Source organism: Rhopilema esculentum, chromosome 2 (assembly GCF_057945365.1).
Source record: "Rhopilema esculentum isolate cy_ngs chromosome 2, ASM5794536v1, whole genome shotgun sequence".
Classification (NCBI taxonomy): Eukaryota; Metazoa; Cnidaria; class Scyphozoa; order Rhizostomeae; family Rhizostomatidae; genus Rhopilema; species Rhopilema esculentum.
Window position 1 is genome coordinate 775,510 of NC_142816.1, and position 65,789 is coordinate 841,298.

Genomic DNA, 65,789 nt, shown 5'->3' on the forward strand with positions numbered 1-65,789 from the left:
GGGAAAGCTGAGTTATAAGCAAAACGAAAGCATTTATTACAGGCTAGGGGGCTAGGGGGCTGAAGGCCACCACTTTGGTAAAGATAAGAATTTGTTAACCGTTTTTTCTATTATTTTTTGCTTCGTTTGCAAACCTTTGCTTCGAGGTCTGCAGGGCACCATTCAGTTTTGCAGGGCAGAAACCCTTTTCACCCCCCGAAACCTGATGGCCAAGTTACGCCCCTGGTAAACTTTTAAAACAAAGTAAATGATTTTCATATTTGAAACTTGATTCTTTGCAGAACTGCTCTTCCATCAAATATTTAACAAACCTTCAAGAAGTAAATATTGAAAACTGGAGAGCATTTTAAAAGAAATATAGCAACCCCCCCCCCCCCCCCATCACACACCAGTATTTTCTTTTTTTAGAGTAACGTGATTGCAGTATTAGCTGCGTAGCTTACCTGATCTTTTTTTAAAGCAAATGGAACATTTTTCGTAAAGATGGTAATATTTGTTGGTTCATTGCGTTTTCGAAGTTTCTTATGTTTGCCAGTAATTTCCATCAACCGATCTTCATATTTTTTGCCACACTTGTGCAAGGTCAAAGTCATTAAAAAAGGCAAGTTAAGTCTTTCCATGGACAGGAAAATACATTGCAAGATATAATTACAGATTTAATTTCCATTATATTTGTTGATCTTTCTTGCTATGCAAAAAGAAAATGAATCATAATTCCCGGATTTTATGAAAATAAGAATAGTCAGTGAAGTGCTAGTCCCTGTAGACTGCTCGTAGACTTGACTGTGCGGAGACTTTTGAGTACTTTACCCACAAGGAAATGAATTGAATTTTTTCTGTTTAAACCCCTCAACCCTGGTGATCTAGCCTCCATGCATGCAGACTCTAACCTCCTTCGTGAGGGTCAGAATCTGCATACAGGCTAATGGTGATCACACCAAACACCAAAGCACAAAAGTGTACTTTCAGTTTCTTGTCATACAGATTGGGAATTTTTATGAAGTTAACATGACCAGAGATGGGCAAACGTGTAATTTGGTGGCATATGTGGAAGTTGGAGAGGATAGTTGACTTTGCAGAAACAAAGCTACCCGACGCCCCTCTTGTTTGACGCTTGACGCTCTGGGACCCAGGGTAAAACAAAGCGGACATTTTTTTCGTAGCTAATATTTTCGCGTGTTAATTTATATTATGACTGATTGTTTCTACCACGTCATCTTTAAAAGGATATCCTCATTTAAAGATGTTGCTAATAAAATATATTGAAATAACTGCTTTTCAAATAAATATAAAAACAAATAATATAAAATTGCTGCTCGTCGTCCCTCTTCAAAAGACTCTCCTAAAGCAGAGGCTTTCTTTATAAATTAAACTTATATAAACAATAAATAGTACTGCAGGAAATTTGAAAACGTTTTTGCAAATGGCAATAGAAACCTTGCTGATTAAGTTTGAATTTGAAAACTATAATGAAAGATCCTATTTATTTTTAATCCAGTAGTCCTGAATGATTTGATCTGCTACTAGCTGTGATACTTCAAGCTCTCAAATATAAAGACAATTGATACTGGACTATCAGATTTTTTTGCAACGGTAACAATATTCTCAGAGGTTCTCATACAAAAACCACCAAGTGATCACATATGCGGACTATGAACAATTTGGTAATCAAATTCATAGAATTCAACTTGGCTAAATGACAACTTCCAAGCCTCGAATTCTTAATCAAACAAGCTCTTTTTGTAAAGAAATAATACAGGGTCAACGATAGATGTCTAAAGAACTAAGAAAGGCCATCATGAAGCATTCTAGGTTTATAAAAAAGTTTAACAAACATCAAGCAAGTGGAAACTGACTTTTTTATAAACCAAATAGGAATATTAGTGTTAAAATCATTCGTAAAAAAGCGAAGTCTTATTAGGTGAAACTTAACACATAAATTCATATACAACAGAACTTTTTTGTGTGGCAGGAACGCAGTCCTTTTGAATGGACGGAAGGAGTATTGGTAAAGCCCGATTGTCGTTCCACCTAGCAGTTCTAGAATCTATCTATATAAGCACTAAAAAACCGCTACTTTGTAGACAGAAGGAGTTCGTTTTCACCTTAGAGCTCCTTTTGTGAATAAATTTATAATTTCCAATCAAATCCAAGTATTCTTAAGATAAACTTTTTGTTTTGGAAAACTTTTTCCTTCAGATAAAGTAATTCAAAATAGATAAAAAAAAGGAAGACGTTGATAAGGATTCTCCACTGGAAGAAAATCTATCAAAAGATTGAAAATGCAATATACTCCTTCTCACTTTCACTTTCTATTTGCACTTTTAAAAAGAGAAGATAACAAAAACAAACAAAGTAACGGGCCTGTAAACCTCTTCGAGCAATAAAAAATGCTGAAGCAATTTCTGTATTACCAATATTGGAATCCAGCGTAAACTAACATTCAACTCCTTTGGAGGATATTGGCAGAAACCTTAACTTTTTGCAAAATTACAGGAATAGCATTAACCATAGTCATGCATTGAGAGAAATGGGCTTGTTGGGGGTGATTTATGAATAGCATCGATCGTGATATCTTAATTGGAAAATTGCATGCTCATGAACTTAGAACTGACACCTTATTGCTAATTCAAAATTATATTCAAAAAGGAAACAAGGGTTAAATTTAACAGTGCATTTTTCAGTAGATAGCAGCTAAAGCTTGTGTTCCTCAAGGATCAGTAATAGGTTTTTCTTTTTCAATAACATGCACGGGTTAAAAAAATCCAGTATTTAGTCGGTGGAAAGCAGCTAGAGCTGGTGTTCCGCAAGAATCAAAGTCGGGGTTTCAGTTGTTAAATAATATTCAAGGGTTAAAATTGATAGTGCATTTAGTCAGCGCAAAAAACTTACAGTTGTTCTTTGTCAGGGATCAGTATTGGGGTTTCTGTAGTTGCCGGAATTTTGGCTCTCATCTTTATTAAAATTGCGTATTTCCATTAATATACACCAAAGAATCCAAGAGCACTACACTCCTTCACATTCGTTCATTCCTAACGATAAATGAATCCGGAAATGGTATAAAGTTTAATTTTGCAAAGAAAATTAGACTACTGCTGACAAATATGGCTTTAGAATAATTCATCCGTGTCTAAATTATTTGAAAGAAATGCGAATTTTGTTACTCTGGACTCCATCATTCTTTCGTGTTTACTTGCATCCATTTGATAATTTTCTGGTTTTAATTTGAAATCATGATTATGGTTGTCATTCTCAAAAAGGGCAGATAATTCTTCTGCTGCATTGAAACTCGAATTAAGAGACTGTAACGCAAAAAATCTCAAAAATTTGTCATAACTCGCTAAACATTGTGTAATTCAATATTTCATTAGCCATTTAACCAATATAATTATGCTCATTGTTCATATTTAGGGCAATAATACCAATTCCATCCTGGATCTTCATCTTTCTTTTTTAAGCAATCATGTAAATTAAACTGGACCCCATTATCTGTGTTACCATCTTTCAGCACGACCGAAAATACGTTATCAGCGCCGTTGAAAAACTTATCGTGCCATTTTCTGCAGGAAATTGTAACGACATTTTTGCGATGATACTTGATAACGACAAAATGACCTAACTCGTTGTCATTTGGTGGTGTGCGTGTAACTTTCGTGTAGTAGGGACTTTCTGCACTATCAACGTAAATGTACCCCCCTCTTAACTTCAGCTCCCAATAACCGTCACTCCGTTTTATAAATTGGGTTTTGGTTTCATTTGTTGGTGTTCCTGTCTCGAAGGATATGTAGTTCTTGTAACGTTTCACCGTGTTGAACTTTGACTTCTTTATAGGCCTGCCAATGTGGTATGTAGGCCATTTCACTGATAGGAGAACATACTTTGAGGGGATCCAAACTGCAGGTTCTGGAATCCCAGATACTTTCATGAATGTATGAATAAGCCTGCTATCATTTGAATGCCCGGGTGGGTGATAGTAGACAACCGCTCCAGCTTGTTCTGGGGCAGGTTGATGGAGAAACTGAAGGGCACCTTGGTAAAAATCTTTGTTTCCGAGTTTCACGTTTTCAAACGAGGCAGCCTCGTCTTCATCACCTGCATGCAAAAGAAATCGATTATGTCAAGTGAAGTGAATTGTGAAAGACAACTTTTTTAATTGTATGTATGTATGTATGACCCAAGATTGAGAAATCTTTATGTTAATCACCACATCGCAAGCTGCTCAGTAGGAAAACCAAATCATTTTCACATAATACCATTCTTCCACGTTAACCGAAGTGATCGAATATATAGAGGAGAAATGGAGCAATACTTCATTAGAAAATATAAACCAGAGCTTACTAGGGTCAAGAAGAAAAACAATAATGACCATTTGAACTCAACTCAAGTTAGTTAACATCAATATTCGTATTATTCCTATTCGTTAGAATATTCGTATTACGTCGCATTTTTATGCAATCTAACGACAAACATAAAAATATCTTTATAAAGTGTTACTGGAAAATTTAATTCAAATTGGCTCAAGGTTCTGCACGATCTGATGAAACCGGTACCAAAAATGTGTTTTTTTCTGCGATTAATTCTAAATTGCAAGTACCAGCTTAATTAAGTTGTCACATAATTTAACATCGAAGATATAAGTGGAGGAGCGGTGGCGGAAAAGCCTCTACTTGAGAAGATGGATCGTTGTTTTCTCAGCTAGATGCTCCTCCGCTTGGTTTTCTATTGGCGAGCTCGAAATTTCGTGGCTTGTACCTAGGCTATGTTTTTCTAAGATATGATAAATCAAGTTGATTCTTTGAAAAGCTGACTTTAGAAAACAATTTTATCTGTTTAGCTTCTTTTGGAATTTTTTGCACAGTTTCACAGATATTACCTTGGTTCCAGAGACTAGAAGATGAGAAGAAAATTTCTATTGAAAAGGCCCTTCACATGAGGAATTTTCCCCTAGATCCAATTTTCCATAACGTGCACCCAATGTACACAATAATGTAGAAATTTCTTTCCAACAGAATTTCTAAAAAATAGGCCCTTTTTACAATGTAATGTATCCGTTTAAACAAGTGCGGATCCACTGTCCTTTTTTGCCGGACCTTGATGATCCGACCTCATCTGGTCAGCGATTCCTAAATTTGCTTTTGAAATGGACTCATTTCTACAGGCCTGATGCAGTTGCAGCTCAAATGCCTAGGAAAAATCATATCATTACAATAATGAATCAACATAGAGTGTGAATGGGGTGCTAACCTGCTCTTCTGAAAAGAGTGATGGCTTCCTGTAACACTGTGTCACGAAATGTTGCAATTTGAACGTACAAGAGGCAAAACTTATAAGCTTGCTTGGCTTCAGATGATTTGCTTGAAACTGCTCGTTCCTTGATGTAGCCTTCGAGATCTGATAGATCTCTCACTCCTGTGTGTGAAGGAACATGCCTAACAATGTTGGAGACGTCATCACTGTTAAGACTTTGTTGTTTTTTTGGCTCAAGGTATCGCATAATAGCGGTCAGCTTATTCCTATACCCATCAATTTGTATTTTCAAGTCTTTGTCTCTCGCTTCATTCAGAACTTCTCTCATTGCATCCTTTATTGCCTTGTCCGTCTGAAAAAGAAAGGTGGCATCAACATAACGTTATTGCATCCAATAAATTCAATGATACATGAGACTATTTTGATAAGTCATTTGAACCTCAGTTTATTTTAAAAATAAATGTAAATTAACTTTTAGTTGAATTAGTTCAGATTTTACCCGCCAATGCTTTGCCCTTTTCTAGGTGTTCTGCCCTTTCTACTTGCCCTGCAGCTCTTCAGGCATTTCTTGAAATATTGACTCAGCGATGTGAAATCAGAAAATATCTATACATTGTTCAACAATGAAACGATGTCGGCTTTACATACTATTATATGCATTTTATATTCATTCATTATAAAAAGAACGATGGCTTAGAGTTACCAAGTCATTAGAAACGAAAAGGGAAATTTGTAGAAATGAGCTGTAAAAAATGAAGAAGCATGTCAAATATTGTTAAAGGAATATTCCGCTGCCATATCATAAAGAAGTTTAGTTTTCAATTTTTTCCTGTCAAGGGCTGTATTTGATGACCTGAAAGCGTTTCGAATATAGCCTCACTCGCACCCTATATCCTGATACAGGCGCATGTAAATTTAAAGGAAGTACCCTAATAATAAGGTCGATTCTAAAAATTTGCAATAATTCTGAAATATGTGTACGAAATTAGAAAGGTGGGCTAAAAAGCGATCTATACTCTCATTTCATAACATGAAGAAGTAGAAAAAATTGTACGTTTTCCTAACGACAATGCCCGCCAAAAAAGTTGGAACAGTCCCTTCATCTTTTCTACTAAACATCGCCCCTCCCCCCATATACAATATTGGATTCCGACTGGAAAATGACAACAAATGTATGTTGGAGTGCAAATTGTGTAGCCCATGATTAGAGCCATGTTCATCTTCCTCCCAACATTGCCTAAGGGGGGGAGGGGGGAGGGGGATCCGTCTGCCTGAAATAGGGAAACGAACTGACAAATATGCATTTGTTACGAGTGCAATACCTTTGGCGGCCATTGTAGTTGAAAAGGGCTTATTCAGAATATTTTACTTCTCTATTAACAAACTGTTTTCTCAAAAGCTATTTCTCCATACTTTTGCCGGAGTCACAAATCCAAGAATGCTCGAGACGAGTGATGCAAGAGAGGATATTACGAGTCCTGCTGGCGGTGGAAAAAACTCCGTTATTCCAGCAATAACGGCCAAAGCACCTTCTGCAACAGTCAGGCCCTGGTCACTTTTAAGTTTTGGGACAGCGCCTGCAAGTGTCTTTGCCATGGAATATACGTTCTTGGCATGCTCAGGTTTTTTGGTTACTTCAGCTTTAATTTCCTGAAGAAGATTCTTAATATCTTGTTTGTCAGCAAGAAGTGTCTCAAGCTCAGCGAAAGCAGCGTCTGCTTCGTCATCAGTCACCATCCCGCATAGTGGCTTTATAGCAACGGTTAAGAATATGGCTAGCGCCATAATATACGCTTTTGGTGGCATGCCTAATTCTTACCTTTCGGCAAAGCGTCCAGATCTGAATGCTGTATGTATATAGACGACTTGATGATATAGCCTTGGTAACGTGGACAAAAATTTCTCAATCGCTCACCATAAATCGGATCAAAAATCAGATAGCGTTGTTTGTTTAGTGGCACGGGGGTTTCAACATTTTTCGATGACAAAAGCAATTTATTTAAGGACAGTGTTGAACAATGCACCTGCTAAAGATCAGAGTGCCCCCGGCAATAATTTGACATCCCTGTACTAAGATTAAATGTTTGTAGCCTTGTCTTTTCATGCTTCTAATTTCGCTATGCATTACCGAATTTACCTGGGCAGTACCATGTCTTTGTTACCAGTTGTATAAAGAGCATAGTTTCTACCACATATTTCGAAATCTTGAAAATAATCTTTTACTGGAGATCATAAAATCTATTTCTACATTTATATGAATATGTAAGTTGTAAATGGCAGTTCTTCACGACTGGGGCTCTTTACGCTACTTTCCGGTGGGGTCGGAGAGGGGTAGGACTTATGTTGGGCAATATTGGGCCAATTGCGGCTAAAATTGATGGGTTTTTGAAAGGAAAACCTGTGAATGGAAAACCTGTAGATAAAATTTTGTTTTGTTCCAACAAAGCAGATTATCTAAAAATTTGATAACCTGTGAATGGATAGTTTGCTCATTCTGTTATAGATAAAATTTTGTTTTGTTCCAACAAAGCAGATTATCTAAAAATTTGTTTCTTCCTTTTTATAGTCTCCTTTTTCAGTTCTTCCTTTGACGTTGATAAAAACAGATTTGATTTGTGTTCGTCCTGTATTTTTCAGAATTATCAGGCATGTCGTTGTTTCCATGTTAAAACGCTGTTGATATATATAAACTGGGGTTTTCTTTCGTTTGTACCTACCAAAGTTCCTGTAATATGCTGCCAACCTGAAACAAGCGCTCAACCTGAAAAAGCGCCTACCCAGATCCATTTTTAATAAGCGACCCTATACTACGTGCCAAGGCAATCCTTGGAGCAAATCTTCGGTGCAGAAACCAGTAATTAGTACCTAGGCACCAATATGAGTAAAAATTTTTTGGAACAAACTTTACACTTGTGGCATATATCGCTAACGATTATTCTGCTCTGTTCTACTGGAGGTTTTCCTGGATTGTATTGAAGTATACCTATGAATTCTCCGACAAAGGTTTCTTTACCGATGTACTATATATATGTTTGTATGTACGTTTTGTACATTTCAGTTTAATAAACAAACAGCTATCAACATGAATCTTTTTAGACCTACAAAAACGATAATTGCATGAATACCTGAATAAGTAAAATAAGTAGAGTTATATTAGCAATCCAATAAAAGCCTATATAATGACATGCAATCGAAAATTTACTTTTAAAATGTATTTACATTGTTTTCAAAAGTACCTACACTTTTTCTAATATCTTTGGCAACTTTTAATCTTAGAATTTTCCAAAGAATACTTCTGTTTCTTGTTCTTACATTGTGGTCGTCAATCATAAAACAATCTTGAAAGTTCGTACATGTCTTATTCAATCTACAGTTTTTCTTGAAAACAAAAACTTCTATATAAACCCATGTGTTATAAGCATCAACCCAGAAGTAGAGAAAATTTGCAATGTTCTTTGTATCTCTTCCATGCCCAATTTTTCAAAAGATTTTGAAAGACTTGCATGATATAAGAGCAAGCTATACTTCTTGAAGAACTCTGTGTGTTGGTTTCTGAACATCTTATTTATAAAATCGGATATTTAAAACAATTTTGGTCTAGCTATCTACAATCCTTCATAAAATATTGAGACTGCATTGAGTTTTTGCCCCCCTTCCCCATAAAAGCAGTCTTGTTTTTTGATCTGAGGAAATGTAGTTGGTAAATCTTAATTTTGAAAGAACATTGCTTTGTTGTGGGGGGGGGGGGGGGAGCATTAGAATTAACATTGTGAAATTTAAATATAAAACGTTTTCACAGAAAACATAGGAAAAAGTAAGTCAGTAAAGAAAGGTCACAATATTTTCGTGAAGGATTGGAGCTTGTTCCCTTTTCCACATCATAACTCCTTGATAATTTGACAAGAAACAAAAGACCATAGTTAGAAGGAGTAGAGTGGATGCTACCAAAAATGTGCAGAATTGTTTGGTGCCATTTAGCATGGCTTGTAGGTTCTATGTAGAAATTCATTTTCAGGCTGCGATTTAGCATTTCGATCCCAAAAGTACTGAAAGTCGGCGAATCTCTAGACTGATAAATTAAAGAGTTTAATCAAAGCAGGATCTCAAAAAGAAGTTTATTCGGTGAACACACGTGCCCTTCTCGAAACGCTGCTATGAACAAATCTCTTAAGCCAAGTTCCAAAGTTTTCTCAGATCTTGCCCTAGGTACAAGAATGGAACTGGATTCTCCGCGAGTCTATTTTAACATGGGTCTCATTACAAAGCAGGCATCATAAACAGTTGTAAAAAAGATTCTTAAAGACTACTACAAGTTAACCCTACAGGTTGTGGTGAAATGTGCATATCAATTCGTTTGTAAGCTGATAAATCTTGGTATTTTCTTCAAATATTCTATAATAAGATCTATCTATAACAATTACTCTAGAATAAGATAAAATAAGAACTAGCAAGTAAACACACAAGAATAAAAGTGCGTATATAAGCGTCATTCATGAGTTCTTAATGTTGATTGAGAATTTAAAAAACAGCAGTAGAGCAATAAAATAACCTACTAAAGCTTTTGAAGAGAAAACATACAAACTTCGTACAAAACAGCTACTAGAATACTTGAAAAATGGGGTCACAAAACCTGTTAGGTTCAAACGTTAATTAACAACCGGGGTTAAAAAACAGGGTAACAAAACAATTATCAACCTGCCAATGGATTACATAAAAGAAGCGAAGCAACAAACAGTTATTCGCAACTGGAATAGCTAGCATGTCTTCATAACCTGAAATGGCATGTCTAATAAATTTTTAATATCGTACAAGTATATGCAAGAAATGCAGCCATTCTAGATTAATTTCATCATAAGGCACGTATTTCGTTATAGGTAGCAAAGAGCCAAACAGAAAACACTCCATATTTTTAATGGAATTGAAAACATGTGTGTGGGGAGGATGCGGAGGGGGGAGGGGGTTGGTGAATAAGGGTCTAGAGCTGGCAGAGATAAGAACAAGGCATAAGTTGCTTCCGATTCTGTTATCTGTTATCAATAAAGAAAAAAGAATATAGTTTGGCAATTTGAAAATAGCAGGGAAAAGCGAAAACATGTCATACCATCCGTATCGGAAACATATTTTCGCTTTCCCTAGGCTGCGTCACAGACCATCATCACAAACGAGGAGACGTCATCCAGTACTTGTTAGTTATGATCACTTACGTCTCCCTCTCTTACCATCACTGTGACCGTTGATTTGTCAGTATTTCTTTTCTATTATCAATTTTCTAGTTTACTCTGTCAAATTTTAATTTGATTTTTCCGTTCTTTTTTTTGACTAATAAAACGCCAACCGCAAATGTTAGTTGCCAAGGTCGGTTTTCACTTCTTCTAATAACTGTCCATGATACAAACATAAAGGGGCTCAAGGCCGATCCTTGACGGACCCCAACTTCAATTCAAAATTCATCAGTGACGTCTTACTGTGTCACATCTTTAGAAGCAACATTTCTTTATGTTGATTCAACAAGCCTTATCGGCTTCTCTGGTGTTTTCTTCTTCAGTAAAACACCAATACATAGCTTTAATCGGTTTACGTTCAAAGGCTTTTTTCTAGATCTAAAAATGCCACCAATAGTATTTTCGTTTCTCAAGTGTTATTCCTTAGAGTTGTCTTTCTACAAAGTAGCATCGGTGGTTCCTTTTCCAGTAGAAAATGCAAACTGTGATCTAAGAACTTCGATATTTAGTCAAAGTTTTTTGCCAAGGATTTTTCTATGACTTTAAGATCATGCTCGAGAAGTTTTATACCAATTTATTGAAACAAAAATCGGAAGTGTTCAGTTACTAGAAAGATGTTCAAGAATAGCACAACAATAACGCAATTTTTATCATTCTTCATAAATACAATTTATCATTTCTTTTTTTTATCAAGCTACTAAATAAAACAGTTGTTCTACAGTTGGCTACTTACACTGTAACTACACATAAAGAAGTCCTTTATAGTCCACTAATGATTTCCTACGAAACACTAGATGTAACAAACCTGTTTGGAAAACAGGATTATGTTTTCATCAATTTACTTAGAACAGTTTCTCATTTTCAATGTTCTCATCACAATTATTAAGGTCTTACAGTCACAGCAGAAACTACCTTTTTAAAATTTGCAAACGCACATTGAATCATTCTCATCTGCATAATTTTTCCTTGGGTCCTCATTTGCTATTAACGAAATTACACAAAATCGACTACAGTGGGTTAGATTTTTCTAAACACACCAAAATCAAACATTTTCAAAAATCTTTCGTGAACGTTTCAGAATATCTTTTCCGGTACATGATTTCAAAAGTTTTCAAATAAAGTTTCTGAAAGCGGTACCAAAGGTTGTACCCTGGGTACCAGAGACCCTGGGTACCAGAGAGTAAAAGTGATGGTTGATACCATACTACCTACTCTTTCACTGAGGCTTTGGCACCCAGGGTACAAACGTTGTCAAGTAATGTTTGCAGAAAACTAGTTTAAACGTTTCCAGAATACGTTTCCGTAGTAAAACAGTTTTAAACGTTTTGAAACAATAAAAGGTTTCCTAAAGTTTTTGGAGAACGCTTTCTGACTTTTCATAAAAACGTTTTGAGGCGCTTTGAAACGTTCCATAAAAATGTTTTCGGAGAAGGCTAACTTATATTGATCAAAAATTATTCCGGAAAACGCGTCCAAAATCTACCCAAAAAAGTAGTCATTGTACTGGGCCAATTAAGAGGAAGAGTTCCCTTAAATTACAAAAATTGCATCTACTTTACCTTGAAATATAGCTCTCGGGAGAAAAGTCAGACCAAGGAAAACATGAGACAAAGCAAATGTGAATTTCAGGGCAAAGTATTAAGTAAAACAAACAAATCTTGGTGGCATACTTCTTTTTATTTATGTAAAATGATGTAAGAAAATGCCTACATGCCTCTATCATTCTTAAACTAATTAGCAAGACCATAGAAGTTAAAACACCTCGATAATAAAAACTTGCCTAAGTAAATGTTCTTCATTATTCAATATACATTTACTATGATTCTGAAATAATCAGCTTAGGCTCCCACTTGACTTGTCTTGCAGTTTTTGTTTCTTGGTGGATGGTTCATCATTTGAAACCTCTTCCTGCAAAACATTTTACGTTTATTTGTTCATTTGAAGTTGGAATAACTGAAATTCACTAAGTCAGGAAATTCAACAAGTATTTTGAAACTGGAGTCTTGATCCCTAATGAACTACAGCAAAATAGGTGATCTTAAATACAAAAATGTTAAACCTTCATAAAATGCCTTTAATTACGTTTACAAGGGCTCAATAAAGAACTTGCCCGAATATTATGGCTTCGATGAGATTGAGCCACCAGGAAATGGATCCTGAAAAAAGTAAATTTTGCCTAAGCATGGGGGCTGCAGCCCTCCCAGCCCCTATATTTTATACCCCTATTGGTGTTACATTCTTCCAATAATTTTTAAACTACCGAATTGCTCGTAAAAAGACGCGGACATAAGGTCAAAGACTGCAAGTGCGAGGCAAAAATCCCTCCCTACTGTCTGTGTACCGAGCGAGATTTTCAAAGTATCAGATAATTACCTGAATAAAGATGGACAATTTTCTGGACTCTCAGGTGCGTCTGGCTTACGATCCATGCATGGCAGGACAGCCTGTTATTCCTAGCCTACTGCTATGATACGGTTGGCTGATCAGACTCTCTATTTACGACTTCTATCCATTCAATTTGTTGACCAAGAGATGCAAATTATGACAGAAATCTTTTAATCACAATGCCTTAAAGATCTTTCCCACTGAAATTCTCCTTGATTCTCGAGAAACATCCAAAACAATTTAAAGAATCACAAAATACCATCGAAGAAACACAATGTTTGGCAAAACGGTAATTCTTCTAAGGCTGCAAAAGGCACTTGAAGCCTTTTAGCTGATAATTAGAAGACATGGTATTTTTCTACTACTTGTTTGGTGTTTTCAATCGGCAAGGACCTTGGTAGCACAGTCCCGTGAGCAGCAATTTGCCATACCACCAAAAAAAGAAAAGGAACATACCTCAGGCACAGTTGTAACCATTGCATGGGTGCGTTTTTCTTTAGGACTACAATTTTGTTTGTCTGCTTGCTGCCCCACAGCATTCGCTGCCTGAATGAGACTTTGACTAAAACCGGCTAGAGAGTCATCCAGTGATTGCGAGGTTTGCAGTGCAATGTCCAAACTGTCTTCATTCAAATTTGAATTTTCCGTCGAATTAAAACTAAGAGATATGTACGAGTATTGCTAAAGCTTTGAGACTTCTTTAAATTACCTTAATTCTAAAAGCTAGTTCTCTGCCAAAATCTGTTGAAGCATGTAGAAAATCGTTCACATTTCTAAACCTTTCCGAAAATGAACAGTTGTCTTTTGAAATACACAGACATAGAGGCACCTAAGCAAGGATAAATACTCATAAAAGTGAGAAATAAAAATAGCACGATAGGAGCATCGATATTTCACAAATTCACTAAGCTGCTTTTAGCCAAAACTGTTTAAACAGAGAGAGGGAGACGCCTCTTTTAAGAATATTTTAGAAAAGTGCATCGAGAATTTTGGCAGGTATTTCAAGTAGGTCAGGAGCCAAATTAGATTAAACTTATTATGTTCACATCCAAAATACAAGCTTCAGTTCGCTATGATCAACTCAAAAACAATTTCATATTAAAACAACCTGAAAATCAACAAGTAAATAGCTAGTAATACGAAACTATACCGTAATTCCTCTAATGAACGCATTTTTCATTTGACAAACTTTTCATTTTGTATTGAACGCCGCCTTCTTATAAATGCAGCCCTCTTTTGGACGCAGCATCCAAAATTTGGAATGTGTAATGAACGTTGCGGCGTTCTTTAGAGGAAATACGGTAGTTATTGAAGCATAGGCTTGATATTAAAGTTGGAATTTTTTTGCAGAAAATGCATTAATCATACCTTGGAAATGACATGCCAGTGTTGCTATCCTCGTTTACTGAAACTGTGAAAAATATTTTATTTTATTATCATATAAAGCTAAGATAAAATTATAGAAAGCTTGTATCAGGAAGAGCCCTGAGTTCTAGTAGTCAATTGTGACCTAAAATATTGGTTAGAGCAAATGTAAGAGTCATTATAGTACGATTCTTGGTACTCATTACATAAACATGAAAGATCCTTTGCTTTAATAAAGCACTGCATGTCAGGGTGAAATATTACTTATACTTGATTTTTTTGTCTTTTTCATCCTTAGTTTTCAATGTATTGTGGTGTTTCTTATTTTCAACAGTTTATGGACTTTTTGCTGCAAGTATTCCACTGTAAGTCTCTCAAGAAATTTACTGCCGAGGTCTTTTCATTATCTTTATAAATGCAGGTTCTTCCCTCTGAAATAATTCCAATTTTACCATAGATTATAATTTCAAAACTTTTTCACTTGTAGATTTGCATATTTAAAAAAAATTAATAGTCAACTAATTTGATAAAGAATGCTCATTGCAAGTGTCCTGATCTGGACAAAAATAATTCACGCTTCAAGTCTATGGGCTATCCACACTTAAATACTGTATTGAGCTTGCAGGTTATTCTTGCTAATAAGGAAACAAATAAGCATACTTGGAAACAGAGGCGGACACTTAGTTGGGAGGGGGGGCAAGCCTATTGTTTTAATAAGATGATGTCACATTTCTCATTGTTTTAGAACAAAAGACCATTGTGGTCTTAAGTATTGGGGGGCGATCGCCCCCCCTCGCCCCCCCCAAGTGTCCGCCACTGCTTGGAACAGTGATCATTCAAACTTTCTGGTACCTTTTTTCATAATGAATAACCTGAGGATAAATTACCTAATGGTTTAAGAAATGAGTCATCATTATTTTTCTTTGACTGTAATTCTGATACAGTGTCTTGTGAGTCTTCTGATGTTGGAGCAGGAGATGGAAAGCTCATATTTGAATTTGTCTCATCCATCAGGTTAGCTGTAAATCCATTTTCAACTAGAAGAGAAAACTCAATGTTGAAAAGCTAATCCAGAACTATATATGTTATAACTCCATTTATCTAGACAAATTAAGGCACTTTCTTCAATGATAACCAAGTGGCTAGAGGTGCTTAATACGGATCCAAGCGTGAGTGGTTTGAGTCTCTGGCATGACATTCACCCAGAGTGAGGAAAGTAGGAAGCATTCTGTAATTCACAATGAGTTTTAAAGAATACGCTAGAGGGATAAGAGGCAGTGAAGCCTGCTGATTTGCATGACAAGAACTTACACTCAATGTATGGCGTTCTGTTGCATCTTGCTATTAGGATGGTTATATCAACCATTGCCTTTGGAGGTAAAAATTGACAGAGTCATAAGAAAATGCAGTCTTTTAACAGATGCCTCCTGTATTTCTATGGATATAAGTGGTGATGGATTAAATTTATTTCACCACTTCGTTTACAATTAGGCCTTTCCTAGGTTCTTTAATATTGTCACTTTTCTGTAAAATTTATAAACTTCTCCTTCAATTCTAATTGTTTCAGTTCAATCACTTAAAACTGAATTTTTGCCTGAGTTCTTTGTTTAATATGGCACGTATCATACAAGTGTTTGTGCGGCACTTTCCATTCTCACTATCCTAAAAAACTTCATTCAGATGCTTGGTAAATAACATTCGGATCATTAATAACAAAAACAAAAAATGGAAAAACTTCATACCTTTCAAATCATCAGTTTTTGATCCATCAGGGTCATTTTTACCCTAGAACACAATTAATATGAAAATTACAAGTATTAATTACTAGAATAGTATAAAAATTTTACATAAGACTCAAGCCAAGATTGCTAAGCAGCTGTGGTTCGTTGTAGAATAAGCTGAGTAACATTGATTAAATATATATGTTTTTCAAAAACTCTACTGAAAATTGAAATATATGAAATATGCTTTAGTTTAAAAGCCCTAAGTAATAAAAGGAAATCCCCTCATGTTTTATGCATTAAATCTCAACTTAGTTGATGTTCATCTTAGATTGACTTGCAACTTGAAGTACACAATAAGGGTAGTTTTTGGCTTGTGAGTACTGACTGGATACATAGAATTCATCAAGGGCCTTATGCCTATAAGCTTCTACCATGTTACTGTAAAAACCCACACATAACCTGCCATTGCACATAGACAAGTCTGTAATAACAGGCTTGTGGAATTAGGAAAAACAATTTATGGGTAGATTCATTTAACCTTGAGGAAGTTTGTAACATCTAAAACACAAAACACAAAAAGTCATTGAATCAAAGCAAAAACTCTTCTTCGTTTGAAACCAATCATAAGCAAAAAACAAGAAGACATTAACGATCTTATGAAACAACAATTGCAAAATGATATGCAATGTGTCATATCAAAACTTTTCAAGTGCAAAGCAAAATGCAAAGTACAGCTTTAGGTTTTTTACAGTAAGCTAATTAATAAAAATTTTACTACAGTTTTCCTTACCTTAGTTTCTTCTTTCTGAACTAAAATGAAAATAACATAATAGTAATTATCTTATAAAAATTAAAGCATAATAGACACCTGATAACCATTTTTCTAAAATTTCTCTGTTACAATGCATAGAAATGTACATACCCTAAAATCTATACCCCTTAATCAAAATTTACAGGGAAAATCCAATGTGCACTGATATAGGATTGTTTTTTAACTATGGTCAGTGGGGGGAAAAAATGCGCATGGCGATTTTGGGAGTAAAAAATGCGCACCCATTTCTACAGTGCTGTGGAGGAGTAACCAACAGTTTGAGATAAGGCATGATAAACCAAACCTTTGATGATAGTTTCAATGAAAACCAAATCCAAAAATAGTGCACTTTTGTTTTTCATTACGTATTTGAAAAGCGGAAGCTCCAATTTATGATGATATCAAGTTTTCCATGACAACGGTAAACTTTTCGATTTCTCAGCTCATTGACTGCATTCCAAAGGTATTATCACAGCATTACACTACTTCAGTGTTGAGGTCATTGCCCATAAACAGATGTTGTTGCTCCTCCCAAGTGGCATGTCTAGAGGGGCCTGCGCATTTTTTAACCTCAAATTTACTGTAGTGAGGGGAAAAAATGCGCACCATTAAGTTATATTTTCGTCGGAAAAAGGCTCTGTATCTGCTCTTAAAACATGTGACATATGCAAGAATGAAACCATATTTCACAACCATATGGATTTGGGAAAATTATTTTCTAGAAACCAAGAAGTTTACATAAAAGGTCAAGTTATAACTTTCTAAAAAGACTTTGGATCCTTTTCATAAGAGCATTTGCCTTTCTAATAATTCTTTTAAAAACGTATCAAAAGACGCTTTGCATGGAATATACCAAGAAGTTATCTTGTGCAGAGGGGCAGAGGGGAATACCTTATCTTGGGGGGGATGTCAAAGTTTTGATTCCGTCAGCTGATCTAACTGTCGTCAGATGACTATGATGTAATATTTAAATTTTACCTTGCTGAAACAGCAATAAGTGAATTACAATAGATGCTATTTATGGGCCATTTTATGTGTTGCGTGTCTCTTGATGGCTATAAAAGCTTTTCCACTGAAGACAAGATCAGTTTATTTTAGAAGACTACAAATTAAGTTGCATTGCATAGATTGAAAGCAAAATGCTGAGGACGTATGTAAAAAAAGCAAAATCTTGGCAAGAGAGCCATATGGAGAACGCTTTGCTAGAAGTTTCAAGGGGCGTTTTAAGCATCAGGAAAGCTGCAAAGACAATCTTGATTTAAAAAAATTATTTACAGCAAATATCAACAAATTTATTGAATCAAATCAACATTCTTCCGTAATTGAGAGGTGCGTAGTTTTTTGCCACATGTGCGCATTTTTTCTCCTTTTTGTGGTTAAAAAATGCGCACCAGTTTTTCATTCTTAAAAAATAATCTCTTAAAGAAAGGGTAGCAATTTTTTGTTGCTAAAGGAACTTATCAAGGGCTACTTTGTAACTATACATAATTTTTTCCAATATGTGTGAACAATCAGGGGGAAACCGAAAATTTCTCAAAAATGCGCATTTTTTCCCCCCACTGACCATACAAACAAAAAATATAATGAAATGAGAAACCTGGAATCCATTTGAAAATTTTCATTGTGCAGTTTGTTGGACCAATATGTACCCACTTCTTTTCCCTAAAAAAGTTGAATCATTTGAAAATGCAATGAACATCTTCTCAGTTTGGATGTTAAATGTTTGATTCATTTTCACTAAGAAGAAAACTGAGACTTTTGAAAACGTATGCGTATAGATAGCACCTGACACCTGTTTGCATGATATAAAAAGAAATACAAAACAATATCATACCCAGGGTCTAGGGGTGCAGTGCAATCCAACTTATCAATGCGAAAAGGAACCAATTTTCACCTTCACTACTATTTTTTTGCAACATTTGCACTACTCCCAAAGATGCTCTAAAGGCGGTTACATTAAGAGGCAAGAAAAACATCTGGATTCTTTTGGGAGCTTGTTTTATGGAGCACCTGCAACTTGCTTAGAGCAAGGCCTTGCCATTAGAGCTTAGTCTCTAAGGTGCCCCATCAGTACTACCATGTTGGTCTTTGTAACATGAAAAATTCCTCGATTATGCAGCAAACCTACACTTTTCATTCGATTTGGAGAGGAACCGTCCATTCTAATATCAAGGGCCTTGCTGTTTGATCAGCAGGGCCTGTGCCACAGATTTGAAAGTGGGGGGGGGGGCAAGGCTAAAATGTTGAGGGCAAAGGCTTTATGTCTCTGTTATTGCAGCTTTTAAACTGCTTGCTTCCCAAAAAAGTGGGGGGGGGGGGCATGGTGCAGACCCTGCTCAGGCTACTTTTCACGATAATAATCGTAGAATAAGCAACTACTTTGGGATGCTGTGATAACTCTCATATGGGAGTACCTTGGAAACCAAGTACTGCCTTTAAATTTGGTAAATTTGCCTCTTGAACTCCCTGCCAGGGCTTCAAGTGTTAATGCGCATGTCCAATGACCCTGGAATTGGGTCTTTTGAAGACAGGCATGATTCACATCCAGAACAAAATAGTCTTTTAGCTTTTGTTATAATAGTTAAGACTAGTCTAAAGTAAAGAAAAATTTCTTAGCTGTTTTTGAAATTTCAAAAAAGGAGGCTGGAGGCTGGAGGCTGGAGGCTGGATGGTTGATTGCTGATCTAGTTATTAAGTTAAAAACGGCCCTGTTTTTAACAAGTATTTTTAAAATGTTTACTTACCATTTTCTAACCTTCTCGATGGTGAGCATTGCTCGTTTAATCTCATCTTTATCTTTTGCTCGGCTTCTTGTTTCAAGTCGGAGTGAGCTTCTATTCATTCTGAGAATAAACGTTTCAGGTAAGTTTGTTTAATATGCTTTTTCAAAATCAACAATGTTCTGGTTAAGAAAGATGGAAGAATGACCTTAGGCCGTTTTCAAATTGAGTTGAATTCCTTTGAACATTGCTTCATGGGATAGCAAGCAACCTGCACAGGGCCAGGGCATGTGTAATGATTTCGTACGCTAAGCTAAGAGTAAAATTCGTCTTTAAATTTCGTCAATTGGATCATTTGAAAACCTTGTTCAGAAATAAACTGGCGTGTTAATCGTCTGTAAACTGTCTCCGTTGAGATAATGATAACTTTTTTCTATAAGAGTTTATTGACAAATTTCTTAAAATGCACTTTCCTTTGCTAGATCAAGCCAAGCCTGTCACTTTTTCTCATAATTCCTATACGATCGCATCATTCACGATTACGTGCAGTGCAGCCAGGGGTGCCTACCCTGGAGGGGCTGAGGGGGCAATCAGTGCCCCAGAATATTCACTCCTATCTAAGAAAGGATTATAGAATGTTGTAGATAATTCATGACTTGTTTAGCCACTCTCGCTATGTCAATTTCTATTAAAAATCAAAATAAATTGAAACATTTCCCCTTTTTGCTCTTGGTCATGGATAACGGAAAATTCTTTTTCAGAAAATGCTTATAAACTTCAAAAACCAATTGTTCCTTTAAGATACTGACTAATTTGCCCACCATCAGAATAGGAATATTACGCCTAACTTATGCATTGAAATAAAAAACACACTGAAGTAAAAAATTATTTGATTCACATTTGAGTCTTGTAATTATTAGTTTCCATTTTACAATTGCAATGATTCTGCAATCATGGAGATCCAGGCCATTTATGATTGCCATGATTTTCGTAAAACTAAAAATTTTGAATAATGACAAAGCGATTGAATATTTTGTCAACATTATGCCTATGTTTGGTGTCTTTGATTGCAAAAATCCTAGCTATATGGGTGGAGCAGATCCATGTCAATATTTTACTTTGCACCCAACCCAACCCCTCACAAATAATTGATTATCGTAGTGGACAAATTACTATTACCATCCAGTAGTGGAAAAATACAGCCTTAATCTGTGCAGGTGCTCTGGTTGCAACACTGTTGCAGCGTTGGTAGTTTCCATATTGAAATCGTAGAGCTGCTTGGGACAGGAGTGCACTGGTTGCATGTTCAGCTTAGTCTTGCTTGGAAGTGATCGACAAGCTTTCATGGTCTCTGTACCTACCTACCATTCTGAAGATCAACGATTAAAGAATTTGCCAGAAATTTGAAATGGTGTGGGATATTCTTTTGACTTCAAGATCTAGCTACATTATCTGCCTTGATTTTGCAGGTCTGAATTGGGACAAATTTATGTCTTCTTATTTGCAAACAAGCAAAACGTTCGAGACATACGAAGGCTTTTAGAAAATTATTAATACAGAAACCATTCAGCACTCTTTTAACTTTCATTCTTTTTAGGTTTATTTTTGTATAATTCTGCTTGATGATAGCAGTTACTAGTATGTAAAATACGTTGTAATATCGTACTAATTACACTTGAAGATGATTGGTATAGGGAGGAATGGAGGCGCCTTGCAATAGCCTGTGTTCCAGACCCCTTCCTTCTACGTAGATAAAGAACTTTTGATTCGTAGTATTCTAAAAATCTTATATTTCAGTCAGAAAAGTGTCCTACAAAATGCTTGTTACTCTGCATGCTTGTTAGAAATCCAGGTTGATTGGTTAGAAAATCCAGATATTGGCATTTTCTAAGCTTGATTTGATTTGATTTTAATTATTTATACAGGGTAATACATTCAGTAATGAAAATATAATAACTGATTTGCAATGTGCACTGTCTAAAAACCTAAGCTAATTATCATACAATTACATAACAAAGATAAACGAAAATTATTATACAAGATATTGAAACTATTGTTATTAGGAAATAGATTATTAGGAAAGAAAAAATTAAAAAAAGTTTGATGTTGTACAAGAACTCTCACACCCTTTTGATTTTTCAATGATTGTTTCAGCAAATTTTTGAAAGTAGCCAGACTGCAGTTGCAGTTCCAAATTCGATCATTTCTTTTGTAGTTAACCACCCTAGGCTTCCAATCAATGAATGTGATAATGCATCGTAAGAGCTGTAAGAGCTATATTCCCCCCCCCCCCCACTTTTTTCGAAACATGGTCTACATACTTCGTCTAAAAACGGGTTAAAAAGCACTAGGTAGGGGTAGATCATATTTCCTAAGGAAATTTGTACCTGGTACAATGCACTGATGATTAGGGCGTGGTCTCAATTACCCTCCCCGCCTCGCCAGTAGCTGGCGCCGCCACTGCACGTACCATCGTATCTTTGCGCGGGAAAACAATCGCTCTGTTCTACTTTTTGTGCTAGAATTTCAGGAGTTTGCTAATGCGCAAACTACTATTCCCATATGAACAATGCAAGCATTAAGCCAAATAAGTAATCATTCTGTTTTTTGGACCATTTCACCTGTTTACACGGGAAAGGAACGATTGCACACTGTTCCTCTTTTCGTATCAACGTGCGCGCAACCCCTAAGCGACTCATTTTTTGGAATGGGACGATATGAAACGGAACGGGGCCAAACAGACAATGCAGCGATAAACATATAAATGGCCCCTCAGTTACTACGTTATTCTGAAAGTGGCCCTTCTGGTAATAAAGTTGGGCATCCCTGGTTTACAGTGTGCGTATGTTCCCTGTAGATTTTGCCATGTCTACATTTTCTTGTGAAAGAGCAATTTTTTATTTGGGTTAAACCATAATTTACCAAAAAAGTGTGTCTTAACCAAAAATTCGACGAATTCTGGGGGCACTGAATTTCCGCTACTGCTAATTCGTAACACATTTGATTGATTTTGCACATTTAGAGTTATTTTATGATGCTCTCTCAGGCTACGGGATCCAAATTAAAAAAAAAATTAAAAATAGATTTTTACGACGTCATCACTTCAGAACTCCATTGGCATTATAATGTTTGTGGAAATAATTTCACCAATAGCGAACACAATTTATTTCCGCATTCATTTCTACTTATTGTCACAATTTTTCCTTATTCAGATGATTTCCTTAGCAACCCAGAAATTAAATCAGAAGGCTTTAACGTCTCATCGTTCAGAGAAATCAGGGGGTTCCTTAGTACTCAAGTTCGTTGACGCACAGTTTATTCTCATTCTTCTGAAGACATCTATTTTCACTAATTTTTCTTTTGATTACAGATGAACGTGGCTACCACAACAGCGATAAATGGTCATACCACACCAATCGTCTTTTCATCGGTTTAGGCCACCGCTTTTATCTAAGCTTCACGGTTTCTGGACTTTTAAAAGCCGCCACTATATAGGGGGAGAAGCCACCAATCAATAAGCAAAATAGTGCAGTGTGCAAGGAAGGCATGATTTGAGTCCATCTGTGCAAAAGAAGTTGAAATGCTTTTGAAATTGAATAGGTAACATGTCTTTTGGCAGTTGAGCGTTCACTAGTCCTAGACGACAACCAGTGATACGTTAACACAGTCAAAATCTATAAAAAAATACAGTCAAAAAACATTTGGATATCCTTACGACCGATAGAATAGAAATATATCACGATAAGTGCTTCAATTTGGAAGAATTTGTCCATTTTTTGGAAATTTTGGTCGTCTGGAAGAAGAAAAGAGGAAATTGAAAATTAGAATTAATTTGCAAAGGTCAGACGCTTTATTTGGCTTAGAAAGTGTCCTTTATTTGTACAGGAACAGGCTTGTAGGTTTCTCAGAGAAAGAAGTGCTCAGTTGCAACAAAAGGATTGATATTTCTTTAAACTTTTACTACGTCGGTTCAAAGATTCTTGATCAATGCTGCAAGATTGGCAAAGAATTTGATTAGAGGAGATTGAAACAAGGAAATGAGTTTCATTTACGAGTATTTATCTCTTTTCACTGGTTTTACAGAAATATGCCTCCTCAAAAAATTGTTTTAACCTTTGACTTAATGTAAAATTCTTTATTATCTTGTGCAGGACTATTATTTTGTTGGGGTAGAACAAGGGGCCAGTTGTCCTCAAAACAAATGATTATTCCACATATTTTCTTTAAATGATACATGGATTCGACAAAGAACTGAGAGGTCTGGCCTAGACGAAGGTTTAATTCATTTGAAAATTGAAATGTCTACTCAAGGTCACCTGTTATACACACATGGCCTTTAAGGAGCGGATTCACAAGACAGAAAACTAAGGAGAGGGGCAAAAAGGCTGCTGTCTAAATCTGAGAACAACCTTCTGGATGCAAGATATCTTTTTATTTGCAGCACTCTGGAATATCGTCAATCTTCATTGAAGAGAACTTTCTACGCTAGGTGTGAGGATAGCTCATCATGCTACAGGCTGTAGTCTACAGACCTAACGGTCTTTGGATATAGCCTCTCACTTGACCAAACTGTATTTACAATCACTCACTTGATTTCACCAGCTCTCTCTTATTCTATCGATCATTTGTATTTATTTGGAAAGGTGCTGGTGCAGATTAATTTAGGGCCTTGTCAAAGGTTCCAAGGAGCATGGCCCTACAAAATTCTTATAGGCTGAATCAATATGGACTAAAAACTTTACTAACAGTGTTACATTATTTGTTGACATTGCAGGCTTTAGGCAATTCACAACTCCAAGATAATGCAAAAAATATATTAGTGAAAATGTCAATAACATTAGAATTGATTTTCTTAGCACATTAACATTCTTTTATTGCAAAAACATTTTTCAATAATGGCGAGAAGCACTAGATTATTTTTTTCACAACAGTCTAATTACGAAAAAAATAAAGGGCTGACGTAGTTTGTTGACCAAAAATGTAATTAGGATTTTAATCTCTGTGTCACATGCTGTTCTGTTTATACAATTCTCTAAACAATTCTTACAAGCCAACAAACTTACGTAAGCATTATCAATTGAAAGGGGACGCCTACTGTTCGTGGGCACCCAATATGCGTATTTTATCCCACACAATCATTGGTGCTGCGTCATCAAAACTGGTACTTGCTTAGGTCTTTGTGTATTCCTGTATTCCTCCTGATCAGTTTCTTAGAAAAGGATTCGGCAATTAAATTGCAAAACTGCAGTTAAATTTCAAAGTACACAACTGCAGTAAAAAACGGGGAAAAGGCATTTCATTATTACAAGTTGGATAGATAGTTTAGGAAAAGCTGTATAGCTAGATAAACTAGCTGAGAGAGAGAGCTAAAACCCTTCCCTCTTCCATCAAAGAAAGAATAGTAAAGGATTTTTAGATGAATTTCACGAGCTTGATTTGCCTCAACAATTTTACCAATTAAAGTTACACGAAGGGGCGGACTTTCAATTCAGACAATTTGGTAACACATATGAAAGGTGGAAAAGTATTCCACCATCAAGCGGCAAATAGTTCTCCTTTTTGAGTCCACAAAGGGTTGCCCTTTTGGAAGAAAATTTACTGGAGAGCTCAATTGTAGCTTTGTAAACATATTTCGAGGGGCTTACATGGAGCATGTCTTAAAACGTAATGTTGCAAAGGAATGACAAAAAGGTCTAATAAAGCAGCAAATTGTTAAACCTTCATGCAATTTTAGTCGAAAAATAATTCCGGTGTTCCTAATATATTTTTGACGAGGATAAGTTGAATCAACTGGAGATGGAGAAAGAAGGAAAGCAGTGGTAGCAGGCATTGTGGGAAAAGTGGGGCTGACAAGGGTAGTACTGTTTGAGCAAAAAGTAAGAAAAAAAGAAACTAACCTGATTAGCAAGGTGTGGAGAATACCGCTGATAGGTAGAAGATCAACGAAAAGACACGAACTATGACCAATGGAAAAACAGGGTCTGAAAAGTTGACCCCAGCAGTTTGGATAAAGGCCCTGACTACTAGAGAAACAAAGCAGCTTTCTTTTGAAGGTCCACTAGCTTTCAAAATTTACATCAAATAAAAAAGCACAGTTGAAATCGATGTCGTCGTTTTCACATTTAATAACGAAGAAAACTTAGATGTCATGAGGAGCGTGAGAATAAAGCTTTGGATTTTATAAAGGTGTTTTTATATATATTAGTTTTACTCAAATGATGTGAAGTACCATGAATCCGAGTTTTGTCAACAAACCTTGACCCTGATGTGCATATGCTTATGATGTACTTAATCATTGTTTCTGACAAATGGATAGCAAAATAACCCTAAACGAAGGGGAATCTAGATTCGTATCCCCTAAAACTAATGTTTAGGATTATGGCTGATTAAGGTAAATTGAGAAGATGTGTCAACGTAATGCTTAGAAATTGCGATAAAAGAAATCTTTACATATATCGATAGCAAATGGATAGCAAAATAACCCTAAACCAAGGGGAATCTAGATTCGTATCCCCTAAAACTAATGTTTAGGATTATGGCTGATTAAGGTAAATTGAGAAGATTTGTCAACGTAATGCTTAGAAATTGCGATAAAAGAAATCTTTACATATATCGATAGCAAATGGATAGCAAAATAACCCTAAACCAAGGGAAATCTAGATTCGTATCCCCTAAAACTAATGTTTAGGATTATAGCTGATTAAGGTAAATTGAGAAAATGTGTCAACGTAATGCTTAGAAATTGCGATAAAAGAAATCTTTACATATATCGATAGCAAATGGATAGCAAAATAACCCTAAACCAAGGGGAATCTAGATTCGTATCCCGTAAAACTAATGTTTAGCATTATGGCTGATTTAGGTAAATTGAGAAGATGTGTCAACGTAATGCTTAGAAATTGCGATAAAAGAAATCTTTACATATATCGATAGCAAATGGATAGCAAAATAACCCTAAGCCAAGGGAAATCTAGATTTGTATCCCCTAAAACTAATGTTTAGGATTATAGCTGATTAAGGTAAATTGAGAAAATGTGTCAACGTAATGCTTAGAAATTGCGATAAAAGAAATCTTTGCATATATCGATAGCAAATGGATAGCAAAATAACCCTAAACCAAGGGGAATCTAGATTCGTATCCCCTAAAACTAATGTTTAGCATTATGGCTGATTAAGGTAAATTGAGAAAATGTGTCAACGTAATGCTTAGAAATTGCGATAAAAGAAATCTTTACATATATCGATAGCAAATGGATAGCAAAATAACCCTAAACCAAGGGGAATCTAGATTCGTATCCCCTAAAACTAATGTTTAGGATTATAGCTGATTAAGGTAAATTGAGAAAATGTGTCAACGTAATGCTTAGAAATTGCGATAAAAGAAATCTTTACATATATCGATAGCAAATGGATAGCAAAATAACCCTAAACCAAGGGGAATCTAGATTCGTATCCCCTAAAACTAATGTTTAGCATTATGGCTGATTAAGGTAAATTGAGAAGATGTGTCAACGTAATGCTTAGAAATTGCGATAAAAGAAATCTTTACATATAAATTAACTAATTTTCAACAGGTTTAGCTCAGACTTGTCTGTGACATAGTTCAATGGCTTTCAAAAAGACTATATTAACATAGATGAAGATGTAAACACTAGAAAGTAACTGTTCTAAAAATATTCTTTTTATAGAAGAAAATTCTCTTGAGAGACCCGAAGAAATGACTTACACTTGAAAAATGAGGGAAACAAGTGTTTTAGAACGAGGCTGAAACGTCAATTTCCTTTAAGTAACACCCCAAGCAATGATTTCATACTTAAAATGAGAAAAAATTTTTAGAAAGTTCACATAGGCAATAGCACCAATATAGTTTGCATTCATTGAAATGTTACCAAATTTATGAAACAATTTCTGAATGGTATTGGAGAAGAGGCATGATACTTCCTGCCCCTAATTTCCCAAGGTGCCTGATACCTCCAGAGCAATAGATTTACCTAATAAGAAATAATGTTTCATTAGATTATAAGTATTACGATGGAAATGCAACTTGCACTGAGGCTTTGTAGACAACTTTGGAAATAGATAATACTTTAGACTACCAACGACTCTTAGAATATAATTTTAATGTTCCAGTAAAAAGATATTTCTAGCATACGCCTATCTGGCTTATAACTGCTTTGAAGTTTTTTACAAAATTCATTGCACTAAAAATTGTATGAGTCACCTTATGAGTCACCAAACAGTTGCTCAAAATGTCCTGGTGCTAATTACAGTCATCAATATATCCTCATGGGAAAGTTTAATCTTTGATTCCAACCCAATTTCCTTCCGCATATCATAATATATAAATGTGCCAATAAATGATTAAACTTGAATTGCTACAAGGAACTCGGAAAGTAGCAGAGTGCAAAAACAACTGCTGTGGAAGGTATGTAAGAATTATTTGATCTACTCTATGTATCGTTACTTTTCGTATTCTTTGAGCTTTTCACTCTTCAGGTTTTTTAACATATAACAAAAGTTGTAATGAAAGTACATTTTTTTCAAACGCTGTAATCTTTGTCAACACGGGGTCAAGTAATACCTATTTTCCGATAAGCCAGTGGAACTGAATCTGATGAATTGTAGAGGTCACATTATGCTGATGATTTCCTTTTGATGTTTTAAACAGGGTTTTCTCGTCTATTTTTAAATCCGGTTTAATGCAGCTAATTTATCAAGTTGTAAGCACAGTGCATCCTTGATTAAGGGAACCTCGGTTATCTAAGCTTTAATTGACTGTTGGCTTTTCCTTCCTCGAGCAAATGTTCATTTATCCCATTGACTGGCTCATTTGCCCTACTTTGATCCACATACCACACAGGGACCAAAAATTTCCAAAATATACTTAAAAAGACACAAAAATTGCCCTACTCTTGGTTTTTAGTATGTTTAGTCCCTTCTAAACCTTTTCAGATCCCGCAATATGTAATATGGTCCGTAGTCCTTGATACCACATACTGATCCAAAGAAAATTTAATGTAGATATTCCTTCTTTGTAACCCTCAACCACAAAGCCCTGCCTCAAAATTACTCCATTATATGCTGATGCATACAGTAAAGAAAATGTTTTTAAAACTAGTGTCAAGCATAACGTTTCTACACTTTAACTGTAAGTGACAATAACAGATAACAAAATATTACTATTACTACATTACTGAATTATTACAATAGTATGATGCTACAGCCTTGCTACAAGCACAATACTACAGAGATATTGCTAATTGGAGATTTTAAAGTTTACTAATGGATTGCAGTTATTTTAGCTTGGTACATTAATTTATGAACAGAGACTAAAGTACAGTAATATGATGGGGAAAAGAGCTTGTATTCATGTGGCCATATCTCAATGAATTTCCAAAGATCTAGCTCATTCCATACAATTATGCTTTTTCAGGCCATGTGTTCCATTGTCAGAAATTCTGAAAACAGATTTCACCACCTTTTTGAATCTTATTTGGCCAGTGCTCTACTTTCCAAAAACGGGATAATCTGAGTTTCCCCTCTTTGTGTGTCCAGCAAAATTCTTGCTAAGATAATTTTTTTTTTCTACTTTTGTCCAAATTTATTTTTGTGAAATCTAAAATTCCTTATATCTTTCTTTATCTGTATTTCGGGATAGTGGTCGAAGAAACTTGGAATTGCAAAATTCTCACTCAGCTTTTGCCATAAATATGACACTTTTGCCATAAAAATGAAAACCCAACACACAGAAGGAAACAGTATAATTCAGGGAGTGATGCGCTGAACAAAAATTACGAAATTTGAAAATCAACGAACATAACTCATTTTTTAGTAATATTCTCCGTTGTCAGTCATTTACGATGTCATTGTTTTCAAATTTTTCATTTTAGCTTTGTGCTTCGGCAATAGATTCGTTATAAAATTTTTCCGCTTTAAAAATTTTTTTTCAAAAGGCTACTTTTCTACCATTTTCCATCTTGCAAATTTCTTCACTTTCTAGAATTTTAGTATGGTAGAAAAGGATCTTTTGAAGGTTTGAGAGAAAAACTGACCCCCAATATAACATGAATTGGAAAATTCAACTCCAAAATTTGATTTTTTTTAAGGAAATTGAAGGAATAAGCCGCTAAAACATACGAATCCCATGTCTCACACACGTTTCCATTAGCTCAATTTCTGCCACTATATGGATGGAAATTTGGGACTGAGTTTTACTGGGAAGAGAAAACTCGAAGTTTACCGACAAGATTCACATGGAATTACTTATAAAGGCTTGGCGCTTGAAACAGATTAAGGCCAGTTTATTCGCTCTGAAGCATGCGCCAATCAAACTTCTTCGTTCGCTGCGAATGCGCGACCATTCGCTGGTTAGTTTAACTCAGTTGAACTAGACTACTGAGCTTATGGTCGCGTTCGCTGACTCGCCAAAGGCAGAGCGAATCAAGCGAAAACCGGCCTTTATCCGAGAAGCGGAGGCTTGCTTTCGTCAGCAGAATGTTTATGGCAGCTCCCTAGTTTCGATGGTTTCGTAACAACATCACCTTCTTCTGGCAAAAGGCCCTTTTTAGACAACTTGATTTCACAAGATGGACATGTTTGTCCATTTATGCTACAAGATCATTTCTGGTTTGAAAAAATGGCTGATGCTCAGTTTGAACGGATTGTTTGAAAATAACTTTTGAAAAAGCCGTTAGTTTTGGCTAATTTTGACTTGGTGAGGATATTTATAATTGGCAAAATTTATAAATGACTCAATATGCTTAATTTTTAACATTACAGTACAGAATAAAATTGGAGTAAAACGATGATGCCATTGAGATATCATATCAATATTCTGAAATTTTTAACATTCGATCAAAAAACGCAAAAAGCTTTTAGATATGCACAGGCCACAATTTATTGAAAATTTTGTCGTATTTTTACGGTGATTCTCAACTTTGAGCGTCTATATCTGGAAAACGAGCTAAGCTTTTCGAAAAAAAATTTCACGATGGCTTCTTTTTCTCGACTAACTACCAATTTATGCAAAAAATCTCAGAAAAAATTTTTGGGCTGGAGTGGCCCTTTAAAAATTGCTCATTATATGGTTTGGTGTTAGAAGTTAAGGCATAGGACAAAAAACGGCCATTTGATTGCAAGAAAATTTGTGCTACTTTTGCCATATCTAAACCAAGAAACAAATAATTCCATTCCAGATTATTGTCAGAGTTCAGAACCTCTTTTCTAGTACATATTTTGAGAGGCTAAAAGCAAACTTTCTTAGGAAATTTTGACAAAGTTGGACAATTTTTAAAATTTCTTGACAAATTTGATGCTCGAGAATGCTAAAGCCCCTTCTTGCCAACCGTCTTTCCCAAGTCTTTCATTGAAACTGCCTATAACATATTTTGAAACATCATCAGATAAACACAAGCGCTGTACTGCAATTGATACTGGATTTGTTAGGGAAATTCAGATATCTATGAAAGGAAATGTTTTTTTGTGTTATTTTTTCAGTTTTGATAGCTGCCTCGAAGTTTCTTTAAATATTTAACTTTTTCATATAGGTGTCAATTTGTATCATTGGCTGGTTTGAGAAACAATAAAGCAGCCAGGCAAAATGACGTTATTCCTCGTCCGCAAGTTTTATCTGTTGGCTGTAGTGATGGTGCAAGTTTATGGAAAAGACCCAAATTACCGCAACATATTTTACCAAACAACAAAAGAAGTTCAGAATGAGGAGCTTTCAAATATTCAAGGAAAAATCCCTGCTTGGATTGATGGAGATTTCGTTCGTCAAAATTGTGCCTCGTATGGTGATATTGATGGTAAGTTGATGTCATGATTTATGTTTGATTATAAGATTTATGTTTGATGTTGAGATTTATGTTTGATGCTAAAATTTATGTTTGATGTTAAGATTTATGTTTGATGCTAAGATTTATGTTTGATGCTAAGATTTATGCTTGTTTTCAAGATAATTCATGTTTTATGTCAGGATTTGTGTTTCATGTTAAGATTAATGTTTGATGACAAAATTCATTATTGATGTCAAGATTTTTTATGGATGTCAAGATGTTGGATGGCGATATCTCTGATCTGCCTTTAAGTAAACTTGATACGGTTTAGTTTTATTTGATTACAATGACTGTGATTGTGACACGCTTCAAATTGTCTTTACAAAGGCCTTACGGCTCTACTCTCAAGTAATCCATCTCGACCTCGTTTTGGTATTGAAAAAATTTGATAGCTCCAAAAGAACATGGATATGCAATTTCACAAATATTTGATCTGACTTTCGAAATTGTGACTTTGCTCACAAAATGGATATTTACAAGAAAACACCTTTACCTCAATTTACGTAAAACTGCAAGCAAAAAATTATTCGTAGCTCAAATTTTGAAATGTTATTACTTATATCTAAAGAATTGTATAAAATGAAAAAGCCGAACAAGTTAACGACCAGCATGTTGAATTTCATTAGTTGAGATATTTGAAGTGTGGTTGCATATTATAACATGATTGTTTCTTCTAGGTAGATCTACGTTGATATAAAAGCAACGTGCAGCACTGAACTTCAGATATAAAGTAAACGTTGGAATTGTTTAGCAAAGGCCCTATCAGCATATTTTCTATTCTTAGGATCAAGAAATGACTGGATACCACACATGTTTGATTGCATTTCCATGGTCGGACGCTATGAGTTCAAAGGTGGCAAAATAAGATATTCTAATAGATTATATGATACGAAGGAAACACGCATTTGGAAACACTACAATTACAGTATAGCAAAGTCCAAAGTTGGCTGGAATACAGTTTTTTCTACAATAAATGCGTCTGCATACTTGAAAAACATGAGGATGCAATACAACGAGACATTGCATACCACACCAAACATTGTATTCTGGCAGTCACGGCCTGAAGATCCAGTCTTTGCTATGACGGAATCAGTGTACAGTGCAGCAGAACTCAAAGTCACGCCAGAGCTCGATGTACTTGGTAGCTATCTAGGAAAGTTTCACGATAAAGGATTTCCCAACAGTTCTACTCACGACTTTGTTATCAGTCCTGCGCATGAACAGCGAGAAAAAGATGGAACAATCTGGCATTCAACTATTGACATTGAAAGAGCCTCTCCAAAAAAGTTTGATGACTTGGAAGCAGCCATCATTGTTTACAAAATGAAAGGGCCTAACCGCACTGTAACAGGTCGTCATGTCCTTGGAAAGTACAATCTTTCAAAATGTCGTCTAGGACTGGGTCTAGATGACATAAATATCATGCCAGGGTATCATCACTACATGGAAACAACAAGCAACTATGCAATTGTCCCAATGTCTTCCTATCTCTTTGACTACTGCCAACACTATATGAACATAAACATGAGAAGGATACTCGGTCTTTTTCCACGCTCTTTCAAATTCTACCCAAACTTCAACTCGAGCCTTCTTCTTTTTGATCGAAGCAACATGTCAAATGTGCACAGAGTATTTCTTCCATTTGCTAGATTCTTCACTCATAGTGTGAATGCCTTTGAAGATCTTAACTACATCTACCTAGATACCATAGCCTACCATAATACTGACCTTTACGAGAAAGCTTTTTCACTTTATGAGGCTATGAATGGCTACACGTTGAACACATATTTTATTCGCATTGCCATTAACAAGAATACATGGTCTTATGATTCTTCTTTGAGTGGCTCTCTCACTCAAACTGAGCCCTATGGAAAAGCAGAATTCACACAGATAAATTACGATAAATTTCATAACAAAGACTACACATACACTTACTTCCTGAGCAACCCGGTAAATCCAGAACCTCGCATTGCTAAGCTAAACGTGAAGACAAAAAATATAACTTACTGGGTTCCACCAGTTGGGTATTATCCGCAAGAGCCTGTATTTTTGCAACCGGACGACGCGGTGGGTGAAGATGAAGGCGTAATTTTATGTTCCGGTCCTGTTTCTGATACAATACCATCTTCAAGCTTCCTAGCTGTTCTCAATGCAACGGACATGAAGCTTATTGCAATGGTGAAGAATCCCAATACTGGCTTAATAAGTCTTCATAACAGATTTTACAAGTCACGTGTCCCAGCAACAAAAGCGCCAGCAACAACAGTTAAAACCAAACCAAAAACAACCCAGTCATCACCTGGAGTTTCTCTTTCCATTGTACAGAGCATCTGGATTGTTGCCAGTTATAAACTTTTACGGTTTTTGTTGTAGTCAAACTTGAAAAGATGTAGCTCACAAAGTATTCTTTATTTATTTATAATTAATATCTCCCGGTTTGTTAGAATGTTCAGAGTTTAGTTGATTCAAAGAATTCGAATTTTTTTTTGTCAACAGTTCTGTGAAAGGTTCAACAAAAAAATTAAGATTCAAAAGATGATTCTATAATTTTGGTCTTTGCGACAAATTGCAGAATAAGTTTACTCTCACAGAATTAATTAACATATTGTGTGCGGGGACCTTTCTCTTTTTCTTTCAAGATAATATTTAGATTTCGCACTGGGAAATATTAGTAAATGCACTTTGACATATTTTTTTAACTGTATGTAGTTATATTTAATTGGTTTTAATCTCCTAACAATCAATCTGATGAATTGTTGAACTTATAATTTGCAGTGGCTTTTGTCATGAGTTAAAGCAGTCATAATTAGTAAAGATTTAAAGATATTTGAGGAGATATACAGATCTAAACATATTTGAGAATTTATTGACTCCCCTCCCAAAAGTATTCGAACGGAAGCCAATATTGCGAAGGTCAAGTTGATGAAAACAAAAATAAAAGTTAATTGCTTATATTTATAGAATGACGATAGGAATCACCTCAACATTTCAGGCAATCATAAAGAGAAGTTTAAATTACACAATTTTCAATTCTAAGTCCATAATTCATTTTATCAATGGAATAACTTTAATATTTGGTGGGGGTACTCATGAGACAAAAGGGTAGTATAGAGGCGGCCAGGAAATTACCTTCGTAAATTTTTGATGAAATGGAGAAGAATAATGTTACAAATTTCAAAGGTTTTATCAATTAATTGCTGCTTGGTCTTCAGAGGATCTCTATTCGTTGAATCTTTTACAAAAAATCAAAGAAGCGATAGCATTTTCAATTACTTTCGGGTCTGGACTTTGAGAAGGCCCTGGAATAGTGAGGATTCAGCTGGCAGCAGAATAATCGCTTGTATCCTTAGTTGTATGACATGGAGAATTGTCTCGATGAAAGAAAAAAGGCTCATTGATATGATTGTCAATTTTTCTGGCACTTTCGGGGAGGTTTTTTGGAAGATGACAACATAATATGCGGCGTTCAGCAAACACTCCAGAAGAACAAGATGGCGACGCCATTAGGCCTAACACAACCCTAGACCATCACTGAAATTTTTCCCTTTCTTACATTTTGCTGAAATAACTTTTGATTATTTCCTTTTCCAGTTGTTTTTTCGGATTGAGAATGCTTCAGAGTCATTCTTTAACAAAATCTACACTCATTCAAGAAGACATTATCGCCCCGGTCGGCGATAGGTCGTTCCTTTATAACTTTAACTTTGTTTTGCCGGTGGGTGCGGATATTTGGTAAAAATCAAGTTTTCTTCTTAGGGCACAATTTATAATTCCGTATTGCGAAAGAGTATGCCTAATTTAATTGTTGAGCCGATTTTGGTCACAAAGCTTTAAAGTTACTTGCTATTTTCACTCCTTTGAAGTTGACAAACAAGTTTCTTCGCAAACCCTGCTTCAATTCGTTGGTTGCTATATGAAACCTTTTTTGACCTGCCTGTTCTCAACTTTTTCTCCAGTAAACTGCTTTTTTACTTAAGTTGCAAATTCTTTGGGTAGTAGACTTCGTGTAGCCCACTTGCTGTGCAATTTTATCATATTTGCATAGCTTCATCCATATTTTGTGTTTTTACCAGTGCCCAAGGATAAAATTTTTTGCGCTATTGAGAAAAATTTTCCCAGTAAACTTTTTCAAAACAAAATTTTTGCTTTTCTATATATTCATTTTGCTTATTTTCTGACGCCATCGTTTTATTGTGCCACCAAAACTTGATCCTACTTTTTTACTAACATGGCATTTGTAAGAATTAGGCCCTATAATTTTGCCCGACCGTTCGAATACTTTTGGGAGGGGAGTGTACTCCAAATTTAGTGATGATGGCGGCAATCTAAGTGTCACTATGCTGTGATTGTTGAACCCATAGCAAAAAAGGGCAGAAGTGAAATATGAATATAAACTTTATCAACATGTCAAACTTTTAATTAGCTTGTATAATTTCATGTATTAACTTCAAAACACGAATTCTGGAGGCTAGGATTTTGCTTTTTTAAATATGACGGAAAGAAAAAATTGCCGATCTTGAATGCAACTCGAGTCTGTTGAAATTCTTGAGAGGGAACTCGATGTACAGGAAAAATATGGCTGCAGGAGTTGCCTGAGATTTTATAATGTGAAGGCTACGTCAAGGAAGACCAGCCGGAAAGAAGATTGCATTAAGATTTTCAAAGATGTATTAGATGAAATGCAGTGTGGTTTAGACGCCAGCGCAATCGATCGAGCGTACAGAATTGGCGCAATAGTGGAGGACAAAAACGGCAAGAAATATCAAAAGGTAATTGTCAAATTCAGGTCATTCTGTGATCGTACAGAAAGTACTGAGAAAGGAAAAAGGCAAAATCAATAACCATTAGAGTTGATTTGACAAAAAGAAGATTGAGACTCCTCGATAAAGCGAAAGAACTGGAAAAAGCAACGAAAACATCGAATCTGCCTTTGCGGATATTAACTGTAATCTGGGTCTAAGAACAAAAACTGGCAAATTAATTTTCTTCAACTCGCCTAAAGAACTTGAAAGAAAGCTCCGTCCAAATAAGTAATGTTGTTTCGTTTTATTTTTGAGACATTAAGGGGGGCCGAATGGTGGAGGCAAATTAGGTAAACTGCTCCATCTTTTTATGATGGCTACACTCGGACCCGGACCAATCACTCATTCCACCATTTGCTATGTTGTTGTTCGCATTCTTTGCTTTATCATTCTTTGTCAATAAAGATCAAACGAAAGAAATCATCCAACAAACCACTCAAATTATGTCCTTTCAGCTCAATTCATTGACAACTTAAAACATAATTCTTTAAAAACATATTTCACAAGCCCTGCTGCACGTAAAAAGATGCCGAATCACGATTCCTTTTATTTGTTTCCACTTGAAATTTTTCCTTGTTGTTTTTCAATTTTCTCGTATGCTGCGCTAAAAAGAATCTATTTCTCTACATTAATTATCATACAAACCCCAGTGGCAACCACGCAGCTGTAGGTGTTGGCTAGGGGAGGGGGCAAACTCGAGCAAGAACCATACCTCAGGGGGGGCAGGCTTTAAAACAAGAAAACAGATATATAACAAACAGATATATTTGGACAAAATCAAGGTCATGGAATTACAAATATGCCAAATTTTCAAAATATCATTTGGAAAAACTGTAGCCAGAGGGGGCAAGCTGTTGTCAAAATTTTCATTTGGAGGGGAAAACCCCCGAGCCCCCCTGCAGCTACGTGGCTGCCCAGTGGTAGAAAGTTTGACCAAAGAGATCTTCCAAGATTTGAATGCCCATATGAGCTGAATAGTGGCGTGCAGGAATTGCCTGTATAAGACTTTCTCTATTAAAAATACCATCTGTTACTTTGTCAGTATACGAAACTGTATACCTTGTATTACCCTGGGTACCAGAGCCGCAAAAATTAAAATTAAAAAATTATGAGAGAACCTTGTATGCACTGTACTTATAAACTTATCCTAATTTGTTGCTCTCTCGATTCTTACACTTCCCTTGTTTTTAATAATCCCTTTCCAGCTCAACCTATACCCAGATCCTTATATCATACTCTCTGGAAAATGTCAGCATACTAGAAAGAATGAAAACAAACATCTTGGAGTAATTTTAGATTCTAAACTAAACTTTCAGTCATAGGTTAGAGAAGCTCTGTAATAAAAGCTAGGAGGGACATTGGCCTCATAAAATACCTCTCAAAATATTTTTCTAGAGATGTTCTAGATCAAGTTTACGTTAGGCCCCACCTAGACTATGGAGACAATATATCACAGGTTTGACCCAGATATGAGAAGCACTGTCACAAAAAGCATTGAACAAGCTCAGTATACGGCGGCTCTGGGTGTCACAGATACCTGGGAAGGGACCAGCAGGCAAAAAATATTTTAGGAATTTGGATGGGAGTCTATGTATGACAGAAGATGGTATCGAAGACTATGCCATTTTTCCAGTTAAGACAATCAAAAACACCTGAATTTCTGTTTAATGGAGTTCCTCCTGAGCGACAAATACCTTTTTGGATTCGAAACCCACAAAATTATGTTTAAAGTATAGAAAAATATCATACAAGGCACACGAAAAAGCGTACTCCACAATCCTTTCCTTTTCAATAGTAAATCAACATTGTTCTTAGGGGGAGAGGGGGGTGGCTGAATTTGCCTTTGAAAGTGTTCCAAGACTATTGACAGTGATGATCTACCTCTGAAAAATGTAAATTATGTAAAAATTGTGTGTGTAACTTTTTCTAGAGGTACTTTATTCTTACTGATTTAGTTTCTTTTACTTCTCTCCCCTTTTTTGCGTTGATATTTAGAGGTAATTGAAAATTGTAAATGTCACTCATAATGGAGGCTAGATGACACTATTATGAGCGGTATGTATTTGAGTAGCCTTGGTTGTAGTTTAAACTTTTAAATGATGAAAAAAAGATAAACAGCCCGAGATCGATAGGAAATGTTGTCTTTTCTTTGGAAACTCTTCTCAACCAGTGGCGGATGGAATAAAGAGTTACACGAAAGAAGAAAAGGACAAATGTGCCGAATTTTAGAGCTAGAAATGAGTAGCAGAATCCAAATAAACTTTTGTTTGAAAATCTTACAAAAATAAAAGCAGAAATGCGAGAAACCATTTTAAGGTTAAATTCTTTGAGAGATGGAGTATAATGCTTTTTCAAGAAATGCGGTCAAAGCTCAATATATAAATTTTTGTGACGTTATCACTTCGTAACTCTATTGTCGAATTTTCCTGTTGATGCCATTTGCTTCACTGCGTTCGTGTGGCACTTTATTTCCGCATGACAAAGAAGGTAATTATTTGAGTAATTCTTTCAATGGACCAATTAAATCCTTCTCTTTCTAACATTCCTGTTTCCAGTTCCCTTTCAATGAAAAAGATAAAGGATGTGATCATTTTATTTGAAATCTTTTTTAACGTAGTTGAACATATTTGTATGAGATACTACTCAAGTTGTAGTAAAAGCATTCAAACGCTACGGTTGTTACGAAAATATGGTGTAAATAATATTTATGCCCTGTAGCAAGTAAAAATGAGTTTTATAAAATCTCATCGTTTTAGTAAGCTGTTTAATATTCCTTTGACACTTGATCATTTGATGACACCTGACACTTTCGACAAAAGTTTCAATAATATACTAAATATACAGAAAGGCTCACGCCACTGATTCAAAACTAGAGAGGCCAGAAAGAAAGTTTCCTTCTAACAGGGCCCGCGCCACGAATTTGAAAGGGGGGGGGCAAAGCTAAAAAAGTAGGGGGCCAAGGCTTTTCACCCCTTTTACAGCAGCTTTAAAACTACTTGCTCTGCAAAAGAGAGGGGGGCATGGCCACCCCGGTCACAGGGTGGCGTGGGCCCTGCTTAACCACCCATCCCTCCGTTGTGGCAAATGATTTTGTTGACGTCTTTTTCCTATTGAACTTTAGTTCAATATGTTTGTTGTAATTTATAGATTTATCCATATAAACATTTTTGACTGATATGAATCTTTCATTTATCGATAAAGCGGGACGGCCATGGCCTCATGGCCTTCTGTAGCGTGGACCCTGTATAGACTTATTCTCCACTAAGTTTTTAACTAGCTATAACATTTGATAATTTATATAAAGCTTTTTTAAAAGGGTAGTCTTGTTTTTAATGACTTTGTCAAATAAGCAGAAACATGCAGTAGAAGTAGTCCTTCAGAGATCTGATCACTTTTAATTTCACTATTTTTTATAAGAATTCAAAAAATTTTCATTCATAATAAGAAGTTTTCGTTTTTAACTCGAGTATCTTCTTGATTTATTATAATTTTTTTCCGAGTCAGACATGGTTTCAGGGGAACATGGTTAAAAGCAATTTCTTGTTGTTGAGATAAACAAAAGGAAGTGTCTCCAGCCCTCAGACTTTATTAGCTATTTCCTAAATTCAGCACTAAAACTTTCTTAACACTTTCTTAACACAAGATTGGAAAGTTTTACGTGACTAAGCATGCGCAGTGATGGAGGAGATGATATGCTATAAATATGCTTTCTTTCTCAAAACCCTCAACGTATAAATATGCTTTCTTACAACACAATTTCCTTAAAATTTTGAATATCTTGAATTTTCAACTTTCATAGCTTTCAATGATCCAGCCCTGTACCTTTTGAACTCTTCAAAGAACCGAGCACAATCTTCTTATAACATACTTTCTTATAAAAAACCGTGTATATCTGAAACACGTTACTTGTACCCATGTCAGCTTCTGCTGTCCAAATACAATGCCAAGCGATTTTTGCAGAAGAGAAAAATAGTCAAGGTGTAGATTGAATATTTCACGTATAAAAAACAAAATAGAAAGCAGTTGCCCGACTGACATAGCGGTAACGAAGTGTATTACAAACTGCAATGTGATGAAGAAGACTTTCAAGCGATGAAGTCATAAAAATCGATTTTCAGATATTCTTGATTTTGACCATATAACCCTGAAGCATCATAAAATTCTTCAAAATGTGCAAGATAAGTTGAGTGGGACGCCGTTTTAAAGTCGAGGGCAGATTATAGTTGGAAAATGGTAACTTCAAAATATGCCACATTAGCTCATTTTTCCAAATAAAATCACTGTCACTTGGTTTAGGCTAATAGCTATATGAACCAGGCCAAAATAAAAGAAATCGGCTAACAAACTTGAAATATTTACTAGGCCATGTCATACCCAATTTAAAAAGTTTTTATCAATACTGCATATTTAGAGGTATTTTTACTAATCTATTATATGTGGTCAAATTGACAAAGCTTTGAAAAAGATTGTTGATGACGTCACATTGTGGTGTTCTTTTCTTATTCTGTCTAACTGAGGCTACCCCCCGTCCTATAACCCGCTAAAAGCCATGACTGCCATTGCCATCTACCACAAAATAGTTTTGGCATTCCGAAACAAGCAATGAGTGACGCTTTCTAAGTTTCATTGAAAGGCCAATATACATTGGGTGTTGATCAGTTGTAGGGAATTCTACGGACACCTTAGGAGAATTAGTTTGCTTGTAGTTTGTCAGGAAAAAAACTTGAATCAGAAAAGCGAAGAGTCACGAAACCTTCAGGTAGGTGGGTTGTTTTCAGCAAAAATGCTATTTTAAAAAAAGTTCTCCAAACTTTAAGTTTTCTTTAAAAGTTTTAAATCTGCATCTAAAAACTTGCGGCAGGTAGCACGATATCGTCGAATGTTTACATGCAATTTCCTTCCTACCTTCCAGCTGCACATGGAGGGAGTCAAACCACCTTCCAGCCTACGTGCTGACAAGTGGGACGAAATTCAATGGCATGTTCATGACCACTTCATACTTCTAGACAAGGAATTTTGTAGGAAAAAACTAGCAAACTGCCAAACCTGAAATTTTATTTCACATTCTTACTAAATCGACCATGGAGATTCCAAATCTAAGATGGGGAAAAAAATTATCACCAGAAGTTCCTGTTTTTGATGATGTCACCAGAAAAATGATAAAAAATCTTCAAAAATCAGCCAACGACTTGAACTAAACTTTTCTTGCATTTTGAAACTAAATTAACTAAGCAGATTTCAAATCTGAGATGATATGAAAAATATCTTGAGCGGAAGTCAAATTTTTTGATGACGTCATCAACTTGGAGAAATATCACTTGGAATTTTCTCGCAACTATTTGACCTTTTTAATTGTTTTCTCGCAACTATCATTGTCAAATATGTTCCATATTCGAAGAGCACACATTCAGTGCTTTTGAAAGATGTATTGAATTACTATTATACTTACCTTTAAACGTTTTTTCATGTCGTCATCATTATTTTATGACGTCATCTTCCTTTAAAGGTAATTGAATAACACGTGAAAGTATGCCTAAAAAACTTTAGCTGGTTAAAAAAGTCATTCAAAATTAAAATTTGGTTGTATTGAAAATGATATTGAATCCTTCCTTCATCACTGTCTCCTTATCACTGTCTCCTTTGCTGGAACTCCCAAAGAAAATGCAGTTCTACTCATCATCGTCTGCTTTAAGCTGATCACCGTTATTTCCCATGGCCTGGTCCTCATTGGTTACGGATTTTTTTTCGATTTCATCACTAGAGCACTGCAGATCTTGCAGTTTTTTAGCGGAGGGTGTGCGGGGCCCTGTAAAAGATGAAAATAATTTGTGTCAAAAAGATTTTGGGAATTAGTTGGCTGACTCCAGTATTTTCTGCAGATATTCACACCTTTTTAACGTTGACGATCGAATATTTTTCTCATCAATCCGTTAAGAAACGTTTTTCTCTGTATAACCTCTAAGTGCCATTTCTTATTTATTTATCAAATGTATGTTCAAAATAAGAATATATAAAGAAATTTTGTTCTTTTAAACCACACTAATACCACCTGTAGGCCAGATCATTCTTTCCATCGTATGTCTAACCAAAGCTTAAAGGCAATTTCTCTTACTTTTAGTAATGTAACCAATAGTTAATGCTTGTGTCGACCAGTATGGATCTGGTTGTAGAGCTTCTGATTATCTGTTTTTCATTGCCTTGCGAATTCTTACTCTTATCTGCACAATTGTTTCATCACATTTCCCTTTGTATGATTATTTTTGCACAAATTTGATCGCTTTCGCAAGAATGTCTTTGCAGATTTCCTGTCTCATCGTAACCCCCTCGAGCAATTTTTCCTTTCCAGAACACTCCTAAAGCTGTTTAAAATGTTAGCTTTCCTTATAACAAACATTACCGGTGTTGTTTCGCAACCAATAACTGCATGAATAACCGGTAGATTTTTGGAAGTATCTAAACCCAGGTAAGATACGACTTTCCAAAATTTACGTACTTCTCGTTGTCAATCTTTAAGGAAAATTTCCTTGAAGACTTCACGCAATAAGAAGGGAAAACTACATTAGTGTCCTTTGACAACTAATAAATCTTTATCGGCAAGTATGGAGTATCAAGAGGATGCCGCCTCTTCATAGCTGCAATTATGCAAGTATGTCGTGGAAACTTTGATTATCTTGAAGGTTTGTTCTTTATTGGTAAACGCGAGTGCTTTCGAAATCAACTGCTTTCCATTTTGGCCATGGTCGATTTAGTAAGGATGTGAAATGAAATTTGAGGTTTGGCAGTTTGCTAGTTTATTCTACAAAATTCCCTGTTTATTCCTTCCAATACCATTCCATCTTCCAGCATTATCCCACCGTCCAGCGTTTATGCTGAAAAAATTCATCCCACCCAAGTGAAATCCCACCTCTCACGCAGTGGAATCTCACCTAACCGGGCTGCCTCGTTTCCATATAAACGCTAGCCTCTCAGCTCACAGGCTGGAAGGTGGGATGATTTTCTCCAAATAAACCGGCCTGGACAAAATTTTGCAACAATCGTGCAAAATATGATACTAACATGATAATTTCACAACTTATGTAGTTTGAGGTGTAGAATATGATGCAAAACAGACCCAAGCCGAAAATTTCCGCTAAAAGCGATTTTTAGAACATTGAACTTGGGCTCAGTTCTCAAAATGGAAAAGTCACTTGCGAACGACTAAATGAGATTATGTCTGCTAACTTTAATGATCATGTACAAACTAAAGTTGGAAATGCCATGCCAAGCAAATAGGGTCCACCAATGGCCCTTTTTTATTTGTAGAACAATCAACTTGGTTCCAGTCCTCAAAATTGAAAGGGTGACTCGCGAGTGATGTAGCCTTTTTTCCGCAACTGGTCTTGTTATTATAATATATAATTTATGTACTGTACGATCTAATACATGAAGTATGTTGCAGAGTCTAGTTAATACCATTAATTTCAACCGTTTTCATTTGATAATTAAATTTAGTTCCATTGCCAAGCGCTTAAAATATAAACATTCGTACGTATTTTGCTGCTTAAGAACAGAATTAGCACCAAAATTGCCCTAGATTCACCCTATAAACAATGTAAATAATTGCCCTATAAACATATGCAAGTCTTTAATCCAAGTAGCATATAATATATTTGTCGTTAGCAACATTACAGTAGCACATTTAGAACTTTAAATTGGTAGAGGGCGAGGGCAGTGATATTGCTCATGTCAACGTTTTCTAGAGACAACGAGCACTAATAATATTTAACAAGCCCCCCTTGTTGGTGGCAGGCTTTAATTCTTTGAGCCTCATGAGCCTCGATACAGGTTTGAAAATGTGAGGGGGGAAGGGGGGGGGGGGGGTTGGGATTTGGACAAGTAAAAATGCAACATCAATAACAAATCATTTTGCAAAAGCGTCCATGAACTTTCTTCATGAACAGCGTTTTCCTACACTCATCTATTGTTAATAGCCGACAAGTTCAATCGTAAAGCAAAATAAACCTCTCAATGGACTGAACATCATCCTTAGTAGGCTCTCTAGCGTTACCCTACGACAGCCTAGATAAAAATAAAATAACTATCATAGTGCCAGGGGATGCTCCTAGCACACCAAGAAAAGACAGAAGTTTAGTTTCCAGCTACAGCTACAACATTGTAACATTGATAAGAATGCCTTCCTGAAGAGAGTTTCTGGAATACAAAGGTATGATTTCCAAGTAACCTACTCTAGTGTTTCTAATAGAAGGGTGGAGGTAATAGAAGGGAGATGTTTGTTCCGGGAAATTTACAATAGAAGGGGGGGGGGGTGGTAATAGAAATGGGGGTGTTCATGTCGGCCAGGTTTCAATAGAACGGGGGTGGAAATAGAAGGGTGTGTTCAGGTTGGCCAATTTTCAATAAAATGTCAGCAAATTTCAATAGCAAAGAGGAACTAATAAAACCAGTGGATGTTGATAATCTATTAATTAAAAGCCAATGGAATTAGTAAGATGGTGACACTGGTTACTTGATAATAAATAGATGGTTAGAGATAAAAATAGACAAACATAACACGGGGAATTATGGCAATTAATAAAAAAACTACATAACATAGCAAGGGGAATTACTGACAAGTGTAAATTGCGTGTTCTGGTCATGACAGATTTGTAAAATCTAATAGAAGGGGGTGGTATTAATAAGCAGCGGGGGGAGGGCAAATTCTTCTAAAATATGTTACAGGTTAAGGGCTAGCTGTAACTTACGAGTAGTCGTATACGGCAAGAAGCGATAAAGATAGCGTGCAACTCGTGTTGAGACTCGAAACTCACTAATGATCATTACATAATTACAACAATAAATACTATACACAAGCAACATAAATTATCACAGAGTGATGTAAACTAGCGTCCAGTCCTAATACAAATACACGGGGGGGGGGGGGGTTTCCTAACAGATTACTTAAGAAATTTAGTTTCTGCCTACAGCTATAAAATTCTAGCATTTTTTACAGTGCATACATGAAAAAGTTTTTGTAATCAGCCGCTTTAGAAACTTAGTGTTTCTGGCTACAGTTATAAAATTTTAACATATTTCAAAGTGCTTATATGAAAAAGGTTTTTTGTAATCAGCCACTTTAGAGATTTAGTTTCTAGCTACAGCTAAATGTAAAATGTTCGGTTTGATTTCTAAATATCCCATCCGCTTCTTTTTCTCTACCGCAGAGTGATACAACTTTATCACGCCCTGTGAGAGCATACCGACAACGTCACCCACTGCAAAAATTTACTTCAAGCTTTGCAGCATACGTGTGTATTTGAAACCATTGCATCAGTTCCACCCAAACTCAATCCAAGACGTTCTCGATGTTGAGCTCTCGACAAAGGGAGACCGTGACAATGACCTCTGTGTGTACGGCCCAGATGCTGATTTCTTGGTGAATTGTTTCTGCTGCATTTTGTGTGAAGGAAAATGCGCGCGATTGAATCCATAAATTATAAAACAAAACGTTTTACAAAACATTGATTGTGTCATGCGTATGTTTTTCAAGAAATATGAAATATGAATGTGATCAAATGCTGCAAACTGTTCATATCATAAAAATTTATCAAGAATAGAGATGGGAAATAAAAACGGGATAATTTTTGGTTTTGTTTGCTTTGCGTCATAATTCCTGCATGATTTTGCAAATATGGACCTTTCAAATGCACTTTTGGCAATCTTTTTCATTTTGTTTTTGGAACAAATTAATTTAAAAAAATGACTTCGTATGCTTGGCATGAAATTTCAAACTTTAGAGTGTACATGAATATTAAATTTTGCAGACGTGATCTCATTAAGTCGCTCGCAAATGACTTTTTCATTTTTTTAGAACTGGATTCAAATTCGATATTCTAAAAATAGAATATGAGATTATTTAGAGACCTTTTTATCTTAACCTGATATTTCACACCTCAGATTGTATATCAATACCAATTTTGGCAGACATCGTTACATCGCTTGAAAGTGGCGTTTTCATTTTGGGGGGCTGGAAACAAGTTTAATATTCTAAAAATAGCTTTTAGCGGAATTTTTCGGCTTGGGTCTGTTTTGCATTATATTCCACACATTAAACTACATAAGTTGTGAAGTTTTCATGCTGGTTTCCTGTATTGCACGATTGTTGTGCCTTCAGACCGGTTTGTAACATCATCAACAATCACTTATCTGTTATTTAACCAAATGAGGAGTTTCATTTACAATGCAAGACACCACTTAATGGTCGCTTCTACTTATGATTGCTAGCTTTGGCTGTTACCTTGCAATCTTTGATAATATTTTTTTCATATAGGCGCTAATTTGTAGCATCGGATGATCTGAGTATTAATAAAGAGGCCACGCAAAATGATGTCATTTCTTGTGCACAATCTTTACCTTTTGGCTGTACTAATGGTCCAAGTTTATGGAAACGACCCAAATTATCGCAACATATTCTACCAAACAACAAAAGAAGTTCAAAATGAGGATCTCTCAAATATTCAAGGAGAAGTCCCCCATTGGATTGATGGAGATTTCGTTCGACAAAATTGTGCCTCGTACGGTGATATTGATGGTGGGTTAAAATTGCTTTCTTTTTTTCTCTTTTCGCTAGTTGAGACATTTCAGCTAAAGTAATATGAGCAAAGTAAATTTTTCATTGAATTATGATTTGACTTATTCTTTTATTAGAAATGTATCTAGGAAAAGACGTTAACTAACCTAATTAAAAAAAACATGACAATAGAGTACCGAAGTGTGACGTCATCAAAAACCTGTTTTTAGAATTTCTTAATTTTGACCATATAATATGAAAGAATATCATAATATACCCCTCAACATGCAAAATCGGTTTGATATGTTCAAAATTGGGTGAGAGAAATGGCTAATGGCTAAATATTTCAAGTTTTCTAACAGATTACTTTTATTCCTCCGCTTCTCCACTTGGTTTTCAATTTCCGTGCTCGAAATTTTGTGACTCTGGTACCCAGGGTACTGTTATTCTGACTGGATGCATAAAGTTATGAACCAATACCAAATTACTGAAGTTTGATGGGGAAAGAGCGAACGCTTATATTGCCATATCTAATCCAATTTGTACCACATTCAGCTGATATGGCACATTCAGAAGTATTTCATGATGCTCTTCTTTGATAACAGAGACTAAGCTGAAAAATTCTACAGATATATTTTTGTGACGTCATCAGTTCGGTACTCTATAAAATTAATAGAATTACTGCTGCAACAACTTGTCATGCGTTGATATCAACTTGATTTTTAATGATACAAATATCAATTAGTAATGGACAAAGAAACTAAAAATGTGTATGTAATTTTAGATTCGAAAATTTATAGAATCAGCTATTCTTGATATTCAGCATATCGGGTTGAACTACTTGGATATATATATTGTTCTAATGTTCTCGCAATTATGTCTCAAGGCATTTAGATACAAAATTGGCAATTGAATTGAGACATTTTACGTCTTCTTGACCTAATATATCAGAGCATGCTTTCAGATTTTCTGAATCTATTCATACCTCTTTTCAATTATATAAAGAAATTTATGCACACCCAACTTTGAGATTCGATAAATAGAAAAGAATGGAAGATGCGACGCTACAGAAAAAACAGAATATTAGAATTGGAAGAATGTAAAAAAAGTGTAGGAAAAAGAAATTATTGAAGGAAATTGAAATGTTAACCAAGACCATGTGGATAAAGAGTTTTTAGGCTAAAAATTGAATGTTTCTTCAAAGTCTTCCGTATGACGGTGTCTTGCGGTGCATGCAATTAGCCAAGGATGGAAATGTTGGCAGTAGAATGATTGAATGAGTTAAAATGTTTAGATATGTTCTAATAGATATGTAAGAGGTGTTCTTCTGTGAGACGGATTTTGTTAGCAACATTTCTCAAGTGTTCTCCAAAACAGTTGTTTACTTGACGGGAGGTTTCGCCGATGTAAAGAGATTGGTATTTGGTGCAGATGATGCAGTGAATCACACAGGAAAAAGAACAGGTAAAGTGAGATCTGATGTAGAAGGATTGGTTACGGTTTATGATAGTGGTCGATTGGTTAATGTGTGTGCAAGTACGACAGAAGTGATGTTGGCAGGGGAAAGTACCAGGCTGTTGTGGTGTTTCGTTTAAGCTTGTTCTGACCAGGTGGTCCTTTATATTCTTGTCTCTGCGCAGAGTCAGTAGTGGTGGCGCATTAAAGATGTTCTTTGTATCAGTGTCACTAATAACAATGTGGGAATTGTTATAGATAATATTCTTTATGCTGTTGTTAACGTCGTGTTTTAAATAATCAAACTAATATATTTTCATTCTGGTACTCAATTTATTTGCTAAAAATATTATCATTATTTTTGGATGCCGTATCTCACGTAACGTACATATTTAATTGACTTGAAGTTGTTTGTTATTTCCTTGGGGCAATTAAGTTGATTTGTTTTAAGTGCATGCTAAGTTGATCTTTTTCTGTACGCAACTTTCATTCTTTTGAGACAGAAAGTTTGTAATAACTGCTATAAACTAATAAAATTTTCTAATTATTGCAATCTGTATATGTTTATGCAATATTCCAGTTAATTGTTAAGTCTAAGAGCAGATAAGTAACCTTTTTCTGATGGAAAAAGATAAGAAAAAATCACTGAAGTTACACTATTCAGTTAAAACTACTTGTTTCTTTGGGGACAATTTTTTGGCACTTCAAATGTGTAGTAAGCCAGGGGCCAGGGGGAGGGTGGCTCGGGTGGCATTGCGCGCCCAACTAGCATTATTGCCTTTCTGTGCCTGCGAACAATTTTAGGATGAAGCTTTTTTTTGTCGAAAACCTTAGTAGAAGGCTTCTTTCTACATGACTGTCAAGAAGCATTCCGTCTCAACAAAGTCTGTACATTCATTGGCATAATTTGTTTCGAGTTGCCCCAACTGCTGATTAACTTCGCGTTGGATGCTTGCTTTCAGCACTGAGTTACTTTGATGCTCCTCAGTGCAGTGAAGACACCAAACTATAAAATGAGATTCGAACCTCGTTCCTTTCGAACGAAAAACTTTGATGTTAGTCAAGTTTAATGACTTTTTAAATGTTTAGGGGACCATACCTTAAAAACTCTCTTTCAAGTAGACGCAATGATAAGGCTCCGTTGCACATATCATTATGGCTTAGCTCCCTTTTGAAGTCACTTTTTTGATTTATTGTGTGAAATACGTAAAAGAAACGAAGCTTCGCTCCATAAATTACAAAAACTCTTCAAAAAAAGTTTATAACATTGCAACAATGTATCAAAAATGTATCGATTGCCAGATGGTAAATTCATGAAATATTACCGTTACTTAAGTTCTTGTTTCAATATAACAAAAAAGAAATTTCTTAGCTTTACTCAGTTGACAAGTAGACTAAATCGCCATTGCCTGGCGACCTTTTCTGTGCTGGCTTCGTGCCTCTTTAGGTAGTTAAAAATATGTATTAATCTAAACTTTTTGTTACAAATAGTCATTGCAATAGCTAACAATGGACACCTTTTGTTTCTTCAGGACCACAAAATGACTGGATACCACACATGTTTGACTGCATTTCGATGGTCGGACGCTATGAGTTCAAAGGTGGAAAAGTAAGATACTCTAATAGATTTTATGACACGAAGGAAACACGCATTTGGAAACACTACAATTACAGTATAGCAAAGTCCAAAGTTGGTTGGAATACATTATTTTCTCCAATAGATCTGTCTGCTTACGTTAAAAACACGAGGATTCAATACAACGAGACATTGTGGCCCACGCCAAACGTTAATTTCTGGCAGTCCCGACTTGAAGATCCAGTTTTTGCAATGACCGAATCAATATACAGTGCAGCGGAACTGAAGGTCACGCCAGAACTGGAGGTGCTCGGTAACTATCGAAGGAAGTTTAACGATAAAGGATTTCCAAGCAGGTCTACTCACGACTTGATTATAAGTCCTGCGCATGAACAGCGGGAAAAGGATGGAACAATCTGGCATTCAACTATTGACATTGAAAGAGCCTCTCCGACAAAGTTTGATGACTTAGAAGCAGCCATTATTGTTTACAAAATGAAAGGTTCTAACCGCACTGTAACAGGTCGTCATGTCCTTGGAAAATACAATCTCACAAAATGTCGTCTAGGACTGGGTCTAGATGACATAAATATCATGCCAGGGTATCATCACTACATGGAAACAACAAGCAATTACATAATAGTCCCAATGTCTTCCTATCTCTTTGACTACTGTCAACACTATGCAAATATAAGAAAACTAATGGGCGTTTTCCCGCGCTCATTCAAATTCTACCCAAACTTCAACTCGAGCCTTCTTCTTTTTGATCGAAGCAACATGTCAAATGTGCACAGAGTATTTCTTCCATTCGCAAGGCTTTTTACTCACAGCCTCAATGCTTTTGAAGATGGCGATTACCTCTACCTAGATACCATGTCCTACCGTGACCCAGACCTCTACATCAAAACTTTTTCACTCTACGAGGCCATGAATGGCTACAACTGGAGCACATCTTTCATTCGCATTGCCATTAACAAGAATACATGGTCTTATGATCCTTCTTTGAGTGGCTCTCTCACTCAAACTGAGCCTTATGGAAAAGCAGAATTCACACAGATAAATTACGATAAATTTCATAACAAAGACTACACATACACTTATTTCCTGAGCAACCCGGTAAATCCAGAACCTCGCATTGCTAAACTTAACGTGAAGACAAAAAATATAACTTACTGGGTTCCACCAGTTGGGTATTATCCGCAAGAGCCTGTATTTCTGCAACCGGACGACGCGGTGGGTGAAGATGAAGGCGTAATTTTATGCTCTGGCCCTGTATCTGATACAGTACCATCTTCAAGCTTCCTGGCTGTTCTCAATGCAACGGACATGAAGCTTATTGCAATGGTGAAGAATCCCAATTCTGGCTTAATAAGTCTTCACAACAGATTTTACAAGTCACGTGTCCCAGCAACTAAAGCGCCAGCAACAACAGTTGCAGCCAAGCCAACAACAGGCCAGCCGTCATCTGGAGTTTCTCTTTCTATAGTACAGGGCATCTGGATTGTTGCTGCTTATAAACTTTTACAGTTTTTGTTTTAATCGAACTTTTTGAAAACACATAAACAATTTGTTCTTTTTTTATAGCTTTTATTGTTTGGTTTGCTAACATTATAAGAGGTAGCTTTAGTTTTTTTTTCATCAATTTTTGCTTGCTTCAATGTTATATTTTGAATTTTGTTAACGCTGGTTTGCAAAGAAGAGAAGCAGCTTTTTTTAGCAAAATCAAATGTTGAGAATTGTTTCTCTTTATTACATGGGCAAAGACAATAAATGATTTGAGCCAATTCCCAAATCTTGAAATACATTATTTGTAATATACCACAAAGTCAATGTTGCTTAACCAGCTCTTATATAGCACTGTTTTGTACTTTTAAAAGCTAACTAGTAATAAGCATTATAACTATTTTTAGTTATTTACTTTAGTTTTACTTTTGTTTTTTTGCGCTGTAGTAGAATAATATTTTTTGGTCTATTGACCTATAATTGAAAAATCTGTATCCATTTATAACATAAATTGAAACTAAATCTCAAACTCAAACTCAATTTGCGTCGCCAATATCCATTGTTGACTATAATATCTGTTGCTCTTAATAACATTCATTGTGAGTTATATTTCATGAGATGAGGAGTATAATATTTCATTTAAGAACAGCATTAGTGAGACTTGTCAGAAGTATTTAGCGGATTAAGAACGCAATGGCTAAGATTGTAAAAGTTAGACCCCATACTTTTATAAACCAATTCATAAATTGGAAGAACCAATTCATATTTCAAACTGGGAAGAAATAAAACTTCAAAATTCCTTTCAATGGAAGGGTTTCTTGGAAAAACACGACATTTTATGAATAAAACTGTAATGAAATTCGGCTTATACACACCAACACAACAAAGTAGAAATGTAATGGCACCCACCACAGCAGTCATTTTTAAGATCTTTTAATTTTGACTACGTTAGCAGAAATACCACTTAATGTCCGAAATCGTCAAATATTTGTTTCAAATTTCCAGAGATAAGGTCAATGAAAGATTTGAAGTTTGCCAACTGTAATTTTTGCTTAGCTAACACGTTTAAGAACCAGGGCCAGATTAAAGCGATTTGATGGCGTAGGGGGGGGGGGGGGCGTAGCATGTACTCGATCTGGAATATATGAAGCTGATTTTGCACATTCAGAGGTATTTATGCTTTATTTTGGGTTGAAATGCTGAAAATAGATTCTAAAAATTTCTAAAAATAGACGTTTGTGACGTCATCATTCTTGCAATGCACACAGCATAGTCATTTTAAAACAGAATTTTCTTTTAACGTGTAATATACAAGTGACTATACAAACAGCAAACATTTTTTTAAAAGATGCAAAGAGAATTAATAAAAATTGTACAGGACAACCAAAACCAGTCTACGTAAAATAATAAGGGTGCACTTCATTGCGCTTTTTACTGAACTCCATAAATTAATGTCAGCTAATCAGAAAGCGCATGAGTTGTACATGTTCACTGATTGGCCAATTGTTGATTGACAAAGGGCTAGAGCCACTTTAGTATCAGTCGATTGCCTGAGACTAAAACCTGAAGACCTGGTGGTCAATTGTTTAAACTGTTGTTTAAATGCGGAACACAATGGTTTGGACTGTGATAAAAGTGAGAATCATTTTAACCTAGTGACATAAAATATTCATGAACTAGGTACGAACCTAAATGATTCATTTTTCGTTTAATGTCTATGAAATACCAACCTTTGGAGACTGAAAGCCTAATTTTAAGTAATTCTACATGGATGTTTAATGTCAGATAAAGACTGTTGAGAACCCGCGATCAGAATGCGTGACTCCTGACAGAAATAGAGTTTACCCTTGCAGTCAAGTAGCAATAAACGTTCGTTTTTACTTTGGCTATCTTGAAAGCATGGAATTTTCGAATGCTGGAATGCTGGAATGTTGGATTGTAAAACCTAGATAACTATATAACTACATGCTAACAAGTATATTTGTGCTTGATTTGGGTTGTTGATATGAGAACTTATCCTATAGGAAGGTATTACCTTGAATAGGCTAACTTTCTTCTATTCACATTCCAACATTCCAATATTCCAGCATTCCACCATTCCAATATACCAACATTCCAGCATTGCAACAATCCACATTCCATGTTTTCAAGATAGCCAATTTACTATATTATGATTTGCAAAAAACCCAGTTGATTATTGAAAAAAATTAAAAAATGTATTATGATTACAATTCAATTGAATAAATACCATATCAAATAAATTTAATGCGAACAAATTCTACAATAAAAAGACAGGAAATTCAATAGAGAAATTAAACAATATCGGTAAAATGCCGACCAGCTAATGAAAAATTTAAGCAGCAAAAAAACTGACCAAAGTCTAAAAATATTTTGATGGCTTAAACTATGTCATTATATTAAAGTACTATTCAAATACCCAGAACTTTTCAATATCATTCTACAAAGATTTAATTAAAAACGATTAAATTAAATTAAATTAAAACCGATAGCAAATAAAGGTAAGATGGTCCTCAGAATATTTTACCATTGTTAAGCATAAGACTGAAGGTGACGTTGTCTCATCATTTGGACCATTTATCTTTGGGCTGTCGGTGCGCCAATCGCAAAGACGGCCATATATAAAAACTAACCGTCTTTGAAGGAATTGAGAAGAATAACAATGGCCTTTTTCCACCGATTAGTAACACCTTCTTCATGCAAAAGTTGCAAGCCATACGGCCATTAACTAATGCACGAAGAAAAGAAAAAGAAAGTTAACATGCCTGCAATAACCAAAAAATACCTAGACATGGGTTGGATGAACAGGGTCGCAAAAGAAAAACCTTTCTTCTCTAAATCCAACTTCAAGTTGTCTTGGAACGTGCGAGAATGAAACTATGCCAACACAAATTTTATATACCCAAGGCCAAAGCACATTTGCACGCTTGTTGCTTTAGCCATATAAAAAACACAATGTAATGCTTACTCGAGCACTACTACAATAAACACAAACTCCACAATCTTGCAATCTGTGCCCAAAAACAAAGCCCAAGGGGGTACCAAAATGCTTACCCTGTCACATATTATACGTCATTAAATTTCATTTAATCAAGAGGTGAAAACTTTATAGCAACTTTAAAAAGTAATATATCAGGTCGAGTACACACTAGAGAACAGGAAAATTCACGCTAGAATCCAACTTGAATCATTATCACAAAACGATGATATAACAATAGGACTCAAAAATAGAACTTATACATCTCACTTTTCTTCCCTTAAAGAAAAACGTTCAACATCTATTAAATTTGCCTTTGTTGAAGTCATTTACTGTAATGCAAAGTCTTTTTAGCAGATGAATGAACTAATACAACAAAGTCAACTACAAGTGCTGCGTGGACTACCAGCACATGGAAAACAGTCAAAAAAACATTATTCTGGCTTTTAGTTCCACCTGTTTGTTTTTATTTACCCCAGTCCAAAAATCTTGGAAGTCTTCTGATTCTTGCTGGATAACGTCTTTCAGGGGTCTTTGCAGGAAAGCTCACATCAGGAGACTTTGCAACTTTTACCTCAGGAAACTTTTGAACTTCTGACTCTATCTGTAAATCTTCCTTCTCTGGAGACTTTTTGCTGGGTAAATCTTTGTCCTCAGCAACTCTTTCATTACATGTTTTCTCCAATTCAATTGAAGGTAACACATCTGGAATAACAGGTAACTCTTTTGTTGTCTCTTACGGTGGAATCACACTTCTTAAAAGGTGTTCTATGTGCACAAATCTAATTCTTTCCTAAAACTTTACCAAATATGTGAGAGGTCCTTTCTTCTTTACAATAACTCCAGGGATCCATCTCTCCTTGCTATCTCTGTGATTTCTAACAAGCACTGGTTGATTTACTCTCAACTCACGACTTTTAACCCCCTTTTGGTCATGATACTTTATCTGCTGATGCTGTTTTTCTTCTATCGCACTTCTGCAGCTGAGTTTGGTTTTACTAAACTTAACCTAGTCTGCAGAATTCTCTTTATAAATAACTCTGATGGTGCTTGCTTTGTAACTGAATGTGGCGTAGAACGATAGGTCAATAGAAAATCAGCTAATCTTCTTGACCATGTAACTGAAGTATCCTTTCTTTTATGATCTAGCCACATCTTGTTTAGAGCTTGCTTTACTGTCTGCACTGCTCTCTCTGGAGCTCCATTACTTGCTGGATGATAAGGTGGAATGAGAGTATGCTTAATAACATTCCTCTTTAAGAACATGTCAAAATCTTCAAAAACAAACCGAGGACCATTATCGAAAACACGTTCCTCTGGCAATCCATAGCTTGCATAAATGTACCTCAGTTTATCTATGGTTGCTCCACTGGTGGTACTAGACATACAAGACTTCAATCCATTTGGAATAGCTATCTATGACAATCAAAAGCATCTGTTTGTCAAACATTCCATAGTCAATATGAATTCTCTGCCAGGATCTTGCTGGAAACTTCCAGGGATGGAATGGAGCATGTGCTGGCATATTTCTAAACATTTGACAGCTTTCACAACTCTTTAAATATTCTTCCATCTGTGAATCAAGATGTGGCCACCAGATATAACTTCTGGCAGAAGGTTTAGTACGGCAGATATCTTGGTGTGTTTCATGTAATTCTTTAAGCATTCCATTTCCATATTTTGGTGGAATAATCACCCTTGTACTCTACAATACACACCCCTGCTCTGCAGATAGCTTTAACTTGCGATTGAGATATAGCCTTAACTCTTCAAGGCCACAACCTCATGGCCAACCATTCAAAATAAATGAAAGAACTCTTGATGAAAGTGGATCTCTCCTTGTCTCTTGCTGTATATCATTAGCAGGGATTGGCAAAGAATTATAAACCTAACTTGACACACTGAAGGCTCTTTTCCTTCCTGTGAATTTCCACTTTGTAATCTAGAAAGTGCACTAGATTTCCTGTACAACAATTTGTATTGATAAGCTGCAAAGATCAAAGCTCAACGTTGCAATCTAGCTGCTGCTAGTGTTGGAATACCAGACTGTGCACCAAGTCAATGGAGGAATGGAGGCAAGACTTCTTTGAAACCCCCCGTAAAAATTTATCAGTCCAAGCCAGGATTCTAACTGTGTAGCATTTGTTGGAGTAGATGCATAAAAAATGACCCTGATTCTTTCTTCAGTTGGATGCAATCCTTTTTTGTCTGTCTTGTATCCAAGGAAAGTTACAGAAAACTTGAAGAATTCACATTTACTTAGTTTGGCTTTAATGTTATGACTTTCTAGCCTATGAAAAACCTCCGATAGGATTTCCTTATGTTTCTCAATGGATCTAGTTGTGATCAGAATATCATCCAAGAAGCATACAACATTCTCCATAGCAGACAACACCCTATCCATGACTCACTGAAGTATGGCAGGTGCACTATTCAGAACACCCTCGATCTCTTCCAGTATGGTCCATATTTCCTGTAATTTTACATGGCTCTTCCAATTAACTTTAGTAAACAGCGTTTATTACTAAAACCCTCCATGGAAAGGGGCAAGTTCCACAATAAAGTTCCATTTCACTCCCTTTAGTACAAGGTACTCTTTAAGCCTAGGCGTGCGTAATAACTTCTTAATTTCCTTTGACGCTGACCTAAAAGTCTTAGCATTTTCACTAACAAGAGTTCTTGGTAACCCTCTTGCCGCACAGTAACGACGGAAGGCACGAATGAACGCCTCAACTGATAAACTCTCTGTAAATTCCAGATGTACTGCCTTTGTAGAGGCGCAGGTAAATAGGCAAACATAGCACTTATCCTGTTCCTTCGTGTCCTTGTTGTAAACTAACAATGGACCAGCATAGCCCTCCCCTACATGCGTGAAAGGGGGGTTTTCGCTAACCCTGAAATTCGGAAGATCTGGGCTGAAAATGGTCTTGAAAGGTAAACCCTCTAATTTCTTACGCAATGTTACGTACATACTGATTCCAAGCCTTAACATTTCCAAGCCAGCATATAACGGAAAACGAGTCTACCCAATATCATTGAAGTATAGCTTTTTCATCTTGATAAACGGACATCAACGTGCAATATCTTAAGACTATTGTCATTATTTCGCGGCGCAATTCCTGTCGCATTGAGGCTCGTCTTAATGTATCCCCAGAAATCAAATACTATTTTACACAAAATTTTCAAAAAAAATTGCAAATTGAAAAAAAACTGCATTGATTAAAATGTTTCTTATTCAATTCTTTTAAAATCAAGTCTCTTAGCCATACCTCTTTCAATTCTATGCTCCAATTTCGGTCGCGTTGACTTATGGAACGCATCAATTTTGTGTTTCGTTGATATAAAAATTCTATCCTTGTAGGGGTGTCATGGCCATTGCGGGCATGGAGCAGTGGCCCCTCTGTATTAAAAATTTTGCAGTATTTCGGAAAAGCATTGTTATGTTGAAAATTCTCAAATTTGAGCTGTTGGTAAAAAGGAGAGGTAAAACAAACCTTTTTAGCGACAATAACTTTGACTAAAGTACTTTCCGTATTGTCGAGGATCACTTGACTTTGGTAAAGAAGATTCCACAATATTTCTATATCAAGTGATATCCAAGCTGTCGCTTTGAGCTCAATTTTAAAAACATTAAGTGGTTACCTTTACTTATCATAGGCCTTCATGTCAAAAGAAAACCTTTTTTCTAGAGGAAATCCAGAAAGCTATTGACCTTGGTTCTCAAATGTTGCACAATATGCTAGTTGTTGGAGATTTTAACCTAGATACTAGTAATGCAAGGCTTTCCACGTTTATTGAAAACAATGTTCCTTAAAGTATGATAGAAACAGCAACTTGCTTCAAATCAGCTGCTGCTAGATGTATTGATTTTATGTTAACGAACAGAAAACATGGTTTTAAGGAAACCCAAACGTTTGAAACCGGTTTTAGCGACTTTCATCGCATGATATTTACAACCCTGAAACTACAACATCATAAGCTGCCTCCTAAGATATTAGAGTAAAGGGACTACCGAAAGTTTTCTGAGGAAAACTTTTGATCTGAACTCGCTGCAAACCTTGCAGAAAAGGGTCCTGATAATATCGAGGCTTTTATGTCTTTTCGATCAAACCCCGGACAAGTTGGCTCCTCATAAAATCGTTACTGTTAGTGAAACAACAAGCGTCATATGTCAAAAACAGTAAGAAAGGTAATGATGCAAAGAACCCGACTTAAGAACAAAGCAACATGATGAAAATGATTTACAAAGATATCGTGAACAAAGGAATCTTGTTGTCAAAATGAACAGACATGCAAAAAAGGAATATTTCGAAAAATTTGACATAAAGGATGTGGCAGAAAGCAAACGTTTCTGGAAGACCCTTAACCCTATGTTTTCAGATAGTGGCGTAGTTAGTGAAAAATTTCGTTGATTAAAAACGACGAAAAAATTAGAGACGACCCGGCTATTAGTGAGCATTTATGAAAGACTGCGCTCAAATCAAATACTACCTCGCATTAGCCAGTTTCTATCAAACTTGTTGTGTGGTTTTTGCGAGAAATAGAGTACACAAGATGCACTGATAATGTTGACTGAACGATGTCGCAAGTGTCTAGACAACTGTGGTATAGTCGGAATGGTGCAAAACTAGAGGCCTATGGTTTTAGTTAGCCTAAGAATGCTCCACAGCTACCTTACTTCCCGTAAACAGCGAGTTAGAATCGACTCTAGTTATAGTTCGTGGCTCGATATCACATCTGGTTTACCGCAAGGTACAGTACTTGACCCTCTGTTATTCAATATTTACATAAATGGCTTGATTTGCTTCAATGAAGAGTCAGACATATGTAACTTTGCTGACGATAACAGCTTGTTTGCCTGTGACCAGAAAATTGAACGAGTGATAGCTAGATTGGAAATTGATATACGCAGTACCTTAGAATGGTTCGAATCTAATATGATGGCTGCAAAGCCATCGAAATTCAAACTAATGTTTATGGGATTAAATCAAGACAGCAAGCTTTGCTTAGAAATTGATGAGAAAATTATCCCATACACTAACCAAATTAAACTGTTGGGGATAACGATTAACGCGAAATTGAAATTTGATACTCACGTAGAATCCTTGTGCGTCAAAGCAAATGGGAGTGTTAGTGCTTTTTCTAGGGTTGCAAGATATCTTCAACAATCTCAAAAAAGGTTTAATTTCGTTTGTTATGTCAAACTTCAAATAATGACCCTTGACTTGGATATTAGGTGAGAAACATGCCAATAACAAAATCTATAAGATCCACAAACGAGCGCTACGTGTTTTGTTTGATGACTACGATACACCGTTTAATGATCTACTTGCCAGAAGCAATGAAAAAGCTGTCCATGTTCAGAATTTACAACGAATGACGATAGAGATTTGCAAAACATTAAATCATGAGAACCCTTTATTTTTGTCTGAGCTATTTCAGAGAAGAGAGATCAAATCAGGTCTCAGAATAAAGATCAGATCTCAGAATAAAGGACATCGTTTTGATTCCAAGCACATCCACCTCGACTTTTGGCATGAAGTCCTTATGTTTTAGGGGAAGCATACTGTGGAATAGCATACCAGATGGGGTAAAGAGCAACGAAACGATAGCTTCCTTTTGCAAAAAAAGTAAAAGCATGGACGCAATATAAAATATAAAAAAATATAAAAGCATGGTAAAGGATGCAATTGCAAATTATGCCGTCTATTATAAACATTATGTTTGATACATTTAGGTTAAATATTTGGTTTTTATTAGCACACTTTTTCTAGGAGTACGCGCTATTATTTGTTCACACCAACTGTAAATAAGAAGTTCATTATTATTATTATTACTATAATTATTATCATTATTATTATTACTATTATTATTATTAGTATTATCATTATTTTTATTATTATTATTATTATTATTATTATTATTATTATTATTTTTATTATTATTATGACGAACACACTTTTTCCTTTTTTTGGTTAATTTCATTTGTTTGTGCTTGTAATAGTCTTTTTCTTTGTAAACCCAGGCTAGCCAATTGCAAATTACCTTTGTAATAGTGAAATTTGTAATTGTAGTTTTAATTGAATTGAAAATGAAAAGTTTCCATTATTGTTATTATTATTAGTATTATTATTATTATTATTATTATTATTATTATAAGTGTCGATAAATGCATCACTTTTGGAATAAAGAAATTTTCCACACGTTCTCTTCAGTATCAACCTAAGCTTTTCATAAACAACGAACCTATCCCACCTGTCTCGAATGGAAATTCTTTTAAGTACCTCGGTCGTCATTTTGATTTTGAAATGACAAACCAAGAACATAAATCTGATCTTTTATCATCACTGTCCAACATGCTCAAACAAATCGATTCCCAGCCTCTTAATGCAAAAAATAAGTTGCTTCTTTATCACAACTTTGTTCTTTCTAAAATCTCTTGGAACCTTACTGTAGCAGATCTTTCAAAGACGTGGGTTGTCGAGAATCTTGACAGCCTCGTATCCAAATACATCCGCCAGTGGCTCGACCTCCCAATAAGTGCTACCTTGAGTAGCATTATTCTTTCTAAAAACCAATTTGGACTCAGCCTAACTTTACCATCCGCCAAATTCCTACAGTGTCAAACTATTTTACGCAACGCATTGAAATCTTCACCAAACGATAACATTCGCTCTTTATGGAAAAATACCAGCAGTAGCACAAATATACAATATGATATATATAGGAACACGAAAGAAGCATTAAAGGCTGTCCAGCAAGAACATAAAGATCGTCTGCAAAACATTCTAACTTCCCAAGGATCTTTATTGTCACATCTTTTTAACCAGGATCTTCCACAAATAAACAAACTTTGATCCAAGGTGCAAAGTAGCATGCCTCAGAATATTTTCAATTTCACCATAAGGTACCTAAGCAATACCCTTTCTACACAGAAAAACTTGAAAAAGTGGAACTTGAGCCAGACTTCTGACTGTTCTTTCTGTTTTATGCCAGAAACCCTCCTTCACGTTGTTGCTGGCTGCAAAACATACCTGGAACAAGGCCGATACACCTGGCGTCATAACTCTATCTTAAACTTTCTAGCTACGTCTCTTAAAGCTGTTAATGAATCTACCATCTACGCTGATATACCTGGCTATCTTTCACCATCAATCATAACTGGAGAAGCCCTTCGCCCAGATCTTCTCTTGAGGACTAACAACAATTACCTATACATCTTAGAGCTTACTGTTGGTTTTGAATCTAATCTTGACACAAATGCAACAAGAAAACATAGCAAGTATGCTTCTCTTCTATCTGACTTACAGCGGAAGTTCAAATGTGTCTCTTTTGTGAATCTTTCTATGAGCTCTCTTGGCATCTTTGGCAATTCCTGCATCTCCTTCTTCAAAATGTGTGACTCTCTCTCCATCGATCAACAACAAAAACGGTATCTCATCTCTAAACTTTCCAACATTGCCATCCGTACTACGTACTACATATTTTGTTGCAAAAATAAACCATGGACAAATCCGGAATTACATCCGTTTTAATTTTGGTTGTTTTATTTTTCTCAGTTTTTCCTTTTACCTTACGATTTTTATAGTTTTTTCTTGTAAAACCAGGCTAGCCAATTGCAAATTACCTTGTAATAGTGAGATTTGTAATTGTAGTTTAAATTGAATTGAAAATGAAATGTTTCCATTATTATTATTACTATTATTATTATTATTATTATTTTTTTATGGTCGTCGAGCGGTAGCGTGCGGACGCTCCTGTACACGGCTCCTGTTTGACTGCGACTTACTACGCCTGGATTTAATTTATTGCAATTAATTTACTACAAATCGTTGCATAACAGTTTGGGGACTCTGGAAATACAATGATTCGCTCGTATATTCTATCAATTTTGGTTTTGTTCGTTATTTGTTCGTTTTGTGGAAAAGATTTTAATTCGTTAGGCCGGCATGCTTGGCGTTGCAAGCGAAGGATTCAAACTGGCAGTTCTGGTCCCAGTGGAAACATTAAGGCTACGTTCACACTGCTCCGTTTTCATTTCTATCCGTTTTTTTGAATAAAAACGCGGTCCGTTCACACTGCTCCGTTTTAAAATGAAAACGCTATGAAAACGGTAGGCGTTCTTATTGCTCTAGCGAAAACGCAGTCGCGGCCTCCCTTTCAACACGAGTCGTTTTGCCACAAAACTGGCGCCAAACCGAAACACACACACGAAGCCACGCCATTCTCGATTTTGCATCAAGGAGTCGATAAGAAATTTAATCAAGAAATTACTTTCAAGAAATTGCAAAAATTCTAGCATCATGAACACTGCCTGGCCATTGTATGCAAACATCAGTAAAGCAATAATTGTAATCGCACATGGCTTGAATATTTAAACTATATTGTGATTTTCGATTGATGTAGTCAATGGAGTTCTCTCCTGGTTGCCTTATGTTGATATGAGTGCCATCGACAGCTCTTGGACATTGAGGAAATCCAAAAGCTGAGTAAAACTTGGCAATGTGTTTTTGCACATCTTAAACCGTTGTTGGTAGTTTTATATATTTCGCCCCTAGCATGTGTGTGATTACAAAGGCTGTCCGTCTGATGATGGTTGATACTGTGGACCTAGCAATACCAAATGCATTTGCGATCTTACGATAGTGTGCCTCATCTGACAAATAGTAAAGGGTGACGGCTAGTTGAAGCTCAACACTCAATGGTATACGAAAATTTGATCTGTTCTTTGTGAGAAAAGGGCGTAGCTCATCACATAAAAGATAAAAACTCCGCCTGGACACCCTAAAATTCTCTCTCCACTCTTCTGCTATGACCCTTTCTGCCAGTATATTTGACCACCAAGCATTCGTTCTGCCAGGGCGAACCCAAAATCGACGTTCCTTCGACTGGCGTCGTTTGTCAATCAAATTGCACCTGATTTGGTGAATGGATCTATTAGCCATTAAAAATCTCAATATTAATTTCTTCCTACGTGCATTGTAACTTTGATTCAACGCTGCAATGACTGCTATGAAACTACGAACAGAAACCAAAGCAAACAGCATTTGAATAACAGTCGTTATCGCTCTAATGTCAGCCATTTTAAAAAAACACTGTATTTTGATTCTTGGCGCCTTCGGCATCGAATGTTGCTGCTGTTGTTAGCGTTTTCAAATGTCTCCGTTTTTGGTGTTCACATTGAAAACGGACCGTTTTCAAAACGCACCGTTTTTCGATTTATGCGTTATCGTTAGCGTTTTCAAAAGCCTCCGTTTTCATATCGGAGCAATGTGAACGGAAGGCCAAAACAGATAAGTTTTGCTCCGTTTTCATTTGAAAACGTAGCAGTGTCAACGGGGCCTAACATTCCTCTCATTGACTCCGGAAATCGCGATGCAGCTATTAACAACCAAAGCTGTGTGAAATGTTCTTGCAGCAAGTCATGCAAAGGGATAAAGGGCCTCCGCATCCATCAAAGGAACTGCAGAGTCATAAAAGGCTTTGATGAAGAGCAATTGTTCGAGGTCGTGAATGACGCAGACCTTAAGAATAATGTTAGTCACGCTGCAATTCCCCTTGAGGATCATTTTGATATCAAGCCTGGAATTCGTCTTCCAAGATCTGACCAGGAATGGCTGTTAGCTAACAAATATTTCCACTCCACTTTTTCAAATAGTTTGGTCAATGCGTCAACGGCTGATCCTGTAATCCAATTAATGAACAAAACAATATGCGACTACTTCAAAGAAACTTGTGGAACAATCTAATGCTGCAACGAAGATCTCAAGGAAAAATACGCCAATCTCACAGCCAAGAATTTAAAAAAGAACTCAAAACTTTGAAACATTCTAATGCTCCTTTAATTGAAATCAAATATGTCTCTAACCTTCTTCGTAATAAAATCAAAAAACAAACCTCGCCCACTAAATCTTCCAATATAACAAACCTCGCCCACTAAATCTTCCAATATAACAAACCTCGCCCACTAAATCTTCCAATATAACAAACCTCGCCCACTAAATCTTCCAATATAACAAACCTCGCCCACTAAATCTTCCAATATAACAAACCTCGCCCACTAAATCTTCCAATATAACAAACCTCGCCCACCAAATCTTCCAATATAACAAACCTCGCCCACTAAATCTTCCAATATAACAAACCTCGCCCACTAAATCTTCCAATATAACAAACCTCGCCCACTAAATCTTCCAATATAACAAACCTCGCCCACTAAATCTTCCAATATAACAAACCTCGCCCACTAAATCTTCCAATATAACAAACCTCGCCCACTAAATCTTCCAATATAACAAACCTCGCCCACTAAATCTTCCAATATAACAAACCTCGCCCACTAAATCTTCCAATATAACAAACCTCGCCCACTAAATCTTCCAATATAACAAACCTCGCCCACTAAATCTTCCAATATAACAAACCTCGCCCACTAAATCTTCCAATATAACAAACCTCGCCCACTAAATCTTCCAATATAACAAACCTCGCCCACTAAATCTTCCAATATAACAAACCTCGCCCACTAAATCTTCCAATATAACAAACCTCGCCCACCAAATCTTCCAATATAACAAACCTCGCCCACTAAATCTTCCAATATAACAAACCTCGCCCACTAAATCTTCCAATATAACAAACCTCGCCCACTAAATCTTCCAATATAACAAACCTCGCCCACTAAATCTTCCAATATAACAAACCTCGCCCACTAAATCTTCCAATATAACAAACCTCGCCCACTAAATCTTCCAATATAACAAACCTCGCCCACTAAATCTTCCAATATAACAAACATCGCCCACTAAATCTTCCAATATAACAAACATCGCCCACTAAATCTTCCAATATAACAAACCTCGCCCACTAAATCTTCCAATATAACAAACCTCGCCCACTAAATCTTCCAATATAACAAACCTCGCCCACTAAATCTTCCAATATAACAAACCTCGTCCACTAAATCTTCCAATATAACAAACCTCGCCCACTAAATCTTCCAATACAACAAACCACGACCGTAACATTACCAAGAATTTCTGGAATTACGTCAAGCGCACTCTACAATATGAAACTTCAGCTCTTCCAACTTTTTCTGCTGCAGGATGTACCGAATACTTTGTCAAAACATTTTCTGCCATCGCCCCTAACAAACATTTCACCATTCCTTCTTGGATCCATACTTTCAATGAACCATCTTATCCATTTGATCTAGAGCCACCTAGTTACAAAACCATTACTTCTATCATAAGGCGTATGAAAGCTTCTACTTCTCCCTGTCCTCTTGATAAGATATCCATCATCTGTTTCAAACGAAGTCCCTATCTTCGTTCCTTTCTTACTGAAGTAATTCGTGTTGTCTGGCTTTCCGGCAAGGTACCATCCGAATGGAAAAAGGCCTCCACTATCTTGATTCACAAAAAAGACAGCACAGACGATCCATCAAATTTCAGGCCAATCACTTTAGAATCGGGGCCCTTAAAAATATTCACTTCTTGCTTACGTGACTCCCTCTTCACTTTTCTGAAACACAATGGCTTCATCGATCACCAAATCCAAAAAGGCTTCACCTCAGAAGTATCAGGTACATTAGAGCACACA

At 35.9% G+C, this 65,789-nt stretch overlaps 4 protein-coding genes and 1 long non-coding RNA gene across 8 annotated transcripts; 2 read left to right on the plus strand and 3 right to left on the minus strand.

Moving 5' to 3' along the window:
• Window positions 1-3,326: 3,326 nt before the first annotated feature.
• On the minus strand, window positions 3,327-7,141 carry LOC135695344 (toxin CfTX-A). Its single transcript, XM_065214412.2, has 3 exons — window positions 6,661-7,141; window positions 5,245-5,599; window positions 3,327-4,092 (listed from the first exon to the last, which is right to left on the minus strand). The coding sequence occupies exons 1-3, from the start codon at window positions 7,051-7,053 to the stop codon at window positions 3,395-3,397; spliced, it is 1,446 nt and encodes a 481-aa protein (XP_065070484.2). The 5' UTR covers window positions 7,054-7,141; the 3' UTR covers window positions 3,327-3,394.
• A 3,964-nt stretch (window positions 7,142-11,105) lies between these two features.
• Window positions 11,106-19,709, minus strand: LOC135695345 (B-cell CLL/lymphoma 7 protein family member A). Of its 2 annotated transcripts, XM_065214413.2 has the most exons (8): window positions 19,499-19,707; window positions 18,352-18,416; window positions 16,734-16,753; window positions 15,962-16,004; window positions 15,107-15,256; window positions 14,223-14,265; window positions 13,311-13,512; window positions 11,106-12,377 (listed from the first exon to the last, which is right to left on the minus strand). In XM_065214413.2, the coding sequence occupies exons 1-8, from the start codon at window positions 19,594-19,596 to the stop codon at window positions 12,303-12,305; spliced, it is 696 nt and encodes a 231-aa protein (XP_065070485.1). In that variant the 5' UTR covers window positions 19,597-19,707; the 3' UTR covers window positions 11,106-12,302. The 2 variants fall into 2 exon arrangements, with proteins under 2 accessions (XP_065070485.1, XP_065070486.1); XM_065214414.2 differs by lacking the exons at window positions 11,106-12,377; window positions 13,311-13,512 and adding an exon at window positions 13,519-13,683 and having other exon boundaries at window positions 19,499-19,709.
• A 6,652-nt stretch (window positions 19,710-26,361) lies between these two features.
• Window positions 26,362-34,043, plus strand: LOC135695342 (retinoid isomerohydrolase). Of its 2 annotated transcripts, XM_065214408.2 has the most exons (3): window positions 26,362-27,899; window positions 31,021-31,281; window positions 32,096-34,043. In XM_065214408.2, exons 2-3 carry the CDS (start codon window positions 31,074-31,076, stop codon window positions 33,682-33,684), a joined length of 1,797 nt encoding a protein of 598 aa, XP_065070480.1. In that variant the 5' UTR covers window positions 26,362-27,899; window positions 31,021-31,073; the 3' UTR covers window positions 33,685-34,043. The 2 variants fall into 2 exon arrangements, with proteins under 2 accessions (XP_065070480.1, XP_065070481.1); XM_065214409.2 differs by lacking the exon at window positions 26,362-27,899 and having other exon boundaries at window positions 31,143-31,281; window positions 31,989-33,834.
• Window positions 33,372-43,157, minus strand: LOC148960540 (uncharacterized). Its single transcript, XR_016143802.1, has 2 exons — window positions 42,226-43,157; window positions 33,372-41,919 (listed from the first exon to the last, which is right to left on the minus strand). It is a non-coding gene; the product is annotated as an uncharacterized LOC148960540 (long non-coding RNA).
• Window positions 40,670-51,482, plus strand: LOC135695343 (retinoid isomerohydrolase). 2 transcript variants are annotated; one of them, XM_065214411.1, is made up of 3 exons: window positions 40,670-40,876; window positions 46,420-46,680; window positions 49,647-51,482. In XM_065214411.1, the coding sequence occupies exons 2-3, from the start codon at window positions 46,473-46,475 to the stop codon at window positions 51,227-51,229; spliced, it is 1,791 nt and encodes a 596-aa protein (XP_065070483.1). In that variant the 5' UTR covers window positions 40,670-40,876; window positions 46,420-46,472; the 3' UTR covers window positions 51,230-51,482. The 2 variants fall into 2 exon arrangements, with proteins under 2 accessions (XP_065070483.1, XP_065070482.1); XM_065214410.1 differs by having other exon boundaries at window positions 40,670-40,872.
• The last annotated feature ends 14,307 nt before the right edge of the window (window positions 51,483-65,789 follow it).

What these genes read in the sequence shown, in the direction of transcription:
- LOC135695344 (XM_065214412.2), bottom strand. Translation starts at nt 7,053, where the DNA reads ATGCCACCAAAAGCGTATATTATGGCGCTAGCCATATTCTTAACCGTT. An exon ending in GATTTGTGACTCCGGCAAAA is followed by an intron (nt 5,600 to 6,660) that starts GTATGGAGAAAT and finishes TTTCTTTTTCAG; the next exon opens with ACGGACAAGGCAATAAAGGA. An exon ending in CACTCTTTTCAGAAGAGCAG is followed by an intron (nt 4,093 to 5,244) that starts GTTAGCACCCCA and finishes TTTTGCATGCAG; the next exon opens with GTGATGAAGACGAGGCTGCC.
- LOC135695345 (XM_065214413.2), bottom strand. Translation starts at nt 19,596, where the DNA reads ATGAATAGAAGCTCACTCCGACTTGAAACAAGAAGCCGAGCAAAAGAT. An exon ending in TTCAGAAAGAAGAAACTAAG is followed by an intron (nt 16,005 to 16,733) that starts GTAAGGAAAACT and finishes ATTGTGTTCTAG; the next exon opens with GGTAAAAATGACCCTGATGG. An exon ending in TGGTTACAACTGTGCCTGAG is followed by an intron (nt 12,378 to 13,310) that starts GTATGTTCCTTT and finishes AATGTTTTGCAG; the next exon opens with GAAGAGGTTTCAAATGATGA.
- LOC135695342 (XM_065214408.2), top strand. Translation starts at nt 31,074, where the DNA reads ATGACGTTATTCCTCGTCCGCAAGTTTTATCTGTTGGCTGTAGTGATG. An exon ending in CTCGTATGGTGATATTGATG is followed by an intron (nt 31,282 to 32,095) that starts GTAAGTTGATGT and finishes TTCTATTCTTAG; the next exon opens with GATCAAGAAATGACTGGATA.
- LOC135695343 (XM_065214411.1), top strand. Translation starts at nt 46,473, where the DNA reads ATGATGTCATTTCTTGTGCACAATCTTTACCTTTTGGCTGTACTAATG. An exon ending in CTCGTACGGTGATATTGATG is followed by an intron (nt 46,681 to 49,646) that starts GTGGGTTAAAAT and finishes TTGTTTCTTCAG; the next exon opens with GACCACAAAATGACTGGATA.